At 42.6% G+C, this 72,089-nt stretch overlaps 1 protein-coding gene across 1 annotated transcript; it reads right to left on the bottom strand.

Annotated features, from left to right (window-relative positions):
* Window positions 1-36,316: 36,316 nt before the first annotated feature.
* LOC136577199 (proto-oncogene Mas-like) lies at window positions 36,317-40,281 on the bottom strand. The gene is made up of 2 exons (XM_066576998.1): window positions 40,187-40,281; window positions 36,317-38,973 (listed from the first exon to the last, which is right to left on the bottom strand). The coding sequence occupies exon 2, from the start codon at window positions 38,931-38,933 to the stop codon at window positions 37,959-37,961; it is 975 nt and encodes a 324-aa protein (XP_066433095.1). The 5' UTR covers window positions 38,934-38,973; window positions 40,187-40,281; the 3' UTR covers window positions 36,317-37,958.
* Window positions 40,282-72,089: the final 31,808 nt, after the last annotated feature.

The following is a 72,089-nucleotide window of genomic DNA, read 5'->3' as shown; positions in this document are numbered from 1 at the left end:
CGCTGAAAATTAGACGGCACCATGGAGACGAGGACGCTAGCAACGGAACAGGTAAGTGAATAACTTCTGGTAACTTCTGTATGGCTCATAATTAATGCACAATGTACATTACAAAGTGCATTAATATGGTCATACAGAAGTGTATAGACCCACTTGCTTTCGCGGGACAACCCATTTAAATTTAAAGAATACAAACTTGTTATTTGCATAGTCCAAACTCATTCCACAGCTTTTCAAACGTATTAGCAGGGTACTCATTTTACCGACATTGGAAGGATTGAAGGCTGAGTCAACCTTGAGCCAGCTATCTGAACCATGCAGGGATTGAACCAGCAAGCTTCAGGTCATGAGCTGTCCTAACACTTTGCACCACCTCTTTAGTTCAACTAAAGAGCTACCAAATAAGAAGATTTGTGTTTGAGAATGACCATCTCAGAGTCCTGACCTAAACCCTATTGAGATGCTGTGGCATAACCTAAAGAGGGCTGTGCACACAAGGCATCGCAGAAATATTGATTAACTAAAATACATTTGTAATAAGGAATAGTCCAAAGTCTTCCTCAAAGTTGTACAAATCTTGTTGGAGGTCTTTTATACTAAAGTAGAATCTACAGGTTTTACTTCTTTCCCTGACTATGCATGTTACATTCTTGTACATAGTGGCAGTATTATAGTAGTTATATTCTTGTACATAGGGGGCAGTATTACTGTAGTTATATTCTTGTACATAGGGGCAGTATTATAGTAGTTATATTCTTGTACATAGGGGTCAGTATTATAGTAGTTATATTCTTGTACATAGGGGGCAGTATTATAGTAGTTATATTCTTGTATATAGGAGGCAGAATTATATTTGTTATATTCTTGTACATAGGAGGCAGTATTATAGTAGTTATATTCTTGTACATAGGAGGCAGTATTATAGTAGTTATATTCTTGTACATAGGAGGCAGTATTATAGCAGTCATATTCTTGTAGATAGGAGCAGTATTATAGTAGTTATATTCTTGTACATAGGGGGCAGTATTATAGTAGTTATATTATTGTACATAGGAGGCAGTATTATAGTAGTTATATGCTTGTACATAGGGGGTAGTATTATAGTAGGTATATTTTTGTACATAGGAGGCAGTATTATAGTAGTTATATTCTTGCACATACAGGACAGTATTATAGTAGTTATATTCTAGTACATAGAGGCAGTATTATAGTAGTTATATTCTTGTACATAGGAGGCAGTATTATAGTAGTTATATTCTTGTACATAGGAGGCAGTATTATAGTAGTTATATTCTTGTACATAGGAGGCAGTATTATAGCAGTCATATTCTTGTAGATAGGAGCAGTATTATAGTAGTTATATTCTTGTACATAGGAGGCAGTATTATAGTAGTTATATTCTTGTACATAGGGGCAGTATTATAGTAGTTATATTCTTGTACATAGGGGGCAGTATTATAGTAGTTATATTCTTGTACATAGGAGCAGTATTATAGTAGATATATTCTTGTACATAGGGGGCAGTATTATAGTAGTTATATTCTTGTACATAGGGGGCAGTATTATAGTAGTTATATTCTTGTACATAGGGAGCAGTATTATAGTAGTTATATTCTTGTACATAGGGAGCAGTATTATAGTAGTTATATTCTTGTACATAGGGAGCAGTATTATAGTAGTTATATTCCTGTACATAGGAGGCAGTATTATAGTAGTTGTAGTCTTGTACATAGGGGGCAGTATTATAGTAGTTATATTCTTGTACATAGGGGGCAGTATTATAGTAGTTATATTCTTGTACATAGGGGGCAGTATTATAGTAGTTATATTCTTGTACATAGGAGCAGTATTATAGTAGTTATATTCTTGTACATAGGCGGCAGTATTATAGTAGATATATTCTTGTACATAGGGGGCAGTATTATATTTGTTATATTCTTGTACATAGGAGGCAGTATTATAGTAATTATATTCTTGTACATAGGGGGCAGTATTATAGTAGTTATATTCTTGTACATAGGAGGCAGTATTATAGTAATTATATTCTTGTACATAGGGGGCAGTATTATAGTACTTATATTCTTGTACATAGGAGCAGTATTATAGTAGTTATATTCTTCTACATAGTGAGCAGTATTATGTGCTGAGGCACACTAACCCAAGGTATCACTGTAGTAATGTTCTTGTACAGCGGAGGCAGTATAATAATAGTTGTTATTTTTACATAGGGTCGGAATTATTTTACTTGAGTTCTTCTATATGAGCCTGAATGAGCTTGAGGATACTCTGATCCAACAGTTAAACAATGGCAGCCCAGAACAGGTTATGCAGCAGCTAAATAGTATTTCTCCATAGAAGCAGGAAGGTTCCTCATACTGTCCTCTCTATTCTACTTACATTCCTTATAATGTTTTTATTCGTAAACGTTTCCTTCTATGGCAGCCAAAATATGCAGCCTCACCAGGAAGACCAGAGAAATGGCAAATAGCTGTAAGGTGAAGGAAATGTTATATTGCTGCCACAAACCCACTAGCTGCATAGACACATCTAATGAAAGGGTTATTTATGTTTTTGTTCATAGGAGGCAACTTTTATAAGTAAAATACAGACAGAAATCAACTAATGTCTACCAGAAATATCAAAACAAAGAATCATGTAACAGAAGTACATGTCGGTCAAAAAGAACAACAACTTGTAAAAACTTTATCTTAGTTAGAGTTCACTGCTGTTAGGCAAGCTGTACACGGCAAGGACAGATGCCACATGCGGGTTTCCATAGCGGAAGCTGGCTCTGACCCTAGCTGGCAACCCCGCGCACCTGCTTTTTCTGCACTGCGGATGACTGCAGAAGCTCGCCGTTAGTCATGAGCAGCACAGATTTGAAAAAAAAATGTTGTTCCCACACCGTCCTCAGACACTCATGGATAAAGTACCTCTGCAGGGTGATCTTGACTCGCTTTTGTACTCACACTCTCTCTCACTCTCTCCTTACTCTCTACTAGCTCCTAGCATTGGGGTACAGAAGACATATTTCTTCCTCCTTCATCCTCTTCACCACATGACGGTTTGAAGGTACCCCCATGAGGCTCTAATGACATGTATGACATTTATGGAGGAGCCAGAAATAGGTGTTCTGGGCAACTAGAATAACATCATCATCACATGTCAGCATCTGAGCTGCTCTGCACACCCCCTGTCTCCATATCTGACTCTACATTACCACAGGATGGAGGATGGTCCTCTGTGTCCCCATCGCACTCGTTCTCTATTCTTTTTAGCTCTTGCTCATCTGATTCTGATAGTACATCAAATACATATATTACATAACACCCTAACTCCTGTGTCACTGCTGACTGTTTTCCTTGCCCTCTGGTTAGTTTTATAGTCTCCCTTCAGCTTACCGGAGGACTTGCCTTTTTTTCCTCCTATTGCTCCATTTATATTGACACTCCTCAGATATAGATTGTGATATAGAAGAGGCCACCTCTGGCTGCCGCTGGCCCTGAGGGATAACCTCCATGTCCCTCTGTACCCTCTCTGAATGATGAGGTTCTGGTGCTGCATTACCCGACCCTGCTGACATCAAAGCCCTCTCCTCCTTAGCATCTACCCCCGTCACAAGCTCCTCATTAGCATTTACCCCAGTCACAAGCTCCTCATCAGGAAGCTCCTACAGATGTTGTGCCAGGCGTCTGGACAATCCTAGTGATGGTGGCCAATCCTTCCACCTAGATTGCAGCAGATATTGTTGCATTCTGCACTTACGTGGCCGACCTCACCACACAGATTACTCTTCATCACCATGCAGATACACCTTGCTGGCTGTGCTTTATACTTTTGATGCTTCCAACTCTCAAATTCATTTTTGAGTCTTTTACATGTACGCTATATACTAAGGTTGGCAAGTGCTTCACATCACACTTCTTAGCAGTACTTGAGGCTGCTGCTACTACATTACTAACTTCTGTTACTCGAGCCTCCCTCTTAGTACTTCCATTCTGTGTCTGTTTTTGTTCAAACTTTTCTTTGGGTCTTTTGTCCATACTGAAATGAGCTTGTGAGTGGTCTCCCACTGTAGGCCTGGAAGATGAAGCCTTCCTTGGGGAGCTTCCCTACCAAGGGTGACCCATCCCTGGGCTATCCCCAGACACAAGGAGAATCATAAGCACACAACCTTACAGCTTCGAGGTACTATTATAGTAGTAATATTCTTGCAAATAGTTGGAAGTATATTAGTAGTTAAATTTCTGAACATGGGGGCAGTATTATAGTAGTTAGATTCTTGTACATGGGGTGGGGGCAGTATTATAGTAGTTACATTCTTGTACATAGGGGGCAGTATTATAGTAGTTACATTCTTGTACATAGGGGGCAGTATTATAGTAGTTATATTCTTGTACATAGGGGCAGTATTATAGTAGTTATATTCTTGTACATAGGGGGCAGTATTATAGTAGTTACATTCTTGTACATAGGGGACAGTATTATAGTAGTTATATTCTTGTACATAGGGGGCAGTATTATAGTAGTTATATTCTTGTACATAGGGAGCAGTATTATAGTAGTTATATTCTTGTACATAGGAGGCAGTATTATAGCAGTCATATTCTTGTACATAGGGAGCAGTATTATAGTGGTTATATTCTTGTACATGGGAGGCAGTATTATAGTAGTTATATTCTTGTACATAGGGAGCAGTATTATAGCAGTCATATTCTTGTACATAGGGAGCAGTATTATAGTAGTTATATTCTTGTACATAGGGGGCAGTATTATAGTAGTTATATTCTTCTACCTAGGGGGCTGTATTGTAGTAGTTATATTGTTGTACATAGGAGGCAGTATTATGGTAGTTATATTCTTGTACATAGAGGGCAGTATTATAGTAGTTATATTCTTTTATATAGGGGCCAGTATTATAGCAGTTATATTCTTGTACATAGGAGGCAGTATTATAGTAGTTATATTCTTGTACATAGGGAGGCAGTATTATAGTAGTTATATTCTTCTATATAGGGGGCAGCATTATAGTAGTTATATTCTTGTACATAGAGCCAGTATTATAGTAGTTATATTCTTGTACATAGGGGACAGTATTACAGTAGTTATATTCTTGTACTTAGGGGCCAGTATTATAGTAGTTATATTCTTGTACATAGGAGGCAGTATTATAGTAGTTATATTCTTGTACATAGGAGCAGTATTATAGTAGTTATATTCTTGTACTTAGGGGGCAGTATTATAGTAGTTATATTTCTGTACACAGGGGGCAGCATTATAGTAGTTATATTCTTGTACATTGGAGGCAGTATTATAGTAGTTATATTCATGTACATAGGAGGCAGTATTATAGTAGTTATATTCTTGTACATAGGAGGCAATATTATAGTAGTTATATTCTTGTACATAGGGAGCAGTATTATAGTAGTTATATTCTTGTACATAGGGGGCAGTATTATAGTAGTTATATTCATGTACATAGGAGGCAGAATTATAGTAGATATATTCTTGTTCATAGGAGGCAGTATTATAGTAGTTATATTCTTGTACATAGGGAGCAGTATTATAGTAGTTATATTCTTGTACATAGGGGGCAGTATTATAGTAGTTATATTCTTGTACATAGGGAGCAGTATTATAGTAGTTATATTCTTGTACATAGGAGGCAGTATTATAGCAGTCATATTCTTGTACATAGGGAGCAGTATTATAGTGGTTATATTCTTGTACATAGGACGCAGTATTATAGTAGTTATATTCTTGTACATAGGGGGCAGTATTATAGCAGTCATATTCTTGTACATAGGGAGCAGTATTATAGTAGTTATATTCTTGTAAATAGGGGGCAGTATTATAGTAGTTATATTCTTCTAACTAGGGGGCTGTATTGTAGTAGTTATATTGTTGTACATAGGAGGCAGTATTATAGTAGTTATATTCTTGTACATAGGGGTCAGTATTATAGTAGTTATATTCTTGTACATAGGGGGCAGTACTATAGTAGTTATACTCTTATAATAGGGAGGCTGTATTACAGTAGTTATATTCTTCTATATAGGGGCCAGTATTATAGAAGTTATATTCTTGTACATAGGAGGCAGTATTATAGTAGTTATATTTTTGTACATAGGGAGGCAGTATTATAGTAGTTATATTCTTCTATATAGGGGCCAGTATTATAGTAGTTATATTCTTGTACATAGGGGACAGTATTATAGTAGTTATATTCTTGTGCATAAGGGGTCAGTATTATAGTAGTTATATTCTTGTACATAGGAGGCAGTATTATAGTAGTTAAATTCTTGTACATGGGGTGGGGGCAGTATTATAGTAGTTACATTCTTGTACATAGGGGGCAGTATTATAGTAGTTATATTCTTGTACATAGGGGCCAGTATTATAGTAGTTATATTCTTGTACATAGGGGGCAGTACTATAGTAGTTATATTCTTGTAATAGGGAGGCTGTATTACAGTAGTTATATTCTTCTATATAGGGGCCAGTATTATAATAGTTATATTCTTGTACATAGGAGGCAGTATTATAGTAGTTATATTCTTGTACATAGGAAGGCAGTATTATAGTAGTTATATTCTTCTATATAGGGGCCAGTATTATAGTAGTTATATTCTTGTACATAGGGGACAGAATTATAGTAGTTATATTCTTGTGCATAGGGGTGAGTATTATAGTAGTTATATTCTTGCACATAGGAGGCAGTATTATAGTGGTTATATTCCTGTACATAGGGGGCAGTATTATAGTAGTTATATTCTTGTACATAGGAGGCAGTATTATAGTGGTTATATTCCTGTACATAGGGGACAGTAATATAGTAGTTATATTCTTGTACATAGAAGCAGCATTAAAGTAGTTATATTCTTGTACATCGGAGGCAGTATTATAGTAGTTATATTCTTGTACATAGGGAGGCAGTATTATAGTAGTTATATTCTTGTACATAGGGAGGCAGTATTATAGTAGTTATATTCTTCTATATAGGGGCCAGTATTTTAGTAGTTATATTCTTGTACATAGGAGGCAGTATTATAGTAGTTATATTCTTGTACATAGGGATGCAGTATTATAGTAGTTATATTCTTCTATATAGGGGCCAGTATTTTAGTAGTTATATTCTTGTACATAGGAGGCAGTATTATAGTAGTTATATTCTTGTACATAGGGGGCAGTATTATAGTAGTTATATTGTTGTACATAGGAGCAGTATTATAGTAGTTATATTCTTGCACATAGGAGGCAGTATTATAGTGGTTATATTCCTGTACATAGGGGGCAGTATTATAGTAGTTATATTCTTGTACATAGGAGGCAGTATTATAGTGGTTATATTCCTGTACATAGGGGACAGTAATATAGTAGTTATATTCTTGTACATAGAAGCAGCATTAAAGTAGTTATATTCTTGTACATCGGAGGCAGTATTATAGTAGTTATATTCTTGTACATAGGGAGGCAGTATTATAGTAGTTATATTATTGTACATAGGGAGGCAGTATTATAGTAGTTATATTCTTCTATATAGGGGCCAGTATTTTAGTAGTTATATTCTTGTACATAGGAGGCAGTATTATAGTAGTTATATTCTTGTACATAGGGATGCAGTATTATAGTAGTTATATTCTTCTATATAGGGGCCAGTATTTTAGTAGTTATATTCTTGTACATAGGAGGCAGTATTATAGTAGTTATATTCTTGTACATAGGGGGCAGTATTATAGTAGTTATATTGTTGTACATAGGAGCAGTATTATAGTAGTTATATTCTTGTACTTAGGGGGCAGTATTATAGTAGTTATATTCTTGTACATAGGAGGCAGTATTATAGTAGTTATATTCTTGTACATAGGGGCCAGTATTTTAGTAGTTATATTCTTGTACATAGGAGGCAGTATTATAGTAGTTATATTCTTGTACATAGGAGCAGTATTATAGTAGTTATATTCTTGTACATAGGGTGCAGTATTATAGTAGTTATATACTTGTACATAGGAGCAGTATTATAGTAGTTATATTCTTGTACTTAGGGGGCAGTATTATAGTAGTTATATTCTTGTACATTGGAGGCAGTATTATAGTAGTTATATAAGTCTATATAGGGGCCAGTATTATAGTAGTAATATTCTTGTACATAGGAGGCACTATTATAGTAGTTATGTACTTGTACATAGGGGGCAGTATTATAGTAGTTATATTCTTGTACATAGGCGGTAGTATTATAGTAGGTATATTCTTGTACATAGGAGGCATTATTATAGTAGTTATATTCTTGTACATAGGAGGCAGTATTATAGTAGTTATATTCTTGTTCATAGGGAGGCAGTATTATAATAGTTATATTCTTCTACATAGGGAGGCAGTATTATAGTAGTTATATTCTTCTATATAGGGGCCAGTATTATAGTAGTTATATTCTTGTACATAGGGATGCAGTATTATAGTAGTTATATTCTTCTATATAGGGGCCAGTATTATAGTAGTTATATTCTTGTACATAGGAGGCAGTATTATAGTAGTTATATTCTTGTACATAGGGGGCAGTATTATAGTAGTTATATTCTTCTACATAGGAGCAGTATTATAGTAGTTATATTCTTGTACTTAGGGGGCAGTATTATAGTAGTTATATTCTTGTACATAGGAGGCAGTATTATAGCAGTTATATTCTTGTACATAGGGGCCAGTATTATAGTAGTTACATTCTTGTACATAGGAGGCAGTATTATAGTAGTTACATTCTTGTACATAGGAGCAGTATTATAGTACTTATATTCTTGTACTTAGGGGGCAGTATTATAGTAGTTATATTCTTGTACATAGGAGGCAGTATTATAGTAGTTATGTACTTGTACATAGGGGGCAGTATTATAGTAGTTATATTCTTGTACATAGGCGGTAGTATTGTAGTAGTTATATTCTTGTACATAGGAGGCAGTATTATAGTAGTTACTACTTGTACATAGGGGGCAGTATTATAGTAGTTATATTCTTGTACATAGGGGGCAGTATTATAGTACTTATATTTTTGTACATAGGAGGCATTATTATAGTAGTTATATTCTTGTACATAGGAGGCAGCATTATAGTAGTTATGTACTTATACATAGGGAACAGTATTATAGTAGTTATATTCTTGTACATAGGGGGCACTATTATAGTAGTTATGTACTTGTACATAGGGGGCAGTATTATAGCCGTCATATTCTTGTACATAGGGAGGCAGTATTATAGTAGTTATATTCTTCTATATAGGGGCCAGTATTATAGTAGTTATATTCTTGTACATAGGGGACAGTATTATAGTAGTTATGTTCTTGTGCATAAGGGGTCAGTATTATAGTAGTTATATACTTGTACATAGGAGGCAGAATTATAGTAGTTATATTCTTGTACATGGGGTGGGGGCAGTATTATAGTAGTTATATTCTTGTACATAGGGGGCAGTATTATAGTAGTTATATTCTTGAACATAGGGGTCAGTATTATATTAGTTATATTCTTGTACATAGGGGGCAGTACTATAGTAGTTATATTCTTGTAATAGGGAGGCTGTATTACAGTAGTTATATTCTTCTATATAGGGGCTAGTATTATATTAGTTATATTCTTGTACATAGGAGGCAGTATTATAGTAGTTATATTCTTGTACATAGGGAGGCAGTATTATAGTAGTTATACTCTTCTATATAGGGGCCAGTATTATAGTAGTTATATTCTTGTACATAGGGGCAGTATTATAGTAGTTATATGCTTGTACATAGGGGACAGTATTATAGTAGTTATATTCTTGTGCATAGGGGTCAGTATTATAGTAGTTATATTCTTGTACATAGGAGGCAGTATTATAGTGGTTATATTCCTGTACATAGGGGGCAGTATTATAGTAGTTATATTCTTGTACATAGGAGGCAGTATTATAGTGGTTATATTCCTGTACATAGGGGACAGTAATATAGTCGTTATATTCTTGTACATAGAAGCAGCATTAAAGTAGTTATATTCTTGTACATCGGAGGCAGTATTATAGTAGTTATATTCTTGTACATAGGGAGGCAGTATTATAGTAGTTATATTCTTCTATATAGGGGCAGTATTATAGTAGTTATATTCTTGTACATAGGGAGCAGTATTATAGTAGTTATATTCTTGTACATAGGAGGCAGTATTATAGCAGTCATATTCTTGTACATAGGGAGCAGTATTATAGTGGTTATATTCTTGTACATAGGACGCAGTATTATAGTAGTTATATTCTTGTACATAGGGGGCAGTATTATAGCAGTCATATTCTTGTACATAGGGAGCAGTATTATAGTAGTTATATTCTTGTACATAGGGGGCAGTATTATAGTAGTTATATTCTTTTAACTAGGGGGCTGTATTGTAGTAGTTATATTGTTGTACATAGGAGGCAGTATTATAGTAGTTATATTCTTGTACATAGGGGTCAGTATTATAGTAGTTATATTCTTGTACATAGGGGGCAGTACTATAGTAGTTATACTCTTATAATAGGGAGGCTGTATTACAGTAGTTATATTCTTCTATATAGGGGCCAGTATTATAGTAGTTATATTCTTGTACATAGGAGGCAGTATTGTAGTAGTTATATTTTTGTACATAGGGAGGCAGTATTATAGTAGTTATATTCTTCTATATAGGGGCCAGTATTATAGTAGTTATATTCTTGTACATAGGGGACAGTATTATAGTAGTTATATTCTTGTGCATAAGGGGTCAGTATTATAGTAGTTATATTCTTGTACATAGGAGGCAGTATTATAGTAGTTAAATTCTTGTACATGGGGTGGGGGCAGTATTATAGTAGTTACATTCTTGTACATAGGGGGCAGTATTATAGTAGTTATATTCTTGTACATAGGGGCCAGTATTATAGTAGTTATATTCTTGTACATAGGGGGCAGTACTATAGTAGTTATATTCTTGTAATAGGGAGGCTGTATTACAGTAGTTATATTCTTCTATATAGGGGCCAGTATTATAATAGTTATATTCTTGTACATAGGAGGCAGTATTATAGTAGTTATATTCTTGTACATAGGGAGGCAGTATTATAGTAGTTATATTCTTCTATATAGGGGCCAGTATTATAGTAGTTATATTCTTGTACATAGGGGACAGTATTATAGTAGTTATATTCTTGTGCATAGGGGTGAGTATTATAGTAGTTATATTCTTGCACATAGGAGGCAGTATTATAGTGGTTATATTCCTGTACATAGGGGGCAGTATTATAGTAGTTATATTCTTGTACATAGGAGGCAGTATTATAGTGGTTATATTCCTGTACATAGGGGACAGTAATATAGTAGTTATATTCTTGTACATAGAAGCAGCATTAAAGTAGTTATATTCTTGTACATCGGAGGCAGTATTATAGTAGTTATATTCTTGTACATAGGGAGGCAGTATTATAGTAGTTATATTCTTATACATAGGGAGGCAGTATTATAGTAGTTATATTCTTCTATATAGGGGCCAGTATTTTAGTAGTTATATTCTTGTACATAGGAGGCAGTATTATAGTAGTTATATTCTTGTACATAGGGATGCAGTATTATAGTAGTTATATTCTTCTATATAGGGGCCAGTATTTTAGTAGTTATATTCTTGTACATAGGAGGCAGTATTATAGTAGTTATATTCTTGTACATAGGGGGCAGTATTATAGTAGTTATATTGTTGTACATAGGAGCAGTAATATAGTAGTTATATTCTTGTACTTAGGGGGCAGTATTATAGTAGTTATATTCTTGTACATAGGAGGCAGTATTATAGTAGTTATATTCTTGTACATAGGGGCCAGTCTTTTAGTAGTTATATTCTTGTACATAGGAGGCAGTATTATAGTAGTTATATTCTTGTACATAGGAGCAGTATTATAGTAGTTATATTCTTGTACATAGGGTGCAGTATTATAGTAGTTATATACTTGTACATAGGAGCAGTATTATAGTAGTTATATTCTTGTACTTAGGGGGCAGTATTATAGTAGTTATATTCTTGTACATTGGAGGCAGTATTATAGTAGTTATATAAGTCTATATAGGGGCCAGTATTATAGTAGTAATATTCTTGTACATAGGAGGCACTATTATAGTAGTTATGTACTTGTACATAGGGGGCAGTATTATAGTAGTTATATTCTTGTACATAGGCGGTAGTATTATAGTAGGTATATTCTTGTACATAGGAGGCATTATTATAGTAGTTATATTCTTGTACATAGGAGGCAGTATTATAGTAGTTATATTCTTGTACATAGGGAGGCAGTATTATAATAGTTATATTCTTCTACATAGGGAGGCAGTATTATAGTAGTTATATTCTTCTATATAGGGGCCAGTATTATAGTAGTTATATTCTTGTACATAGGGATGCAGTATTATAGTAGTTATATTCTTCTATATAGGGGCCAGTATTATAGTAGTTATATTCTTGTACATAGGGGGCACTATTATAGTAGTTATATTCTTGTACATAGGGGGCAGTATTATAGTAGTTATATTCTTCTACATAGGAGCAGTATTATAGTAGTTATATTCTTGTACTTAGGGGGCAGTATTATAGTTGTTATATTCTTGTACATAGGAGGCAGTATTATAGTAATTATATTCTTGTACATAGGGGCCAGTATTATAGTAGTTACATTCTTGTACATAGGAGGCAGTATTATAGTAGTTACATTCTTGTACATAGGAGCAGTATTATAGTACTTATATTCTTGTACTTAGGGGACAGTAATATAGTAGTTATATTCTTGTACATAGGGGGCAGTATTATAGTAGTTATATTCTTCTACATAGGAGCAGTATTATAGTAGTTATATTCTTGTACATAGGAGGCAGTAGTATAGTAGTTATGTACTTGTACATAGGGGGCAGTATTATAGTAGTTATATTCTTGTACATAGGCGGTAGTATTGTAGTAGTTATATTCTTGTACATAGGAGGCAGTATTATAGTAGTTACTACTTGTACATAGGGGGCAGTATTATAGTAGTTATATTCTTGTACATAGGGGGCAGTATTATAGTACTTATATTTTTGTACATAGGAGGCATTATTATAGTAGTTATATTCTTGTACATAGGAGGCAGCATTATAGTAGTTATGTACTTATACATAGGGAACAGTATTATAGTAGTTATATTCTTGTACATAGGGGGCACTATTATAGTAGTTATGTACTTGTACATAGGGGGCAGTATTATAGCCGTCATATTCTTGTACATAGGGAGGCAGTATTATAGTAGTTATATTCTTCTATATAGGGGCCAGTATTATAGTAGTTATATTCTTGTACATAGGGGACAGTATTATAGTAGTTATGTTCTTGTGCATAAGGGGTCAGTATTATAGTAGTTATATACTTGTACATAGGAGGCAGAATTATAGTAGTTATATTCTTGTACATGGGGTGGGGGCAGTATTATAGTAGTTACATTCTTGTACATAGGAGGCAGTATTATAGTAGTTATATTCTTGAACATAGGGGTCAGTATTATATTAGTTATATTCTTGTACATAGGGGGCAGTACTATAGTAGTTATATTCTTGTAATAGGGAGGCTGTATTACAGTAGTTATATTCTTCTATATAGGGGCTAGTATTATATTAGTTATATTCTTGTACATAGGAGGCAGTATTATAGTAGTTATATTCTTGTACATAGGGAGGCAGTATTATAGTAGTTATATTCTTCTATATAGGGGCCAGTATTATAGTAGTTATATTCTTGTACATAGGTGACAGTATTATAGTAGTTATATTCTTGTGCATAGGGGTCAGTATTATAGTAGTTATATTCTTGTACATAGGAGGCAGTATTATAGTGGTTATATTCCTGTACATAGGGGGCAGTATTATAGTAGTTATATTCTTGTACATAGGAGGCAGTATTATAGTGGTTATATTCCTGTACATAGGGGACAGTAATATAGTAGTTATATTCTTGTACATAGAAGCAGCATTAAAGTAGTTATATTCTTGTACATCGGAGGCAGTATTATAGTAGTTATATTCTTGTACATAGGGAGGCAGTATTATAGTAGTTATATTCTTCTATATAGGGGCAGTATTATAGTAGTTATATTCTTGTACATAGGGATGCAGTATTATAGTAGTTATATTCTTCTATATAGGGGCCAGTATTTTAGTAGTTATGTTCTTGTGCATAGGAGGCAGTATTATAGTAGTTATATTCTTGTACATAGGGGGCAGTATTATAGTAGTTATATTGTTGTACATAGGAGCAGTATTATAGTAGTTATATTTTTGTACTTAGGGGGCAGTATTATAGTAGTTATATTCTTGTACATAGGAGGCAGTATTATAGTAGTTATATTCTTGTACATAGGGGCCAGTATTATAGTAGTTATATTCTTGTACATAGGAGGCAGTATTATAGTAGTTATATTCTTGTACATAGGAGCAGTATTATAGTAGTTATATTCTTGTACATAGGGTGCAGTGTTATAGTAGTTATATACTTGTACATAGGAGCAGTATTATAGTAGTTATATTCTTGTACTTAGGGGGCAGTATTATAGTAGTTATATTCTTGTACATTGGAGGCAGTATTATAGTAGTTATATAAGTCTATATAGGGGCCAGTATTATAGTAGTAATATTCCTGTACATTGGAGGCACTATTATAGTAGTTATGTACTTGTACATAGGGGGCAGTATTATAGTAGTTATATTCTTGTACATAGGCTGTAGTATTATAGTAGGTATATTCTTGTACATAGGAGGCAGTATTACAGTAGTTATGTACTTGTACATAGGGGGCAGTATTATAGTAGTTATATTCTTGTACATAGGAGGCATTATTATAGTAGTTATATTCTTGTACATAGGAGGCAGTATTATAGTAGTTATATTCTTCTACATAGGGATGCAGTATTATAGTGGTTATATTCTTCTGTATAGGGGCCAGTATTATAGTAGTTATATTCTTGTACATTGGAGGCAGTATTATAGTAGTTATATAAGTCTATATAGGGGCCAGTATTATAGTAGTAATATTCCTGTACATTGGAGGCACTATTATAGTAGTTATGTACTTGTACATAGGGGGCAGTATTATAGTAGTTATATTCTTGTACATAGGCGGTAGTATTATAGTAGTTATATTCATGTACATAGGAGGCAGTATTATAGTAGTTATGTACTTGTACATAGGAGGCAGTATTATAGTAGTTATATTCTTGTACATAGGGGGCAGTATTATAGTAGTTATATTGTTGTACATAGGAGCAGTATTATAGTAGTTATATTTTTGTACTTAGGGGGCAGTATTATAGTAGTTATATTCTTGTACATAGGAGGCAGTATTATAGTAGTTATATTCTCTTACATAGGGGCCAGTATTATAGTAGTTATATTCTTGTACATAGGAGGCAGTATTATAGTATTTATATACTTGTACATAGGAGCAGTATTATAGTAGTTATATTCTTGTACTTAGGGGGCAGTATTATAGTAGTTATATTCTTGTACATTGGAGGCAGTATTATAGTAGTTATATAAGTCTATATAGGGGCCAGTATTATAGTAGTAATATTCCTGTACATTGGAGGCACTATTATAGTAGTTATGTACTTGTACATAGGGGGCAGTATTATAGTAGTTATATTCTTGTACATAGGCGGTAGTATTATAGTAGGTATATTCTTGTACATAGGAGGCAGTATTACAGTAGTTATGTACTTGTACATAGGGGGCAGTATTATAGTAGTTATATTCTTGTACATAGGAGGCATTATTATAGTAGTTATATTCTTGTACATAGGAGGCAGTATTATAGTAGTTATATTCTTCTACATAGGGAGGCAGTATTATAGTGGTTATATTCTTCTATATAGGGGCCAGTATTATAGTAGTTATATTCTTGTACATTGGAGGCAGTATTATAGTAGTTATATAAGTCTATATAGGGGCCAGTATTATAGTAGTAATATTCCTGTACATTGGAGGCACTATTATAGTAGTTATGTACTTGTACATAGGGGGCAGTATTATAGTAGTTATATTCTTGTACATAGGCGGTAGTATTATAGTAGTTATATTCATGTACATAGGAGGCAGTATTATAGTAGTTATGTACTTGTACATAGGAGGCAGTATTATAGTAGTTATATTCTTGTACATAGGGGGCAGTATTATAGTAGTTATATTGTTGTACATAGGAGCAGTATTATAGTAGTTATGTTTTTGTACTAAGGGGGCAGTATTATAGTAGTTATATTCTTGTACATAGGAGGCAGTATTATAGTAGTTATATTCTTGTACATAGGGGCCAGTATTATAGTAGTTATATTCTTGTACATAGGAGGCAGTATTATAGTAGTTATATTCTTGTACATAGGAGCAGTATTATAGTAGTTATATTCTTGTACATAGGGGGGAGTATTATAGTAGTTATTTTCTTGTACATAGGGAGCAGTATTATAGTAGTTATATTCTTGTACATAGGGGCAGTATTATAGTAGTTATTTTTTTTTTTTTTTTTTTTTTTTTATCAACGCGTCCTTTGAGGCTGCGTTTCTTAGAATAGGAGCAGATGGATTAAAGCGCACCTAGCAAAAAAACTGTTAGCATGTACATAGGAGGCAGTATTATAGTAGTTATGTACTTGTACATAGGAGGCAGTATTATAGTAGTTATATTCTTGTACATAGGAACAGTATTATAGTAGTTATACTGTTGTACATAGGAGGCAGTATTATAGTAGTTGTATTCTTGTACATAGGAGGCAGTATTATAGTAGTTATATTCTTGTACATAGGAACAGTATTATAGTAGTTATATTCTTGTACATAGGGGGCAGCATTATTTAAGCATATAAACCTGCTGCAGCTTCTATGTTCTCCGCAGTACAGCGTAGTTTGGATCTCTGCTGCTATGGTGCCACCAGTAGAAATATACTCTCTGCAGACTAACTCTCACAAAGCCCACACAATTTTTTTTATAGACATATAAAGTTAGTTCCTCCAATTAAAACGCAGTTTGTTCTATACTAGTATATGATTTTCTAAGTCAGCATTATTATATTTTCCACAGACTATCTGTTCCTAACTGTTGAGCATTTTTTTTACTGGCATATAAACTTGATGTAGCTTCAATGCTCCCCCATAGCTTGGAGCTGTTAAATGGCTGCTGATATCAGTGTCTGTATTATATATGGCTGGGTCATGTGATGCAGTTGTCCAATGACAGTGCTACCAATATGCTAGATGAATGGCCCATATGCTGACATCATCAAGGCACTTAGCCTGCTGATTGGATGCATGCTGACCTTGGTAGATGTCCTTTTGGGAAATGTAATTTTCTTGCGATCTTTGTCAAAAATCAGATTTGGTGAAAATCTGGTTCATTCTGTTGCCCGGCCAATTGTTATGAGTAACAGTACATTGCATTACTGTATATAGAGTACTTGGCTTTTACACTCTCTCCATCGATGGGTATCTGTAATCACCAGTGATGCTGATGAGGATGGGTAGAACAGAAACCTGCTATCACTTCTCTTTTGTCACTGATCTTCATGAGGTTAATTTTCATCGGTGATCTAATTTGGGTGGATTCTCTTGTTTACCTCGTTTTTTTCGGCTTCTGAAACAATAATTAAAAAGTTGCATAGGAAATCTCCCAAGTACCATGAGACGTTCTCCTGTCTAATGAGTCCCAGCCCGGCAATTTAAAAAAAAATGAAGTCAGTTGTGACACATAATGTAATTGTAAATCACAGGAGACGGATCCTCACATGGCCCTGCAGCTGCTCCTCTGTACTATTTGTAATATCTCCTGTACGATAGGCATGAGTCAGAAGTCAGGACCACCCAAGTATTGTGATAGAAGCTTAATGTTACCCTGATATCACTGTCATATGACCTCCAGTCCACACCTCAGTGCGAGGTGAAATAATAAATAGCACTCTGTACGCAGGCCGGGACTTGTCTCCTCCACCATGCAAAAACATTACATAGTATATAAGTCATCATTAGTGGATAATGACTTCTCTTATTAGATATAATTAAATCTTTCATGACTCGTAGGAAAGTGTCCATGACGGAATGTGTGGGGCTAGAAAGTGTGCATGCTGGAATGTGTGGGGCTAGAAAGTGTGCATGCCGGAATGTGAGGGCTAGAAAGTGTCCACGCTGGAATGTGTTGGGCTAAAAAGTGTCCACACTGGAATGTGTGGGGCTAGAAAGTGTCCATGCCTGAATGTGTGGGGGTAAAAAGTGTCCATGCCAGAATGTGAGGGCTAGAAAGTGTCCACGCTGGAATGTGTGGGGATAGAAAGAGTCCATGCTGGAATGTCTGGGGCTAGAAAGTATCCATGCTGGAATCTGTGGGGCTAAAAAGTGTCCACGCTGGAATGTGTGGGCTAGAAAGTGTCCATGCTGCAATGTGTGGGGCTAGAAAGTGTCCATGCTGGAGTGTGTGGGGCTAGAAAGTATCCATGCTGGAGTGTGTGGGGCTAGAAAGTGTCCACGCTGGAATGTGTGGGGCTAGAAAGTGTCCATGCTGCAATGTGTGGGGCTAGAAAGTGTCCATGCTGGAGTGTGTGGGGCTAGAAAGTGTCCATGCTGAAATGTGTGGGGATAGAAAGTATCCATGCTGGAGTGTGTGGGGCTAGAAAGTGTCCAATCTGGAATGTGAGGGCTAGAAAGAGTCCATGCTGGAATGTGTGGCTAGAACGTGTCCATGCTGGAATGTGTGGGGCTAGAAAGTATCCATGCTGGAATCTGTGGGGCTAAAAAGTGTCCATGCAGGAATGTGTGGGGCTAGAAAGTGTCCATGCTGGAATGTGTGGGGCTAGAAAGTGTCCATGCTGGAGTGTGTGGGGCTAGAAAGTATCCATGCTGGAATCTGTGGGGCTAAAAAGTGTCCACGCTGGAATGTGTGGGGCTAGAAAGTGTCCACGCTGGAATGTGTGGGGCTAGAAAGTATCCATGCTGGAATCTGTGGGGCTAAAAAGTGTCCACCCTGGAATGTGTGGGCTAGAAAGTGTCCATGCTGCAATGTGTGGGGCTAGAAAGTATCCATGCTGGAATCTGTGGGGCTAAAAAGTGTCCACGCTGGAATGTGTGGGCTAGAAAGTGTCCATGCTGCAATGTGTGGGGCTAGAAAGTGTCCATGCTGGAGTGTGTGGGGCTAGAAAGTGTCCACGCTGGAATGTGTGGGGCTAGAAAGTGTCCATGCTGGAGTGTGTGGGGCTAGAAAGTGTCCATGCTGAAATGTGTGGGGATAGAAAGTGTCCACGCTGGAGTGTGTGGGGCTAGAAAGTGTCCATGCTGCAATGTGTGGGGCTAGAAAGTGTCCATGCTGGAGTGTGTGGGGCTAGAAAGTGTCCATGCTGAAATGTGTGGGGATAGAAAGTATCCACGCTGGAGTGTGTGGGGCTAGAAAGTGTCCACGCTGGAATGTGAGGGCTAGAAAGTGTCCACGCTGGAATGTGTGGGGCTAGAAAGAGTCCATGCTGGAATGTGTGGCTAGAACGTGTCCATGCTGGAATGTGTGGGGCTAGAAAGTATCCATGCTGGAATCTGTGGGGCTAAAAAGTGTCCATGCAGGAATGTGTGGGGCTAGAAAGTGTCCATGCTGGAATGTGTGGGGCTAGAAAGTGTCCATGCTGGAGTGTGTGGGGCTAGAAAGTATCCATGCTGGAATCTGTGGGGCTAAAAAGTGTCCACGCTGGAATGTGTGGGGCTAGAAAGTGTCCACGCTGGAATGTGTGGGGCTAGAAAGAGTCCATGCTGGAATGTGTGGGCTAGAACGTGTCCATGCTGGAATGTGTGGGGCTAGAAAGTATCTATGCTGGAATCTGTGGGGCTAAAAAGTGTCCATGCAGGAATGTGTGGGGCTAGAAAGTGTCCATGGTGGAATGTGTGGGGATAGAAAGTGTCCATGCTGGAGTGTGTGGGGCTAGAAAGTGTCCATGCTGAAATGTGTGGGGATAGAAAGTATCCATGCTGGAGTGTGTGGGGCTACAAAGTATCCACGCTGGAGTGTGTGGGCTAGAAAGTGTCCATGCAGGAATGTGTAGGGCTAGAAAGTGTCCATGCTGGAATGTGTGGGGCTAGAAAGTGTCCATGCTGGAATGTGTAGGGCTAGAAAGTGTCCATGCTGGAATGTGTGGGGCTAGAAAGTGTCCATGCTGGAATGTGTAGGGCTAGAAAGTGTCCATGCTGGAGTGTGTGGGGCTAGAAAGTGTCCATGCTGGAATGTGTGGGGCTAGAAAGTGTCCATGGTGGAATGTGTGGGGATAGAAAGTGTCCATGCTGGAGTGTGTGGGGCTAGAAAGTGTCCATGCTGAAATGTGTGGGGATAGAAAGTATCCATGCTGGAGTGTGTGGGGCTACAAAGTATCCACGCTGGAATGTGAGGGCTAGAAAGTGTCCACGCTGGAGTGTGTGGGCTAGAAAGTGTCCATGCAGGAATGTGTAGGGCTAGAAAGTGTCCATGCTGGAATGTGTGGGGCTAGAAAGTGTCCATGCTGGAATGTGTAGGGCTAGAAAGTGTCCATGCTGGAATGTGTGGGGCTAGAAAGTGTCCACACTGGAATGTGTGGGGCTAGAAAGTGTCCATGCTGGAATGTGTATGGCTAGAAAGTGTCCATGCTGGAATGTGTGGGGCTAGAAAGTGTCCATGCTGGAATGTGTGGGGCTAGAAAGTGTCCACGCTGGAATGTGTGGGGCTAGAAAGTGTCCATGCTGGAATGTGTGGGGCTAGAAAGTGTCCATGCTGGAATGTGTAGGGCTAGAAAGTGTCCACGCTGGAATGTGTGGGGCTAGAAAGTGTCCATACTACGATGGAAGTCGGCTGCACATATTCCTGTGGTTTATTTCATGCTTGAGAATTCCGTGGTGGAATTCGCAACGTGAACATTGAGCTATTAGGTTCAGTAAAACCTAATAGCTGCGGCACAACACCGCGGATTTCCGCCGTCTGAAATGAGGCGATAATTTGGCCGTGGGCATTAGCCCAGAGTGAACGAAAACGCATGATTATGGATCCAATGATTTTCAATGGTGTCATTCTCATTTGCAATGTGCTTATTCAAGGCTCGCAGCGATCAGAAAAATCTGCCCTACCGCTTACTGTTTTCAATGGGGCCGTCATTGAATGATTGGTCACAGCACTCAGTCAATCAGAGGCAGTGCTTTCTGGATGCAGGGATTTTTCAATCCCCGGCCAACAGAAGAAGACTGCCAGGGATAAAGAGAGAACAGCTGGACAGCTCTTCTAGGTGAGTTCATTTTTTTCTTTTACAGCTAGGGATGATTTTTCAGGGTAGGGTTTATATTGCAAGCCTCCCCCCTCCTGAAAATGATCACTCCAAAACAGCAATGGGGCGCCGGCCCTATTGAAAGCAATTGGATAGCATTGCGGACCTCTACTGCAGCTATGTTAGGGGAGCGCAATGTACTTCCTATGTTTTCAATCGGACCAGCTTGGATAGTGCAGATTTTTCTTAGCGCTGCGAGCCTTGAGTAAACACATCGCAAATGAGAATGACACCATTGAAAATCATTGGTTTCATAATCATGCATTTTCACTCGTTCTCGCATCGCTAGTAAGCCTATTGCAAGTGGGTACGAGCCTTTAGGCCCACAGTCCACAGGAGGACTTGAGTTGCGGAATCTATGTGGAAGATCCGCAATTCAAGCCGCCCATGGAGAAACATGGGCATCCACACTGGAATTAAAGTATGCAGATTTCTTTGGTGGACCTTTTAGTCCAGAAGACACAGCAGCATGCCCATTTCAGTGCGGTTCCTGCACGGACGGCTTCTATTGAAGTCAATAGAAGCTGGCCGAACCGCACCCCACCCATAGCTGCGGATGGGTTGTGGATCCTGCAGGAAAGTAAGAGAAAGAAAGTAGAGAGGTCCACACTGATGCCTGTCCGCACAGGTACGCAGGGTCCTTGGTCCGGGGCAGGGTCGGATTTCGCTTCAGGCTTCAGCATGCTGAATCCGACCCACCGGTGGACACAAGGCTTAAAATGAATAAACTGCAAAAACAGCAAACTTTGATTTGGCTTTTATGGCTTTTGTTGTAAGTGTTAATTCAAAGTTTGCTGATACTGTGAATGGAAGGCGTTATGCGTCAAGTTAATGTTTTCTATATCCGTAATTCTTTGACCAGGACAGTATGGAATCTCTCCCACGAGTGTTGTAATACAACGCATGGTGCCCATATATCCCACGCAGGAACACGCAGCAGTACTCAGTACATTGTGTACTTTATTCTAGCTGCAGTGACATCAGTTGGCAATGTTTCAAAGATCAAGTGAACTTCAACTCCTAGGGGGACATAATCTTCACTTGGTCCTGTTTTAGATCTGTATGATCCATATCAAGCAGTGTGAGTAAATATAGCAGGACTCGCTCGGGAGGTGTAGTACAGTTTGGGGGGCCCATAAGGCCTCTCTTCTTCATATAGGGAGCCCAGTACTATGAATAAAGCATTATAGTTGGGGACCCCGTTCTAGGTTTTGCATTCAGGCCCAGAAGCTTCAAGTTACGTCTCTGCATGTGTGTGTTTGGCTTTACCAATGTACTGATACAAGACGGCAGGTAGAAGCACCACAAACTTCAGCATGCAGACAGCCAGACTGCTATATGGAGGAGCGATTTGCACATGTGAAGGTACTGATGAACAACCCCTCACACACCTACCTTATGCCGGCTGCATTTGCATATACCTGCTTTCTTCTTTCGCTGGCTGTAATTTGGATGGTCAGCACGCGAACCGTCGGACATGCGCAGTATAGTTTTTTTTTTTGTTGTTTTTTTTTTAAGCCCGTCCTTTCCCACGGGAATATATATATTTTCATCTTTAGAATAATATCCATAAATAGAACACCATAAGAGGACAGAAGAGGCTATATATATATATATATATATATATATATATATATATATATACACCAGATAATTACTTGATAATTAAAACTGGATGATCCTGGTTGTCTCCTTCTGTCGGGAACTCAGCTGATGATGTTAATTGTGCAGCCAGGAAGCGGAGTTTTATAGGCTGGGGAGGATCTCTCAGCTGTATTATCATCAGATGCAACAAATGGTTAAACCCTCCATACTTTCCACAGACTTGTGCAGCTTCCACATCCTTCTGTAGCCTCTATATTTTCTGTAGGCCTATAATGTACTTTTAAGTGTGCTGACTCTCGAGTGTGTCATTTGGGATTAGTGATTTAGGATTAAGGGACTTTGGAAGAGTTAAGGCCCATTTACACGTAACAATATTCGTTCAAACAAACAAGCTTGGGTGATAATCGTTCAGTGTAAATGCACAAAAATCGCTCACTTGCATTTGCGGTTTGTTAAGCTGACTCTTCAGTCAGTTTAAAAACCTTGTTGGCTCGCTGGCTTTTCGTTTTGTGTAAACGCTCCCTGTTCAGCGCTTCTCCTAGGAGGTGAAGTGCTGACCGAGAAGCAAAAGAGAAGCCCACGAGCCGGTGGCTAGTCTCTTTGTGTTAAGGCTGATGTCACCTTAATGGTGACATCAGCGCTTGTGTAGTCGCTTTAAAGACTGTCGGTCCGGGTAAAAGGACCATAACTTGTATTTATTTACAGCTTATCTATTTGAATTTTTGCATATACTACTTTCATCTAATCTCCCTGTACGATCCCCATCTAGAATGTGCTCCATGACTGACAATGCCATCCAGTGTATATCTTGTGCCATGTATGCAGTCCTTGAACAGCCGACTGCATACTGCTGTATGAGATGTGAGCGTGTTGCACGTTTGGAAGCCCAGATCCTGGATCTAAATGAGCAGCATGCAACACTGGGATGTATTGGCACCATGGAAAGGAGTTTGCTGCTCACTGAGCACTCGCTGGGGTAGATGTGGGGGGGGGGGGTAGTATGGGAGTGCAGGATGATCAGGCAGCTAGCTGGGTGACAGGAGGAGGGGTAGAGGGAAGAGGTCCATGGAGGCTAGTCCTGAACTGGAACACCCCAACAAGTCTGCAAAATTGGCAGCTGACGGGGATGCCATTACAGAATTAGCACTGCTGCAGCACGACTTGCCCTCTGACCATCAGGCGGATGTCTCCTCCAGTAAGAAGGGAAATAGGAGCACTGGGCAGGCTAGCCAGGTACTGGTAGTGAGGGACTCAATTATTAGGGGGACATACAGGGAAATCTGCTACAAAGACCGGGATCGTCAAATGGTGTGTAGTCTTCCAGGAGCTTGAGTTTAACTTATCATGGATTGGGTTAACGGATTATTGAGAGAGACTGGTGAGGACCCAATGGTCATGGTACACATTGGCATCAATGACAAAGTTAAAGGTAGCTGGGGGGTCTTTAAAAACAATTTCAGGGACCTAGGATGTAAGTTTAGGGCAAGGACTACCAAATACACTAGAAATGCAGCAGGGGATTAGGGAGGTAAACAAGTGGCTACACAGTTGTGTAGGAAGGAGGGGTTTGGAGAACTGGGCCGATTTTGCTATTAGCTACACGTTTTACTGTAGGAAGGGACTTCATCTCAGTAGAGAGAAGGTTGGAGGAGTGTTTAGACTTGAGACTGGGGGAGGGCAACCAGGGAGATAGAGAGGAAGACAGTGTAGACAGTGTCCTAAGTAATGGAAATGGGAGCGGAGCAGTGGCAGGGGTTAGTGTAGTTAGAACTGGCAGAACAGTTAATAGGGATACACTTTAAATAAAAAATAACCAAAACTTTCTAAACTGTATGGTGACGAATGGTAGAAGTCTGACCAATAACAAGACTAATGATAGAAATCTGACTAATAAAGTTGAAGAACTGCAAATAATAATGTCTGAGGAAAACTAGGACATAGTGGGAATAACTGAAACCTAGATGAAAGATGTGACTGTGTAGTGAATTTACAGGGTTAGAATCTGTTCAGAAGCGATTGTTAAAGCAGAAAGAGGGAGAGGCTTGTCTTTACATAATATCCTGTTTAAATCCCACATAATGGGAAGATACATGGGAGGGAGATGAACATGTGGAGTGTCTATGGGTGGAAATACATGGAGGGAAAAACAATAATAAAATCCTCACAGAGGTTTTCTGTAGATCATCAAATATAACAAAAGCTCCTGAAAATCTATTACCTCAGCAAATAGATGAACCAGCAAATCACAATGAGGTAACTATTATGGGAGACATTCACTGTCTGGATATAAACTGGAAAGTCAAAACCTGAAGATCTCCTAAGGAAAACGAAGAAAACGTACTGTTAGGAAAAGTTCAATCCTGCGCTACCGGGTACGGTACTGAGCAGGGTGTACATATACTCGATACACTCCGTGCCCCAAATAAGAAAAACACTTACTTGGCAGGAGGGGGGTATGATGTCCAAACGCCCCCTCCCCTAAGCGATGACTCCAAGTGTATTAGTGGAATGAATGCCTCGCAGAAAGTTGTAACAGTTTTAATAAAAGGCAACGCATTTCAGTGCCCACACGCTGGCACCTTTCTCAAGCCAGATACTATTTGACTTGAGAAAGCTGCCAGCGTGTGGGCACTGAAATGTGTTGCCTTTTATTAAAACTGTTACAACTTTCTGCGAGGCATTCGTTCCGCTAATATACTTGGAGTCATCACTTAGGGGAGGGGGCGTTTGGACATCATACCCCCTCCTGCCAAGTAAGTGTTTTTCTTATTTGGGGCACGGAGTGTATCGAGTATATGAACACCCTGCTCAGTACCGTACCCGGTAGCGCAGGATTGAACTTTTCCTAACAGTACGTTGTTTTCTTTGTCTTTGGGGGGTCCCTCTGTTTTGGAGAGACCCTCAATTTATCCTGCAGCTCTCCCCTACCTTAGGGGATTGGTTACTGGTACCCAAAGAATTTCTTAAGACGAACCTTGTGGCGCACTGCATATTCCCTAAAGAAAACGAGTCAATGACTAAAGATAATTTACATTACCCAGTTTGTGAAAGACCCGACTAGGAGGGGGGTGGCTATTTTGGACTTAATATTAACTAAGAGACCTGACAGAATAACAGGGGTGCAGGTTGGGGGGCACCTGGAAAATGGAGACCATATTATAATACATATCTACTTGTCTTTCAAGAGAGTTTTATACGGGAGCTACAAAAATGCTAAACTTTAGGAAGGCCAAGTTCGATCAGCTCAGAGATGCCCTTATCCTTATGGACTGGGTGTAAGGACTGTGGATGTGGAACCACTGTGTCAACCTACCTGGTAAGAGAAGATCCGATCCAGCATGGCTGACAGCCAACCCCAGCGTGGGAGATAAGATACCATATATAGATGGAAACTAGGGAAGGTATCTTGCCATGAACTGATAACCAGGAGAGGGAGACCCCTGTCCACAAGCGGAGCACTCGTCCTGATAAGGACAACCCTTCAGTCTACCTCTAGGTGCTGACTTACCCAGGCGGGCCAGAACACTTATAAGACAAAGATAGAACAATACACTGGGGAGTAAAGAAACAAAAGAGGAACAAGTGGACAAAGATAAACAGAGAAGCAGACAACGGGAATAACAGACCACAGAGTACACAAATGAAGAACACAAGCGGAACGCAAGGTAGCAAGGTAACTGCCAAAGCAGCGGCTGGACGTGAAGGGCACAAACTCTCATCAACACTGCAGCAAGGTCAGAAAGGCCCAGGGCAGCTATATATGATAGTGATTGGAAAAGGAGCATCAGCTGAACAGGAGACCAGAAGCTATTAACCCTAGGAGTGCTGGAAAAGAGTGAATATCAGGGAACAGAGAGAATGGGATGACGCCCATATTTGCCAGACATAGAGGCAGAAGATTGTGTCTGAACAGTGCACCTAACACTAGGATAATGTCCTCATAAATAGAAGTACAGAAAATAAATGGGAAATGTTTAAAACATCTTAATTACTTACTGTGTGCGAATTATACCTTAAAGGAATAAAAGGCTTAGGAGGAGGAGAAAACCAATGTGGCTCAATGAAGAAGTAAAGCGGGCAACAAACAGCAAAAATAAAGTGTTTAAACTGCTAAAACAAGAAGGCAGAGAACCACTAAAAAGAAATTATAAGGAAAAACATAAATTATATAAATAGCATATTGAGGGTGCATTCCCACTAACGTATATCGGCTCGGTTTTCACGCCGAGCCGATATACGTTGTCCTGGTGTGCAGGGGGGGGGGAGGATGGAAGAGCCAGGAGCAGGAACTGAGCTCCCGCCCCCTCTCTGCCTCCTCTCCGCCTCTCTGCACTATATGCAATTGGGAGAGGCGGGACGGGGCGGGGCTAATTCTCAGAACTTAGCCCCGCCCCGCCTCCTTTCATTGCAAATAGTGCAGGGGGGGAGGGGGCGGGAGCTCAGTTCCTGCTCCTGGCTCTTCCATCCTCCCCCCCCTGCACATGAGGACGACGTATATCGGCTCCGCGTGAAAACCGAGCCGATATACGTTCATGGGAATGCAGCCGAAGGCAGCAAAGATGGAGACAGAGAGACTTACTGCAAAAGAGAGTAAAACTAACCCTAAACTGTTCTTCAATTATATAAATAGTAAAAAGTTTAATACTGATAGTGCTGGCCCTTTAATAAAAAAACATAGGAATCATTGTAGAATCTGATAAAGAGAAAGCAAATCTATTAAATAGTTTTTTCTTCAGTGTATTCACAGAGGAAAATGAAACCTTAGATGAGATTCATCAGGGGTATAGCCACGAAGGGCGTAGAGAAGGTAGCTATAAGGGCATAAGTACACATTTAACAATTAGGACCTCACATGACCGGATTTAAATTGAGGATGGTCCGCGGTATTCTGCACACATTGAAAAAATAGAACATTTTGTATGTCTGTTCTGATGAGCAGATAGTGATTGTGATTTCCATCAGAGAATTTAAAATTGCAGCATGTTTTATTCTTGTGAGTAATCTGCACGGACGGCTTCTATTGAAGTCAATGGAAGCCTTCCAACCACAAATAACATTGCAGATAGGTCACGGGTACCTGGCTAGTGACGGAGCGAGAAAAATTAATATTTAAAAAAAAAATCTGTACTGCACATGACCGACGGTGAGCCGCCACAGTCATCCGCAATACAGAAAAGCAAAGGTATGTAGGTTTGACTATCGAGGACAGAGCCAGATTCCGCTGCAGGCTTCATGTGAGGCAGGCCTTACTCAGTTTTTCTGCATCATGAAATGCTACAACAAGTGCTTCATTGTTTTTAATAAACTTATTGTCCCAAGCATCTTTCAAGCAATGTGTGAGTATGGCACATAACAATAGTAACAAGTCTTCTTCTGGTATGGGAACGTGGACTATCTTGCAGCGGCTGGCGTGTATCCAGTTGTCTTTTCCTTCAAACTTGACTGAAGTGACAGTCATCAACTGGATTTGGTGTGATCCATCAAATCTCAAACTTTTTTCTGTCCCATTACGTCCATTTGAGGATAACGCAGTCACCTGACCTATGCGACTCCTCTTTTGTGTCTGGATCTAGAATACACACATTAAGGCCACCTGCAGACAGCCTGGTCGGATCCGGCTGCGAGAATTCTCGCAGCGGGACCTGACCCGAACGTCTGCAGAGAGCAGCGCATCACTCACCTGCTCCTGCGGCCCTGGCTCTTTCATGTTTCGGCTGCCGGGCAGCCGGCGTAAGCGCAGAGCGGAGTGATGTTTCTGTGCAGGTCTCTGCGAGCCCCGCACAGAAATAGAGCATGCCACGATTTGTTTGCCGCGCGAGATTTCCCGCGCCAAATCGCGGCCGTCTGTCTAGGATTGCATTTGTAAACCAATCCTATGGCAGCTTCCACGGGTGGAAATTACACTTTTCTGCCTGTCTGCAGGCGGCCTTATGAGTGACAGTTAACTCATAATTTAAAGCACTCGCATAGGAAGTGCGATCCTCATGCTGGGACTGGAGAAAGTATAGGCCTGTTATAGGGACCCTATCAAACATAACTTCATAGGGGCACAACTCAGTCTTACGATGAGGCACAGGTCTGACTGAGTAGAAGACACTAAACCACACATTACCTCCTTGGATTGATGGCTCAGGTCTGGCATCATGGAGTAGAGTGTGCGGGGAAAGCACAGGAAATGATCCTTCCTTCAGACCTCGTCAGTGTTCACTCTTTTTTTCATTTGCCGGTCTTCCTTGTCTCCCTTTGAGGCCTGTTCCCACAATTTAAGCAAGCAGATTAACAGCCGTTACCTCATCCGAGGAGAGTCGACCCCTGCATCTACTCTCTGGTTCTTTAGAGCCTCAGGAGTTGCATCCTTGGTGTGAGCCTGGACCTTGATGACAACTAACTGTGTGGGAAGAGCTAAAGCCTTGTACAGCAAATATAATGGGTATATTTGCGAATATTAGTGACTTTTATGCCTCTTAAATTATGCATAGGCGCAATGCTTGCCACCGCCATTTGTTTTTCTTGTCTCATACATTGCGTGGTATTCACATTTATGCCCACTGTGGGATGCGAGAGGGATGACCCCTTCCCTATGATATCATGGGATCTGATGCCCTGCACATGCGCGATGTTTACCTCCCGGTCCAGGGTTTGAGACAAACTCTGCGGGCTCTGAGAATCCCGCGCCTGCGCTCTACACATAATATGGCTCGGGGGATTACCTCTGATGCCACGAGACTTGGGCATTGAACGCATGTGCTATGGACCGAATCAGGTCGGTATAGCTATGTCTGATCCCGCGATAGTTAAAGATCACGCGCAGGCACGCTTGGGCACTTCCTGCTCCTTTTCAGCACATGTTTAGTAATGGCGTCCGGACACTGCCAGCTATTGACTATCGGCTGAACATATTTTCATAATGATGTTCAAGGTATGCCACACCTGGATGTAATTTTTTAATTGGTATACTTGTTGGTGATTGGGTTAAGGGGTATATATAATGTGCATAGGATTTGGATCTGTATTAGCTTGACAAAGACCTTCTATTAATGGTCGAAACGTCGCTTTCCTGTGTGATGATGTGATATTCCTATGAAAGCATAAAATTGCCTTTTTTTGCACCTGAAAACTTGGACTCCACTGCCTGTTTCTTCTATACTGGACCTTGATGACAACTACCTGTGTGGGAAGAGCTAAAGCCTTGTACAGCAAAGACACTGCTTTTGCAATTTAGATTGGTTTACCCAATGATTCTACAAAATTTCCACTGCGCAACAAGGGTGCAAAATCGAATGTGATTCCAAGAGCGTACTTCCAGCTGGTGCAGACACTATATCTTAACTTCAAGCCAGTTTACATATTGTAGTGAGAGTCATCTTCTCCGGGCCTCATGAGTCTTTAGTCCCAGAAAGGGAGTGTTTTTTTCCCTACAATTACCAATATTGGTTATCACTGCATAAGCTGTTCTGTTTGTCCATCGTCATATTTGGAACAATCTACAAAAATACTCAAAATCTTCATTAACAATTGCTTCATCTTTACCATGCTCAAAACCAATCATATTGACCTAGGACATCTTCTTGTTCTGTGGACTCTAGTGATTTAACATAGAGTATTTCCAGACTGCTCAGTGGTTAGTTTGTCCATTCCCCCCTTTAAATCCAAGCAAAAGTAATGCTGTGGGATTCAACTTAGTTTATTTTATGTCCCCAACCTGTAGTAAGGCATAAATTGTTACTTCAATGCCTCTTGTGCGGGACTCAGGGGGTACTGAGGTGTGTGAGGAAGCACAGCACCTTCTTTCAGCTTGACCAAAAAAGGTATGATCAGAAGCTTCCCAATTTATATCTTGCTATTTGCCCGTAGTGTCTGTGGGACCTAAGTATGCTGGGCTATATCTGTGGGGGGCATGGACTTGTTAGCTTTTTCCAAGAAGACAAAAACTTTTAACCAGCAAATTAACTTTTCACCTGACTCAGAGCCGAGGGTAACAGTACCGCCAGGTGAGAAGTGGATAGTAGCTTCTAGTACATCGCCATGGTCTGCCCCTGCCGCCCCTCCTTTCCCCCTTTCTAAATGCAGGAGTGAAAGAGTATTTAGAACTAATTGATTGTCATGTTGGGGTGCTAACAGGGTGGTCTTATACTGAATCCGGTAGCTGAAGGCTTTTTAATTCGTGCTCAAAGCAGAATTTCCATGCCTGCATGAGAGACCATGACAGTAAGAGGCCAACACCTCTAAAACCAGTGCAAAAACTTCTTGCAGAGAGGGGAAGAATTTACAATCTGTTCATTAAAGGCCTACAGGGAAGGTTTGTGCAGGAAGATCGCGTTGGGGAATATCGCCGAAGACTATAAGTGAGTAGTTTCCATCACAGATCAGATCCGTGATGGGATATGAAACTTTAACTTAGTAGCTGGTAGTACGGAGGCACACATGCACAGAAACTATCAGAGGTCCGTGCAGGGAGATTCTATCGGACACTGCTGGAGGTCTTAGGTAAGTAGTTTCATTTCCCCTCACAGATCGGATTCATGAGAAAGATGAAGCTTAAACTTTTGAAACTTCTTTTTTTTACTTTTACATGATCGCCGTTATGCATTAAATAACAATGATCATATGACTAGGGACTGCCCACTGTGACCCCTGGTGAGAACTACAAGCAGGAGGCTACCTTCGATAGTGGATAGCAGGGAGCTGTCACACTCCCCAACCACACAGCTTTGTTCTACAGGGCAAATGTGTTTTCATCGCCCTGTAGAATAAATCCTAGACACCCAGGATGTTAAAATATGGATGGATGGTCACTAAGGGATTAAACAAAAAAAAAAGATCCCCTTAACCACCTGAGAGTCTTGCCCCCTTTCTTGACAAAGCAAAGAACCCAAAGATAACAAGCTTGCGTAACTGTTTGTAAATCAACCATATAACATAGATTTAGTACTTTTTAAACCATAATGAAGGATGTTGATCACACAGCAAACTTTTTTCTATTTTTTTTTCTTCAGATGCATTTAATAGCTACTGTAGCCTTCATCCACTCTCTCTTGTATCAGTCTTATCCCGGACAATCCAGGGCAATATATGTTTCAATGCAAGGGTACATATCCTCTCCTACCTTGGTAGTTACCAAGTTTCATAGCTTTCCTTGGTAACAATCTGGTGTAAAAAGATCCTGCACATTCATGGGGTCAGGACAATAACATAAAAATTTCCTTTTGTGACAGGTTCACACTACACACACAATCTGGACACCAGTTCACCATTTACATACAGATTTCTTACCCAAAGACTTACCATCTGTCGGATTCTTTGACACGGATCCCAAAGCATGACAGTAGTGCCCTCCTTGGCCAGCGAAGAAGGACAATCCCAACCTCAGGGGAGGAAAGATAATTTGGTAAGAAATATGGTTTCTTATCTTTTGCTTATAGAGCGCTCTGTCTGTCCTTACCTGACAAGAGATAATCATTGAATTCTTCGCTGGACTCTGGAGTGAGATTGCATCACGATGAGTGTCAAATTTGTTAGCGAAAATATTCACAAGTTGGTATGTTTTCAGGAGGCCAAATTAAGTGTTAATATAAATCACACGTGCGGCATTGAATGTCATTAGAAGTCATCTGATTTATTAGACAAATATATTTATAGAGCGATTTATACAAAGACATTTGAAACGAGGCTAGAACAAACCTCACTTATAATAATCATTATTTATTAGAATTCATTTATTATCATTGGTTATTTAACCCCTTGAGTGGCGGGTTTCTTACGACCCTGTCGTGCCCATCAGGGCAGGTTTTTTAAATGGGCCAATCATTTAATTTCAACTAATTTTGCAGTCGCGTTCCAAGAGCCATAACTTTTTCATTTTTCCATTGACACGGCCATGTGAGGGCTTGTTTTTTGCTGGGGAAGTTGTACTTTTTGATGGCATCATTTTTGGGTATATATAATGTATTGCATAACTTTTGTGAAAAAATTTGTAGGGAGATTAGGGAAAAAAAGTAATACAAGTTAAATCACCCTCCTTTTGCCATATCTATAATTAAAAATCTAAATCATAAAAGAAAAATACATATTTGGTATCGCCGCGTCCATAAATGTCTGATCTATCAAAATAGTGCATTATTTACCCCCCCCCCCCCCCCCCCCCCACGGTGAACGTAATCCAAAAAAAAAATAAAGAATGCCAGAAATGCACTTTTTCAGTCACCCTGTCTCCCAGAAAAAATGCAATAAAAAGCGATCAAAAACTCGTATGTATTCCAAAATGGTACCAATGTTAACTACAGAACGTCCCGCAAAAAGTGAGCCCTTGCTCAAGTACGTCGATGGAAAAATAAGAAAGTTACTGTGCGCAGAAGATGCAGCAGAAAATAATTTAAAAAAATTAAATGTCTTTGAAAAAAAATACAAGTGCTATAGTAAAAAAAAGTATAGACATTTGGTATCGTAGTAATCGTACCGACCCATAGAATACAGTTATCGTGTCATTTTTGTTGCCGTTTGTGTGCCTTAGAAACAAAACGCACTGAAGGATGGTGGAATGTCATTTTTCTTTCATTTTACTCCACTTAGATTTTTGTAAAAGTTTTTCAGTACATTATATGGTACTTTAAATAGCACCATTGAAAAATACAACTCGTCCTGCAAAAAACAAGCCCTCATACAGCGACATCACTGGATAAATAAAGGAGTTATGATTTTTTAAACGGGGGGAGGAAAAAAAGAAATGGGGAAAAAAGAAAAAAGGGACTGTGTCATTAAGGGGTTAAATAATGTACTAACTTCCTTCTCTCAGTCATTACGATGCAGGGATACCACATGCGTAATTTTATTTTTAATTTTTCACAAAGTAAAGGCAGACAAGTGTTTTTAATTTTATCTATTTTATTTTTAAAATAATTTTTTACTTTTTTTATTTTTGTCCCTTTAGGGGACTTTCACAGAGACCCATCAGGACTCCCTGATCACATTCTGGGGGGGGGGGGGGTCCCATGGTGGCAGCCCTTTACATGCTGCAGTGACAGCCCTTTACATGCTGCAGTCGCATAAACTGCAGCATGTAAAGGGTTAACACAGCAGAGATCGGAGGTTTTCTCTGATCTGTGCTGTAAGAGCTGGTACCTAGCTGTCTTCTGTCAGCCAAGCACCCTCTCTCCCTGCAACAGAGACCATCGGCTTGCTTCTGACAAGCCGATGGTCTCTATAGCAACCTGTATACAAAGCAGGACATTAGAAGCAGGAGATTGCTGGCAGATCGGCAATATCTTCCTGCTTCTCAAAGTGCTGCAGTGCTCTGTGTGGGACAGTGCAGGCAGAGCACACTGCTACAGCTTGTGGCATTGTGCTCTGCAGCTCCCATAGTGATACATAGCCCGGAAATCTTCCGGGCTATATTGCTATGAGCAGTGGAGCTCGTCCCGGAAAATTTCCAGGCGTGCCACTCAAGGGGTTAAACCTCAACAAGAACAATGGCGTCTCTTTAGAGGCAAGACTTCTCTCAGGCCGATTAAAGCTGTTTCTCATGAGACTTCAGTAAAATGGCATTGAAAAGTCCTTGCATTCTTCTGATAGAAAGAACAATATGAGCTAAAGAAAGACAGTGAGAGACTAAGAAGAGCAGGTTACAAGACAAAATGAATGATGGGAAATCCTATAGCTTCTCTCACAAGATGCAGAGTGATATACCGTAGTAAGCTCTCTACTAAATTTTACCAGTTGAACCCAAGAGGAAGTGCAAAGCCACCTTTAAAATATATGAAATAGACAATTCGCTGCGTCCCGTTGGCATACACCCCAGGCTTCTAAGATAGACATACCATTGTTTGTTATATTTAAGGACTTTATAATGACTGGTCTGTTCCACTGAATTGGAGATGTTTAAAAAGGGGTCAAAAAGTGAACCTGGAAACTACAGGCCAGTAAGTCTTACTTCTATTGTGGGTAAAATGTCTAAAGTGTTTCTAAGAGATGTTATCCTGGAGGACCTCAAGGAAAATAGCTGTATAACTCTGTATCAGCATGGGATTATGAAAGATCACTCCTGTCAAACCAACCTGATCAGCTTCTACTGGGAGGTAAGTTGTAGACTGGCCCGGGGAGAGTCACTGGATCTTGTGTATCTGGACTTTTCCAAAGCGTTTAATACTGTGCTGCATAAAAGGTTGGTATATAAAATGAGAATGTTTGGTTTGGGTGAGAATGTGTGTAAGGGGGTAAGTAATTGGTCAGTGATAGAAAGCAGAGGGGGGGTTATAAATGGTACATACTATGACTTGGTCTCTCTTACCAGTGGGGTACCACAGGGGGCAGTATTGGCGGGGTCACTGTTAATAGTAGAGGCACCACAGTGGGCAGTATTAGAGGGGTTACTAGTGGAATACCACAGGGGTAGGTTTTGGACCCTACTCTTTTTAATATATTTATTAATGACCTGGTAGAAGGATTGTGCAGTAAAATATCAATATTTGCAGATGACGCAAAACTATGTAAAGAAATGAATACAAGAGAGGACAGAATGTATTTCTATATGGAACTGTCTATGGGTGAAAATGGATCTGCATTAGTTGGGGGCTAAAAAGTGGAAAATGAGGGTAACACTGATAAATGTAAGGATCTGCACAAGGGAGGAGGAAATACATGTCACCATTACACACTAAATGGGAAACCACTGGGGAACACCGACATGGAGAAGGACTTGGGGATTTTATAACTGTAAGTTTAACTGGAGCAACCAGTGTCAGGCAGCTGCTGCCAAGGCAAAAAGGGTCATGGGGTGCATCAAAAGAAGTCTACGGGCGCATGATGAGAACATTGTTTTCCTCTTTACAAGTCACTGGTCAGACCGCACAAGGAATATTGTGGACAGTTTTGGGCAGCAGTACTCAAGAAGGATATATCAGAACTTGAAAGGGTACAAAGGGGGCAGCTAAAGTAATGAATGGCATGGGTGCACTATAATACCCAGAGAGGTAATCAAATTGGGATTATTCAGTTTAGAAAAAAGATTAATGTGGAGCAACCTAATAACTATATACAAATCAGGGGTCAGTACAGAGATCTCTCCAATCATCTATTTATACCCAGGACTGTAACAAGGGCTCGCTCTAATAACTTATCTAGGTCCTTTTGTAGCCGTACATTGTCCTCAGTTGTATTCATTGTCTTATATAATTTTGTATCATCTGCAAATATTGATATTTTACTGTGCAGCCCCTCTATCAGGAGTGGAACCTCACTAGCGACGGTGGCCCAATCAGAGTATAAACCATTTATTACCACCCTCTGTTTTCTATCTCTGAGCCAGTTCTTTACCCAATTACACACGTTTTCACCCAGACAGAGCTGTCTCATTTTATATATTAGCCTATTATGCGGCACGGTGTCAAATGCTTTAGAGAAGCCCAGATATATGAAATCAATAGACTCTCCCAGGTCCAGCCTAGAGCTTACTTCATCGTAGAAGCTGATCAGTTTAATCTGACATGACCCACCCCTCATGAACCCATGCTGGTGAGGAGTTATTCCATTGTTCTCCTTGAGGTATATTTTTCCAGTTACTGAAGTAAGACTTACTGTCCTGTAGTTACCAGATTTTCTTTTGGACCCCTGTTTGTATATTGGAACTACATTGGCAATGCGCCAATCCAATGGTACAACCCCAGTCTTGATAGTATCCATAAATATTAAAAATAGTGGTCTAGCTATCACATCACTTAGTTCCCTTAGAACACTTAAGTGTATTCCATCTGGGCCCGGCAACTTATCGGTTTTAATCGCCTTTAACCAGTTCTGCACTTCCTCCTGACTATGTATAGATATATCAGGGGTCAGTACAGAGATGTCTCCCATCATATATAATACCCTGGACTGTAACAAGGGGGCGCTCTCTACACAAGGTTTCTACACAACACAGAAGGGGGTTCTTTACTGTAAGAGCAGTGAGACTATGGAACTCTCTGCCTGAGGACCTGGAGATGGTGGACTTGATAAAAGAGTATAAGAGGGGTCTGAACGCCTTTCTTGAGCAATACAATATTACACATTATATCACTGATTACTCAGAAGCGTGGGTGATCCGGGGATTATTCTGATAGCCAGAATGGAGTTGGGAAGAAATTTTTTCCATTAATTGAGAAAAATTGGCTTCTACCTCATTGTTTGTTTTTTTTTGCCTTCCTCTGGATTAACATTGGCAGCTAACAGGCTAAACTAGATGGACAAGGGTCTTTTTTTGGACCTAGCATACAATATTACTATGTTACTATCTAGTTCGTAGTATAATATCCATTAATACAGTACATGAGAGAGATAGAAGAGGCCAAATATCTGCTCAGATTCCCCTTTGTAAACCCAGTTATATGTTGTATATTCTCATCACTCAACTGACACATCCAACATTATGCAAATTTTGTGTTCTGGACTACTGACTATGAGACTCAAAACCCATTCACTGAACCCAACAGCCCGGTCACACCTGAACCCCTTATGACTGGGTACATATGGAAGGCACCTCCAGAAACCAATGATTGACTGTGTGCATACAATACATTACTTATCCAATACTGATCCGGAGTTATATCCTGTATTATACTCCGGAGCTGCACTTACTATTCTGCTAGTGGAGTCACTATGTACATACATTACTTATCCTGTACTGATCCTGAGTTACATCCTGTATTATACTCCAGAGCTGCGCTCACTATTCTGCTGGTGAAGTCACTGTGTACATACATTGCATTGCTTATTCTGTACTGATCCTATGAGAGAAGCTGCATGGAATTATGATAATCTAGAAAACAGTCTCCATTCTGTGCAGTGATTTACTGTGTTATCTACCAAATGATGCCTAGTTTACAGTGTTGGAGGGTCCCCCACATCTAATTCCAGCTCCTACATCTCATCTTCATAGATCTGCTAAAAATAATCTGTAGACCAGAAATAAATTACAGGTCATAATGGAAGAGCAGAAAAACCCTGATGATACAATACAGTGAATATCATAAATCCTGGGACCCTTCATATTAATTCCTCTGCAAGATGCTCGATTGGTGCTCAATGTCAGTTTGTTGTGTGTCTGCCGAGTGGCTTTCCTCAGAAGACCTTCCACCCTCTTCCTTGAAGGCCGACTCTAGAGCTTTTGTATTAGAGATGCTCTTTTTCCATTTCCCCATGTTGATGTAGATGTAGGGATGGGCCGTAGAATCGATGGCAGTACATAAGAAAACAAGACAGAAGCTGATGAGCCTCTCTGTCGCGGTATTGAGTAAGCCAAGGGAGAACAAAAATCTGACAGTGGTGATTGGGACCAGAGAGATGAGGAAGGTGATAATCGCAGCGATGACAACTATGTACAGTTTCAGGGGTCGGCACTGCATAGAGGTCTTCTGCAGCTCTATGATAAGAATGGCACTGGCACCAACTATGGCCCGAGTTACAACCAGGTATATGGATGATATAACTATGTAGACAGTTTGCCTGTATTCATGGCTGAGGAACCTTTCTAGAACAGTTATCAGGACTATCACAACCCATAGAATTCCACACATTATGGCTGACAAGTGCTCCGGGCGATGACATTTGTACCACATAGGAAAGCGAACTGAGACACATTGTTCAATACTGAGAGTGGCCAGAAAGAAGAGGCTTGAATTAAATCCAAAACTGTGCAGGACATCCCCAAATCTGGAGAAAATGGTGTGACTTTCGCTTAAGGTCTGGACTCTATTATACTCCCACAGAAAGTACAAAGATACCATGCAGCAGCCAAAGACGAAGATGAAATCTGCCACAGCCAAGTTCAGAATGTAGACTGTCGACTGATTCAACTTGATGCGGAAACAAAACAGATGTATTATGATCCCATTGCCGACCAGACCCACCAGACAGACGAAAACTGTCACCAGGTAAATGGCGAGTTCTATGGTGATCGGTGGGATGTCGGGAACGATGACTACAATTGCAGGTCTCGTATTGTTGACTGAGGAGTTGAGAGACATTATTTCATACAATTACTGGAAGCCAGGAACATCCGACACCCTGAGAAACAGAAAAATATTACATTTCTCTAAAGCACAAATTGTCCTAAGAAAACAGCCAGAAGATGGGGACTTGGAATATCAAATCTTGGCCTGCTGGGGGTCGTTGTGCCCAGAGATGAGAGGCGCTATCCTAGACTGCTGTATTTCATATTTCAGGTTAAGAGACATCAGCTGAGCATCAAGTAATGACTGAAGACGACTTCTTCCATAAGACAGATAACCCATGGAAAATATCTGCCCCCTTATTACTTCCTTAAGAGCACTGATTACTTGCCTATGAGAATAAGGTCTTTATGAAGTCAGGTAGTAAAGAGCTCAACAGTCATCCCACCGATGATCATCGATGATCATTCCTGTGCTTTTACACAGCAGGTTCATCATTCAGTGAATAGAGGTGGATTGGGCTGGAGATCATTCTGTCCTGCGCACATTCATTCACCATAACCAGGTAGTCATTCATAAGTAAACAACTGCCTGTTTACACGGAAGAATGCATCAGCAAACCAACATTGATTTTATGGTCTGCATGAAAGATCCGATCACTGATTTATTGCCAATTGGTTCTTCACTGCATACGTTCACACTGCACAATTATCGTGCAAGTTACTCGATGTAACAAGTGATTTGCATGATAATTGTCATGTGTAAAAGGGGCTAAAGATGCAGCTGAGGATGTAAGGTTTATGCTTCTACTAAAAATGGGAAGCACAAGAAGGATGGAACCCCTGAATTCTAAACTTTGTGGGTCAATTGTGTAAAGGTGCATTAGAAAACGTCGGACTTCTGGAACAACGTCCTCCAGGCAGAGGAGATCTTTGATATAAAGCTCTAGGTAAATAAGAATGTAATTGGATTCTTGGGTTCCTCCATCCCACAATCTAAGAGTCCTCTCTTTGAGAATCGGACTCTCCGGATGGTATTTCCAGGGGTGATATGCTCTTATCTCTGCAGCTAACTTGGAAATTCATCTCAGTCTTTACTACATTTACCATTTAAAGTTAAAATAACGACCCTGATGGCTCCTAAACCCAGAAGATGCTGGACTAAGTGTTGAAGACCGGGTGCAGCAGAGTGATGGACTGTGAGATCCTCCATGTCTGCAGTGTTACAATGTATTTCTTGGGATGAGTTGTAGTGAGCTCTACCAGCTACTCCAACATGTAATACCCCTGTGAAGCCTTATATCTGTTGGTCTGCAGAGCTGCACTCACCATGCATCCAGGTCACATCAGGCAGATCCACTGCTCTCCATATGAGGTGCCAGGAGGACCGTGTGCTGAGTGTCTGAGCGCTCTCCTACTTGCCCGCTGCTCCACAGATTTCCTCATCGTCAGTCTTCAGCATTCCTGGGCGTATGTAAACTTGCATGTAAATAGCTCGGAAGTAAAATCATCGACCCAAATAACGCACAGTAATCTAGAATGTTAGTACTGCAATATGTCTTCATCTCCTCTGCTTTGTGGAAACTGTCAACAAGTTGGTTGTAAGGAATCTTTAATTCAGGGTATGATGTTATCCAGCTGTGGATGTGTTCTCAGTAATATCCCAGCAGGGTGCAGATTGTTCTCTTAATTCCTCCATAAGCAGTGCCCGGTCCTTGGTGGTACTTTAGACAGCTGCCCCTCAACCTGCCCCCATTGTGATGGACCAGGAGGCCTCGGCAACTGAAGAGCGGCATCTGACCCTTACCTCGATTCCTGACATTTCACATTTTTCTAATAAAATTTCTATTATGCCATAAATGATAGTGTTTTATTCCACGGACCTCTATGAAGGGACTGCTGCCCGCTGTACGCATGGGACGCTGTGCTCTCCCCATCCATAAGGATGAAGATACTGGCTGTTACCCCTCTGATCAGTCCACTCCTGCACAGACAACAATATTGGTGCTTCTGCTTTCTGTATCTGCAGCACCTGCACAGAACTGACAGAGCCAAGGGTCCAGCCAGGGAAATAGTCACATGATTAAAAATCACATCACATCTTCATATAGTGTTTACAGGGGTCCGTAAAATTTGAGAACAAGGGAATAACTGTCACTTTATAGAGGTTGCTGGTATAAAACATGAAATTTTATGACATACTGTAATAGAAAAGTTACTAGAAAGGGCCAACTGTAAGAGAAGCTGCATTGTCTAAAGTCTTGACTTCTGCATCTCCCGCTCAGAGCACAAGGTGATCGCTCAACGTTTGAGCGATCACCTTGCGCTTAAAGGCACGCAACGATTATTGCTTACAAGTCACTCAAAAGACATCTTTTGAGCGATAATGATTGTGTCTAAACCAGGCTTTAGTCATGATTGTATCAGTGATTGTGATAGTGTCAATGATGACTCTGCCAATGATTGCACTGGTAATAGTGTCAGTGATGATTGTGCCAGTCATTGCACTTGTTAGTGCAAATAAAAATCTATTTGTTATACAATTTTTTTGTTTGCTCCTGGGGTCCACATCTAGTTAAAGGATAAGCCAAGCCTGGAAACGACTTGTCAAACCACGCATGACTGGATGCAATCCAAAGCTCTCTGTTTATTGATTGACAGGCAGCAGTTTTTATAGAGGCACATGCTTCAATTACAATAATTCTAATTTATTATAATTCATTTATTACCATTGGTTGATAAAACATAAGCACAATATGACTATACAAGATCAGAAAATTAACATCTAAAATGGCAAGCAAAGCAGCGCAGGCGCAGTAGTATCATGCATGATTAGCTTCTCAGAACACAAAAGTACAGTAATGGTAAACAATAAAATGTTTATTATAAATATTTAGGAAAATATGTGTACAAAAAGAGAGAAGTCATCGTGACCCGCCAGCCAGTCTGAATGCTACAGAACTATCTCCTGTAGCTCTGGCTTCGGTTATTCACCCAAGGCTTTTTGAGTAACTATTTAATATCTATAAATCCTCAAGAAAGAGCAGAAATGAATGTAATGAAAAGAGACATAGAAGATGGTTACCTGACACAAAATGGCTCTGCATAGGATAGAACACTGAATCGTATTCATTTACTAACATACTGATTATAGTGTCAGTGATGATTGTGCCAGTGATTGCAGTTGTGATAGTCACTGATAACCATGTCAGTTATTGCACTGGTGATAATGGTGATTGTGCCAGTGATTGCAGTTGTGATAGTCACTGATAACCATGTGAGTTATTGCACTGGTGATAATGGTGATTGTGCCAGTGATTGCAGTTGTGATAGTCACTGATAACCATGTGAGTTATTGCACTGGTGATAATGGTGATTGTGCCAGTGATTGCAGTTGGGATAGTCACTGATAACCATGTGAGTTATTGCACTGGTGATAATGCAAGTGATTGCACTGGTGAAAGTATCAGCGTTATTGTGTGCTATGGTTTCAGTGATGTCAGAAGGTGTATATCGCTCACCCGTCACACATCTCTTCCTCTGTTTTTGCTGCAGGCAGGGTTCATTCAATGAATGATTGTGTGGGTTGTGTAATTATCTTGTACCTGTGCCAGGTGCTGCGTGTCCTCCGGGAGCTCGTCAATCATCACATGCAGAACACGGAATATTTCCTCCAAGAGTGAAGTTACTGGAACCTCAGCTGCTTCTGTGCAGCTGTTTATCTTTCTAGTCGGCTGTTTCTAAATGTCTTGTCACAATTATATCACCCTCCCCCATATTATGGTATATCACAGACCTGTCAAGGCACTCTAATTTCCTGGGAGACACCTGAATTTAGGGCCCCTTCCCATAATTGTGGGGGTTGAAAAAAAGATTAACCTGTTAGAGGCAAAGTAGGGGTCATTATTATTTGTGGAAGGCACAGTATGGGAACTGTTGCTGTGTGGGGTGCATTAGAGGTAGCGGCAGGATGGAGAAAGTGTGTAGAAATGTGTTGTGGCTGGAAGAAGTCTTCATGATGGTCTGGCCCAAATAGAGAAGAAAAGATAATTTATTTCTGGGAGCACAGTGCAGTGTCATTTACGTCTCTGGGTACAGTGTATTACTATGTATTTCTGGATTCACCAGGTATATTTTGTATTGGAGCACAGTGAAGATTTTCTATTTATTTCTGGAGTCACAGTGTATTATATTTATGGGGCAAAGTGCATTATAATTTATTTCTGGGGGCACGGTGTATTATATTTCTAGGGGCACGGTGTGTAGCACTATTTTTAGGTGACATTGTGTGATGCTATTTTCAGAGGAGTCAGCCGTCTGTGCTGTAAATATTAGAGGCAAAAATTAGCTGGAGGAAGTCAAGAATGCCTGGAGCAGAAAGAGGGGAAAAGGAAGAAGTGCAGAAGACGTCCCTCAGTGTCACTGTGTATTCTATCTCTTACTGCATCACATCAGTATTGCCTTGACATGTAAGGTCCGCAGCATTCTAGTTTGCTACATTGAACCTGGCAGCATGTCCTCACCTTTGTTGTCGTCACACTGGGGGTTGAAGTCTCACATGATAAAATTTTCTCTAGCACACAATGGATTCTTAGTAATGCTTTAATGCATTAAGTATACCAAAGCATTATGGGCAACCCAAGTATGCAATACAACTTGACGGCACCATCTTTCTTTGTCTTTCATTCTTGCTCCCCCTCTTTTTGTTCTCTCACTAGTACTTTTTGTTTGCTCTTTCTCTCCCCATCTCTTGTTTTCACCCCCTCTCTTCTGATCTAGGTTAGCCACGGCCTCTGGGTTGACATCTCTGATATCACCCCTCTTTCATATCATGATTATATCGCCCCTTCTCCTTCCTCTGGAACTCACTAGCTACCCCCTTCCGCAGCTGGAATCCCTACAACTCCTGAGCTCCCACGTGACTACACTTTTTTATATCACACACAAGACAAAATGATAAATTACCCAATTCATACCTGCAGACATCCAATACACATAAACCTGATTCATTCCCCATTTAAGAAATTACACAAGACAAACATAAAACATGCATTTTGAGGTGCTGGAGGGGACCCCTAACTCAAGGCCACTACAGTTCCCCCTCTACTTAAGAAAAGCCAACCCCGTCGTCACCTTAAAACGGAATATAGATTCTGAATCGAAATTTCCTCAGTGTCTCATCTCATTTATCATGGTAGAACTATCTATCCCAGTCTAGGATAGTGTAAGGCAAAACCCTTACACTTATCCCCATTTGGTTGCTACTCACAGCCAACCTATCCCGATGTACTCAGACTACCTAGGATCTTACTTCTAGTATGAAGCTGTAATATATATGATAGCATGTAGGAAAGGGACTGGCCAGTCACAAGAACAAATACTGCTAGGCTGGGCAGAACCCAGGATACACTAGCATTACTATGTGGTCCTTCATCATTCTTCTCCCCAAAGCCTGAATTTGAAATACATCACTGTTTGCTAATACACAGATAGAAAAGGGTGACTGCCAGACTTTTAAACTGAGAATAAGTGGCATGAACTTTACTTTTCTTCTGACTCGTGATGGATGATAGGTTAAAGGCCCATTTAGACGGGACGAATGTTGGGTAAACTATGCCTGACACTCGTCCCCACACTTACTAGCTCCTGTACCACAGTGCAGAAGCGAGTATCGCTGGCTTGCTCACAGACCGGCCAGCAGGGGGACAGAGAAGCTGCAGGAGATTTCACTCCTCGCTCTCCCCTGCCCCTCTTCCTTGACCTAACATAGCAACCGTTCAGTACTGAACGGCTGCTATTTACACTGAACATTCATTGTTCAGCTAATCGTCCATTGTTTATTCTGCATATACGATGGACGATGAGTTGAACGATGAGCGTTCAGTATAAATAGCAGCTGTTCAGTACTGAATGGCTGCTATGTTAAGTCAAAGGAGAGGGGTGGGGGGAGCGAGAGGAGTGAAATTTACTCCAGCCACCCCCCTGTGAGCCAGCGATACTAGTTAATAGCACAGGAGCTAGTAGGTGCGGGGACGAGTGTCGGACATCGCTGGCCCAATATTCGTCCCGTCTAGATGGGCCTTAAGTCAATACCCGCAACTGAGCTGACTGTATGATAATGAGAATGTGTCTCCTGGAACAGATAAAATACAGGACTGACACTGGAGTGACTGGATTAGCAGGCTGTAGCGTCTAAACCTCTTAACTAACTCACTCAAAATACACCATTAAACGACAACATTTATTGTGTGCAAACGATGACCTCTAGAAGTGTTCCTCACACGCTCTCTAGCACATCTGCATATTTAACCTTGCTCAACTTTGTAAATGACGTTAAGGCACGATTTTAAGCATAAAATAAAGCATGAAATGACATTTGACCCGAAACTTTGCAGTCCTTTTTAGGCAATTAATGGGGTAAAAAAAAGTCCCCAAAACAGTCTTGGCAACAACCAAAAATTGAGTTTGCAAAGTTTCTCAGAACCACATCAGTCTTCTGACTGACGGAACCACGGGCACATTGATTTCTGACCCAGTAATGAAGCCTGTAGGTGGGGCACTGCTTCTCCAAGAGCGGATACTCAAGGACGAACAAAGGGAAGGGCTGGCACGAGTGAAAGTAAATGTTACCATGCAGGGCGGCGCTGGGTCCCACGGCCGGTGCGCGGCGCTCCGATGTCGGCTCTGGCGTCCCGGAGCTCTGCTGTCGGGGCTCTCCCGGCGATGTGGAGCAGCCAGCGTGCAGCGGCGTGGGCGTGTCCGCCCGTAGGGTGCCGCCCGCTCTCCTCCACCTTCCATATGCAACAGTGGGAGAGTCGGCTCCTCCCACTCTCCGCCCCTGGGTGGAGGCTTTAAGTTAAAAGGCTGGCAGTGACCTGAGCTCCCTGCCAGTTATTGGTTCTGCTAGCCTCTAGTCAGGTCTGTCTCAGTCTGCTCTAGTTGCTCGTCAGTATCCTGTCAGTTTGCCTGTGAGCTCCATCTCCAGCCTTACTCTGCTTAGTAAGTTTTGTTGGTCTGTTCCACCTGCCTCTTCTGTCGGCACTCTGTCCTCTGTTAGTAGTTCCATCTAGGTAGTCGCCAGGTCCCTAGCCAGCGCAGGGACCGCCGCCCAGTTGTCCGCCTGGGGTTAGCCAGGGCCGAGGCAGGTAGGCAGGGACAGTGGGGAGCGGGAAGATCAGGGCACCCCACCTGGCGCTCGGGGGGCAGAGTGCCGTAACATAATAACTGGCCCTTTAAAACTGTTTGTCATGGAGGCGATCAGTTCCCTCACGAACCAGCTGCAGGCCCTGGTGCCTGTGATCCAGGATTTATCCGCCTGCATGGTGGCCCAGGAGCAGCGGGGGGTGTCGCAGGGGTCAGACGCCTCAACCAGCCCTGAACCCAAGTGCCCTCTTCCCGAGGTGTTTTCTGGGAAGAGGAACAAGTTTTTTGTTTTCCGACAGGCGTGTCGCCTGTTTTTTCGGATGCGTCCCCGTTCTTCCGGGTCGGAGGCTCAGAGGGTCGGGCTGATAATGTCCCTGCTGTGGGGCTCTGCCCAGACATGGACCTTTTCTATCCCCGAGGGTTCCTCCTGCCTGCAGTCTGTGGACTCCTTTTTTCAGGAACTCGGGGGTATCTTCGACGAACCGGACGGAGCTGGGTTGGCGGTTTCGCGTTTGTTGGCGCTGTGGCAGGGGTCGTCTTGTGTGGAGGATTATTGCTCCAACTTCAGACGCTATGCGGGGGATACGACATAGAAAGATAGCGCGTTGAAAGACGTTTTTCTGCAGGGCCTCTCGGATGCAGTTAAAGACCTGTTAATTTCCCATCCCATTCCCGGGTCCTTAAGGGAGGCTATGGAGCTAGCGGTGAAGGCAGATAGGAGGCTCAGATCTAGGAAGCAGGACAGGCAGACCCGTAGAGTCAGGGAGGTCGGTTGCCCTGGTCCCTCTTCCTCCTTACCAGTTCCTGTGCCCGAGCCGATGGAGGTGGATCCGCTGGACCCCAAAGAGCGACGCCGGATCCGTTTGTTGCATTGTCTCTGCCTCTACTGCGGGAAAGCTGGACATCGGGTGATAACCTGCCCACTGAGGTCTCAACGCTCGCAGCCGGAACCGGCGGAAAACTCAGAGTCCTAGGCGATTGCAGGGACGATCGCCTAGGACTTCAGGTACTTCCTAAACTTTTGGTACCGTGTCATGTTAGATTCCGGGATTTTTCCCGATCAGGGCGGGCGTTTATTGATTCCGGAGCAGCCGCCAACTTGATAAGTCTGTGTTTTGTCCGTTGTCTGATGGCGGAATTTGTGGCGCTGAAGACGCCAATTCATTTTACCAGTATTGATGCTACCCCCCTCTCTACAGGCCTGGTACGATGGAGGACCCCAAGATTACAGTTCACGGTGGGGATCCTCCACTCGGAAGAACTGTCTTTCCTGGTTATGGAAAAAATGTCGGTTGATGTGGTGCTTGGTATGCCCTAGTTGGCACTGCACAATCCCCAATTTGATTGGTCCACCCGGGAATTGACTCATTGGGGATCATCCTGTCATAATCACCTGTCTACCATAGCTGTGTGCTCCGCAGATACGGTGCTCATTCCGGAGTATTTGTCCGACTTTCAGGATGTATTCTCCAAAAAACTGTCTAAGGGTCTGCCTCCTCATAGGGAGTGGGACTGTGGTATTGATCTAATTCCCCACAGTCCCATCCCTAAGGGAGCCATTTTCAATTTGTCAGGCCGTGAGCATGAAGCCCTCAAGTCCTATGTCTCGGAGGCTCTGGCCAACCGACATATCCGGCCGTCCAGGTCCCCTGCCGGGACGGGTCTCTTCTTTGTAGAGAAGAAGGACGGGACACTAAGGCCTTGTGTGGATTATCGGGCCTTGAATAAAATCACTGTGAAGAACCAGTGCTCCTTGCCCCTAATTCCTGACTTGTTGAATCAGGTGGTAGGGGCCCACTGGTTCTCCAAACTGGACTTGCGGGGGGGTTACAGTTTAATTCGCATTAGAGAGGGAGATGAATGGAAGACGGCGTTCAACACCCCATTAGGACATTTTGAATGTCTGGTCATGCCTTTTGGACTTTGTAATGCCCCCGCTGTGTTTCAGGGTTTTATGAACGCGGTCTTCCACGACTTCCTGGGGGTATTTCTGGTCATCTATCTTGACGACATTCTGGTGTACTCGCCTGACTGGGACTCACATGTGCGGCACCGGAGGTTGGTCCTGACCCGTTTGCGCGAGTATCAACTTTTTGTCAAGTTAGAGAAATGTAAATTTGGTTCTAAACAAGTATCCTTCCTTGGTTATGTAATCTCACCCACGGAGATTCAGATGGAGTCTGATAAAGTAGCAGCAATCTCCCAATGGGTCAGACCAGACAACCTCAAGGCTCTCCAGCGGTTCTTAGGTTTTGCAAATTTTTACCGCAAATTCATTAGGAATTACTCAGTTATTGCTCAACCTCTGACCGACCTGACTAAGAAGGGGGCCGACTTGGGTAAGTGGTCGCCTGCAGCCCTTGAGGCCTTTAGCCGTCTAAAAAAGGCATTCAGGACTGCCCTGGTGCTAATACAGCCGGACGCACAACTACCCTTTTTTATTAAGGTAGACGCGTCTGAGGTGGGGACAGGAGCAGTATTGTCGCAGGAAGTCAGTGGGAGGTCTGGGTATAGCCCATGTGCGTTCTTTTCGCGGAAGTTCAATTCAGCAGAGCGCAACTACGACGTGGGTAACTGTGAATTATTGGCTATCAAATGGGCTCTGAAAGAGTGGCGACACCATCTTGAGGGTGCTAGACACCCAATTACCGTATATACTGATCACAAGAATCTGGTATATCTCGCCAATGCGAAAAGACTCACAGCTCGTCAAGCCAGGTGGGCGTTGTTCTTCGCCAGGTTTAATTTCGTCGTGACATATATCCCAGGAGAGAAGAACGTAAAGGCGGACGCCCTGTCACGGAGTTTCGGGGTACCGGATAGTGAGACCCTGACTCCCGAGAATATCTTAGCCCCCTGGTGGCAGCTGTGAAGTCTAACTTCGTCCCTCAACTACAGGATGCTCAGCAGGACACTCCTTCGGGGGTGCCGAAGGGCAGATGGTTTGTGCCAGAGACCCTACGCCCTAGAGTCATGGATGAGTCTCACTCGTCGGTTCTCGCTGGGCATCCAGGGTTCCAGGGGACCCTGGAGCTTTGTTCCAGACACTTTTGGTGGCCAGGCATGTCTCAGGAGATCCGCAACTTTGTGAGGGGTTGCTCGGTCTGTGCTCGCAATAAGAGTCGGCGGCGTCCTCTGGAGGGTCCTCTGAGACCGCTACCGATTCCTTCCAGTCCATGGTCGCACCTATCAGTAGATTTCATCACTGACCTACCAGAATCTCAGAAGTGCACCACTATCTTAGTGGTTGTAGACCGGTTCTCAAAGATGGCACATTTTGTGGCGTTAAAAAAGCTACCCTCGGCCAAAGAATTCGCCACGATTTTTGTAAAGGAAATAATTCGCCTACATGGGGTTCCCCAAAATATTGTATCTGATCGCGGGGTTCAGTTTGTGTCGCAGTTTTGGCGTGCCTTCTGCAGAAACCTGGGAACGTCGCTCTCCTTCTCTTCAGCGTTCCACCCGCAGACTAATGGTCATGTGAGGGTATATGTATATATTGCCATATGTTCTTTATGCTTTTATACCTGTATGCAAGATCTATTCAAAGCTAAAATGAGAAAAACTTATATGTCGCCTTACATCAGATATTCTAAAGGCCTTGCAAGGCGAAGACAAAATGTATCAAACCCAGCAAAGAAGAACCAGACACAAGGCCGTGTACTTGGCCGTTTTCCCAGAAGCGCCATATCTAGATGAAGACCGTTCAACTATGCATCTGAACTTTCACTGTCTCAGGCCGGAAATCCGGACTTCCCATATATGGTTATGCGGTGAATTTGAGCCAATGAGCCCATCACCCATTTCTAGTGATGAGACCAAAGGGTATAAGATCTCATGTAATCTGTAATAAAGGGCGCAGCGCAGTCATGTCCCCGTGAGAGGAACTATACCAGACCTCTGTGTGGTGTTTTCTTCTTTACCGCCGGCAGCGGGGCAAGTGGGGTGGGCCTGATTGGTGCTGTACTTAGAAATTTACCCTGACAATTTGGCGCCCGAACGTGGGGCGGTAAAACCGGAGCCGTACAACGCAGTCCACCCGGAGCCACGCCACGGGGAAGCCGTCCTGCTGCAAACCGAGCCTGATCAACTCACAGAACTCCAGGTAAGACCAGCATATATTTATGTTGTGTTTTACACTGCGAGTCTTGCAGCAGGAGGGACTATCTGTGTTTTGTGACCGGACGGGTTGGGTTAAGAGTTCTACACGGTAACTCGTGTGAGCTTCGGGTTTGCCGTCATGGACCACTGACCGTGATATGCACACCAATCGCTCACCCAGGAACTAGTCTGTAGTCTATTTGTACTTTGAAGTCCGTAGTGTTTTAACGATAGTGAAGGTTGTTTGTTGTATCTGCAGAATTTTTTTTTCTCTTTCTTTTCATTTAGTCTCACAAGAGAAGGGACCCTCGGTTGTTTTTCCAGTATATAAGGGGCTAACAATTTGAAAATTAAGAGGGATGCATTTTGTGAGACAGGCTTCATAGGAGAAGGGACTTTCGGTTGTTTTGCCTTATATATGGGGCTAACGATTTGATTTCAGAGAGATGCATTCTGTGAGGCTGGTTCCATAGGAGAAGGGACCCTCGGTTGTTTTGCCGGTATATAAGGGGCTGACAATTTGAAAATTAAGAGGGATGCATTTTGTGAGACAGGCTTCATAGGAGAAGGGACTCTCGGTTGTTTTGCCTTATATATGGGGCTAACGATTTGATTTCAGAGAGATGCATTCTGTGAGGCTGGTTCCATAGGAGAAGGGACCCTCGGTTGTTTTGCCGGTATATAAGGGGCTGACAATTTGAAAATTAAGAGGGATGCATTCTATGGAGCGTGTTATTATTATTATTGTTGTTGTTGTAATATGCGTAAGACCTTATTAAAGAAGACAGAGCCCCTCAAGGGCCGCCGCCGTGCGGATCAATTGGTGGAGGAGAGACAGGAGTTCCAATGTGTAAAATGTAAAGAAAACTCTAATGAAAATGTGTGACATCGACCCGCACGGTAGATTACAAAAATGGTGTCTGGGAGGAGGTCTTTAGGACCAAGAAGCGTGCCTTGAAAGACCAAGGTTTGCTAGAAAGTGCTGGAGTGAGGAGGAGAGAGAGACAGTCAGAGAAAGTTAAGTATGTACACATTATTTGTTTAAGAAAGTATCCGTAAGTGAAATGTTGGAAAGTACAGTAAGTGATCAAGAGGGTGTCGGGAGAGTGTCTACTGAAGGTTACATTGGCAGTTAGGTAGGGAGAAAGTGATGAAGTAACAAGCAAAGTCGAGAAGAAAGTTACAATGCATGTGATTTGTTGGCAGAGAGAGAGAGGAAAAGGTGTATAATACAAGATAGATAATAGATATAGATGTATATGTGTGTATATATGTATATACTGTATGTGCAAATAGTTAACTGAGCTTGCTTTAGAGGAGAAGATAGTTTACATGAAGCTGCAGAACTTGTGTTTAGTTTTCAAGGTCAAGCGATAACAAAGCAGAGAGAATTAAAAAATGACCCTGGAAAATATCTTTGCTTGCTTAAATGGAATGGAGGCTTGAAATGAATTTAATTAATTATACTGTCTTAGTAGGCAAGAAATATAGCAATTTCTAAGGTATATTCTTACTTATACAGGGGTTGAAAATGAAAAACATGTAGCAAGGTCCCAGCATATGTGTTAATTATGAGTTCAAATGCAGGGAATAGTTAAACTAAAACAACTTATTCAGTCTGTGTTTCATATTCATAGAGAGATAACAGATATTTTGAAAAGGTGGGGGCTTTCAGATTTCACTCCAAACTCAGGGTCACAGAAACTAAAATACTTTAGCGTTTAATACAGCATATAATAGTTTCAGTAAATAAGAAATATAGAATGTCTCAGTCACTCAGCAAACTTTTTTCACATAATTTGTCAAAGATAGCGCTCATTCACAATCTCATCTCAATAGAATCATGTACTTTATAACATTATAGCACTCACCTCAATGTTTTTCAACTGATGTATGTTTGTTTGTCAAACTTTTTTTGTCTGTGCATCTGTATGTACTGGTATACCTTCAATAGGGGGTGACGGAGCAGACTTGAGCGCATGGATGGATGAGAGTTAATGACTGGGGATAAAAGCCCCCCACATGCATAAGACTTTACTTGGTTGTGGTGTGGATGCTTAGACTGTTAAGCTTAAATGAAGGTTTGAAAAAAGACGCACGCAGCCAGTATCGAGGGGGTGGAGCTAGATGATGTAAAGGACGTAATGTTTCATCCCTCTTCTCGACAAGGGAGGGGGTGAGGATCTTGAGCAGCTAGTAAAAGTTTTTTTTGTTTTTTTTCTCTCTTAAATTTGATAAGACATTGCAGGCAGGAACAGATTAATAATGAATTTGCTTAAAGGAATATCACATTTCCAATATTAATACATGTTTGTAGATTATTCTGCCCTGATGTAACTCATGTCTCTGTTATTGGTGCTAACATCTTACAGGCCTTATCTGCATCCAGCAAATCTTTTTACAATGTTATACTAACTTGAACCTGGCTACTATTCTTCCAATTTAGTGCCCTGGTTCAAAGGGGGGGAGGAGAAGGCATAAGTGATCTAGGTATTGCAAATCAGCCATTTTTAAATTTTTTGCAAGCCATTTTTAAATTTTTAAATTTTTTGCAACAAGATTCTGATCTTTTTGAAATAAAATACCAGTATGATTGTCAGGCATTGATGCAACAAGAAAACTTAAAGGGGTTGTCCCGCGCCGAAACGGGTTTTTTTTTTTTTCAACCCCCCCCCCGTTCGGCGCGAGACAACCCCGATGCAGGGAGGTAAAGAAAGCTCACCGGAGCGCTTACCTGAATCCCCGCGCTCCGGTGACTTCTCTACTCACCGCTGAAGATGGCCTCTTCCTCCGTGGACCGCAGCTCTTCTGTGCGGTCCACTGCCGATTCCAGCCTCCTGATTGGCTGGAATCGGCACGTGACGGGGCGGAGCTACACGGAGCTACACGGAGCCCCATAGAAGACTGCAGAAGACCCGGACTGCGCAAGCGCGGCTAATTTGGCCATCGGAGGGCGAAAATTAGTCGGCACCATGGAGACGAGGACGCCAGCAACGGAACAGGTAAGTATAAAACTTTTTATAACTTCTGCATGGCTCATAATTAATGCACAATGTACATTACAAAGTGCATTATTATGGCCATGCAGAAGTGTACAGACCCACTTGCTGCCTCGGGACAACCCCTTTAAGTTTTAAAAAAGTTACTGAAAGCCCTTGTTAACAATGCATATTTTGAGTTGTTTTTTATAGATGGTACCAGGGGTGATTGACGACTCCACACTGGATATGCAGTGGTCACACAACAAGATGTCCTAAATGCAGAATGCCTCCGCATGTTTCAGGACAAGAAGCGGAACTAAAAAAGCCCTCACTGAGACGTGTAGAGTGGTAGAAGGTAAGACGGCAAACATTTACACTGACTCCCGGTATGCATTTGGCATAGCTCATGATTACGGCCCAACATGGAAGGCCAGACAGTTTTTTACCTCAGCAGGACAGCCAATTAAGAATGGTGCAGCGGTGCAGTCTCATGGAGACCCTACTTCTACCTGACAAAGTGGAGAGCTCACACCAATTCCTACACCAGAGAAGCGAGAGGCAACGCCATCACAGACCACACAGCAAAGGCAGCAGCCCTCAAGCCGTGGAAGAACAGAAGAAAAGAAGAATTTGACAATAACTTTGGACTTTGACTACAGTTTGGACTTTGACTAAAAACTTGGACTTTGATAAAAACTTGGACTTTGATAAAAACTTGGACTTTGATAAGCTAAAGACTTTACAGTTACAAGCCAGCAAGGAAGAAAAGGAAAAATGGACTAAAAAGGGGCGGTGTATGGCGAACAGTCAACAGCACTTGCCCACCACGATCCCTGTGCCCCATGATGGCCCAACTGACGCACGGAAAGACGCACCTCTCAAAGCAGCAATGATGTCAACGCTTGAACAAGGACGGGTGGCTCCTTGGTTTTCTGTAGCTGCTGCATTATTTGTCCAATTTTGCATGATCTTTGCCGCAAGCAACAGGGCAGAAGTAAAATTTGCCACATAACACTTGCCTAGACCACTCTACCCATTTCAGGGATTGCAAATTGGCTACACTCAGCTCCTACTTGTTGGGAAGCATGAATATGTGCTTGTTGTTGTTGATGTTTTTCAGGTTGGAGACCTACTCTGTTACCAAAGTAAATAAGCAGGTAACCGCACAGAAGCTCATGAATGAGGTAATCTGCAGATAGATAAGAGTCAAACAAAGGTACATACTTCACAGGTGAAATAATGCAACACATCATGTCTGTTTTGGGTATATTCCAGGCTTTTCACACACTCTACCATCCGCAGAGTAGTGGGAAAGTAGATACAAAAGGCAATGAAGAAAATGGGCAAATTTTGAATTGAGTGTCTTCCATTAGTTTTTCTTTTTCTCCGGAGGGTACATGCCACAGTAGCCAAGTTTGGGAAATGATTTTCTTGTTAATGTTGTCATAGGTCTCTCCAAGGAATTGTCAATAATGCATTCTGTAGTCTCTGCTTTTCTCCCAGGTCCTACAGATGAGTGTCACAATCTGAAACCAGGTGACAGGGTCTATGTAAAAAAGTTTGAGAGACAAACCCTGTTTGAATGTTCCTACCAGATGTTGCTCACCACCCCAACTGCAGTCAAGCTCGAAGGAAAGCCCACTGGGATCCACACTTCGCACTGAAAAAACTCATGATCCTGCATATCCTTTACATGCTATAATGTGGTACAATTCCTCTAACACACACCTTTGACTACTGTACATTAGCCCCTGTTTCAGGGATCAGAACAAATTAATACAATCAATAAGAGTACACTGAGGGTGAGAATCCAACACCGCATCATGCTAAGAGAGAAGTTGACGCTACAGGTGGTAACTTTTATCCACATGTATACATAGATGTAATAGGAGTGCCAAGGGGGGTGCCAGATTAATTTAATTCTAGAGATCAGGTTAAAGAAGGTTTTGAGTCCTTATTTACTATTGTCACTGTTAATAATAATGCCAAAAGAAGTTAATGCAACCACAGCACTCACCAGAGTTGAAAAACTAAAACTCCGGATTCCACCAGAAAATCATCTGTTGTGGATATGGGGAGAAACATGCAAGAGCCTGGTGTGGTCCGGATCCAAAAACCAAACACAGCTAAATTTGTAAAGTAACCAGGCAGCAGCTGATGATTTTTTATAAAGATAGAAAAAACTTTTATTCCTCCATAAAAGTCAGACTGGTGACGTTTCGGTTTCCACTGAAACCTTTCTCAAGCCCAGTCAAACATACAACAAGACACATATAAATACCCACATACCTGATTACAAACAACATAACACATGCATAAGTAATTAAAGATATTAACCATTACTTCCCCTATACATACCTCATATGGACCTGTTCCCTTCATGTTCCCTTGCCAATGATGATAGTATTGTAATAAAACCGGCGGACAAGGGCGGAGCAATTGTCATCTTGGACAGGGATAAATATACTACTGAAATTCAGCGACAGGTGGGAGAGACAGAGGTTTATGAAGTGTTGATTGGTGACCCTACTGATAGGTATTTGAGTGAACTCAGGGTTACTGTGAATGATGCCCTCATTGATGACATCATTGACAATAGCCTCGCACAATATTTGATCATTGAGTGTCCACGTATTCCATCAATATATGTATTACCAAAAATACATAAGAGTCTAATAGATCCACCCGGGAGACCTATCGTCTCCGGGTGTGACTCTATTTTCTCCAGACCAGCCATCTTTCTGGATAAAATCTTGAGACATTTTGCCACGGATGCCGCCTCATATATTAGAGACACAAGCCACTTCTTGAGTGTCGTTATGGGATTACAGCTAACGCAATCTACCTTGCTTGTTACTCTAGATGTGGTGGCATTATATACTTCTATTAGACATCAACAGGGCCTTGACGCGGTTGAATTCTACTTAAACAATTCTGAAATGTCCCATGCCGAGAGAACATTTACCCTGTCGCTGCTTAGCTTTATCCTTCATAACAATTATTTTGTTTTTGATGGACGATTTTATAGGCAGCGACAGGGTACGGCAATGGGATCAAATATGGCGCCTACTTACGCCAACATCGTGATGCAGTATTTTGAGGAGCACTATGTATTTGGGTCCCCATATGCCAGTAAGATCAAATGTTGGACCCGATACATAGACGATGTTTTTGTTATATGGGAGGGTGACCGGACAGAACTGCATGCTTTCCATGAATGGCTGAATGGTGCGGTCCCTGGTTTACATTTTACGTTAAATCTATCTGACAGAAACATACAGTTCCTTGACATTATGATTTACAATTTTGAGAATAAGATAGTCATGGAGGAATAAAAGTTTTTTCTATCTTTATAAAAAATCATCAGCTGCTGCCTGGTTACTTTACAAATTTAGCTGTTAATAATAATGTAGATTGGATGAATTATATCTATTACAATCAGCAGTGGTTTGTAAACTACAACGGGGATGCTTTTGCAAGGGTTAGCTGACCAGTTAGGGCCCACTGCATCCATGGCGTTCCAAAATAGAGTGGCCCTGGATATCTTTTTAGCAGAAAAAGGTGGGGTATGTAATTTCCTGTACGTGTATTATGTGTATTATCCCTTTGATCAAAAAGAGTATGAGTAAGGGACTGGACAATGTGACACCAACATTTCCCTTGTTTGAAAAAGATGAAGAGCCAGTTCCGATAATGCCAGCCACGTACGTTACCAGAAGAATGGAGAAATGTACTAGTACTGCGCCGCCTCGGTCTTATAAGATGAACTGTCAGTGGACTTCCCATTTGCCTAGGGATAGTGCAGAAGACCTTAGGTTCCGGCGAGGGCACACCCTGTGGGGTGTTAACTTGTACAGATAGAGGGTATGGATGCCCGGAAATAAGCCCAGGGAATCCATGGCCTCCTTCTGAGGTGAGGTAGGGATCTCCCCCTCCTAGGAGTAGGGACTTACGGTCAGTGGAGAAACCCTGACGCAAGGGAGAGGCGACCGAGGAAGAGTGCAAGGTCTGATGCTTGATCTCCATATAAGTTTTTAGGGGGGTTTGTGAGGGTATATGTATATATTGCCATATGTTCTTTATGCTTTTATACCTGTATGCAAGTTCTATTCAAAGCTAAAATGAGAAAAACCTAGAACCAGACACAAGGCCGTGTACTTGGCCGTTTTCCCAAAAGCGCCATATCTAGATGAAGACCGTTCAACTATGCATCTGAACTTTCACTGTCTCAGGCCGGAAATCCGGACTTCCCATATATGGTTATGCGGTGAATTTGAGCCAATGAGACCATTACCCATTTCTAGTGATGAGACCAAAGGGTATAAGATCTCATGTAATCTGTAATAAAGGGCGCAGCGCAGTCATGTCCCCGTGAGAGGAACTATACCAGACCTCTGTGTGGTGTTTTCTTCTTTACCGCCGGCAGCGGGGCAAGTGGGGTGGGCCTGATTGGTGCTGTACTTAGAAATTTACCCTGACAGTCAGACTGAGCGGAAGAACCAAGATTTAGTGCAATATTTACGGTTGTTTGCTAGCGAAAAGGCTCATCAGTGGGCAGAGTTCCTGCCGTTGGCAGAGTTTGCACTAAACAACCGCCTTTGTTCTTCCACTGGGGTGTCTCCATTTTTTTGTGTATACGGTCAGCATCCTCGCTTCCTTACAGCAGTCCCTACTCCGTCGGTCTGTCCTGCAGCTGATGTCGCCACAGATACGCTTCGGGGGGTATGGAAAGAGGTACAGAGAAACTTGGAGGCAGCGGGGGCCCGTATGCAGTTGCGTAGTGGGAAGAGTCTGTCTGTGTCTGAACCTTACAGGGTGGGACAGAAGGTATACCTGTCTTCTAAAAATCTCAAATTGCGGGTCCCGTCCTTGAAGCTGGCGCCACGTTACGTGGGGCCGTTTGCCATCACACGTGTGGTGAACCCACTCGCCTACGAGCTGGGGTTGCCAGCCACATGGAGGGTTCACAGGGTATTCCATAAGTCGCTATTGAAACCTTTTTTCCCTTCGGTGATGGTTGACTGTTGCCGCAGTGTAGATAAATCCATGGGAATAGGGTTTCTGTTGTCCATGTAAACAAAAGTAAAGTTAGTGTCCCCATATTCAACAATGAAAGGCTGCAGGTGTTCCGGCAAATAGTCCTTCACAGCATCATTGTCCTGGGGACTAAATTCCACCGTAGGTAGTGTGATTCCACAAGTCCCGTATGGGTTCTGTACTGCTTGACTGTCCAATCCCTCTTCCCAGGGGGGGGGGGGGGGGGGGGGATTTGCAGAAGTGTTCCTCCGTACTAGTCTTCCTGCAAGTGGGTCTCTAACTTTGGGGAAGAATTGTAGTGGTTGCCTTTGAGGTAGAGGTCACAGCATCAGTCGGCACGGTCACCTCCTCTGATCTCATGCTGACGTCTGGATTCTGCGGTTCCTCGATCCTCTCATCTGCATTAGGAGACACTGGGTGCAATCAAAGGCAATACGTCCAACACCTCTTGCTCGTCTCCCCCCAAAATTGTGGTTTGCACGGCAGGTAGCCAGCAGGCACCCCTCTTACTACTTTAATAGTAGATATGTCTCCAGTAGAAATTCTCTCGCTGGTCTGTGTGAAGATTTCTGGAGTCACTCACCAGCACACCTGACTCCTCCCCTGAGCGGTTCCCAGTGCTTTCCTGATGGCAGGAGATTTTGGCAAGCTTTTCGCTGACAGATGATGAAGAAGGCTCAGCGCCATCTTGAAAATCCATTATATCATTATCCTCTGCCAGGGCATGTAAATCAGATAGTCCAGCCTTATACAATAATGCAACACGGTCTTTCTCTAGACTGTAGCGCATCTTGGCTACATAAGACTTAGGTGGTAAGGAAGGTTTCCTAACCTTCTTCTGCTTCTCGCAGGTGGTAGTACTCAGTCTCTGCATTTTGCAGGCGGCAATGCCTTGGCTTTCCAGTTTTCTTAAGGCTCAGTGGACCCACATCCTTCTCCTTTTCCTTTTTTAAGGCTCAGAGGTTTGAAGGATCTTGTCCTTGAACTTTTGAAGGCTCAGAGGGCTTGGTGCCATAGACAAATTCAGTGTACCGTTTCTCAGGCACAGCATTCCAATTTCTTCCGTGCGTGTTGATTGCGGAAGCATTAATCCTTCTTTTTAAGCAAGGTGCAGAGGTATTCACCCGTTCAAGTAAATCGTCAATTTGGCACGGAGGTATCATCTTGTTCAGATTGCCAAAGCTCCGACCTGCAGCGTCTGAGGGGCAAGCCCTCAGCTGAGGAGAGAGAAGGGTAGAGAAATGACTTGTGACGGGGCTCTATCGTCTCCTCCCTAAGGGTAGCTCTGGACCTGAGCTCATTGCCAACAGAGGGAGAAGTAGTCCACGCACACAAAGTATCTTTTCTGAACAAGAACCGGGAATGTTTGGTTCTGTCCGTTTACTTAAACGGTGATAACAAAATAACAGTAAAACAGTTCTTACAGTTGTGAAATTCATGGGGTGTTTGTTCATCCACAGTCCTATTTTTCTGCAGGAACTCATTCTCCCGGTAATTCTCCCTCTCTCTCTCGTCAGTAAGTCACTAGCTTTAACACTGTCTGGTATTTTCTCTATTTCTCCGTATGCAAATGTTTCTTGCACGGCTTCTCGGGTCCGGGTTCATTCACTCTTTAGGGACGGCAGCCATTGGGAATTTCTCTGAAATCCTGGGCCTAGGCAGGAACAGTAGACCAGCTCTCGGGCTCTTCCATGTCTCCATCCTCTGGAATTTATTAGCTACTCACTTCTGCAACTGAAATCCCTAGAACTCCTGGGCTCCCATGTGATTACACGTTTATATTATGTAATGTCCCAGAACAACATCCTGATCCCCTCCATAATTTCCATACATTTATTGTCTTATGTGGATGCACTGGGCAAAGCTATAATGTCATTTTCTGTATGTGTGCTGCACAGCTGCAACATCTGAAGGGTTAAAGGGGTTGTCCCGCGCCGAAACGGTTTTTTTTTTTTTTTAAACCCCCCCCCCCCGTTCGGCGCGAGACAACCCCGCTGCAGGGGTTAAAAAAACAACCCGCACAGCGCTTACCTGAATCCCGGCGGTCCGGCGTCTTCATACTCACCTGCTGAAGATGGCCGCCGGGATCCTCTGTCTTCATGGACCGCAGGGCTTCTGTGCGGTCCATTGCCGATTCCAGCCTCCTGATTGGCTGGAATCGGCACGTGACGGGGCGGAGCTACACGGAGCTACACGGAGCCCCATTCAGAAAAGAAAAAGACCCGGACTGCGCAAGCGCGGCTAATTTGGCCATCGGAGGGCGAAAATTAGTCGGCACCATGGAGACGAGGACGCCAGCAACGGAGCAGGTAAGTATAAAGCTTTTTATAACTTCTGTATGGCTCATAATTAATGCACAATGTACATTACAAAGTGCATTATTATGGCCATGCAGAAGTGTATAGACCCACTTGCTGCCTCGGGACAACCCCTTTAACTGTGATAAAATCATTGCCTGTCAGCTCTGTCTGCATGTGAATATATCTATCTTACTGTGTCATATGGTACAAGTGAGGTTATAAAAGTGAGTTCCTGAGAGAGGGAGAGAGCTTGAGAGAGCTTCTTCATCTTGAGTGCTAACACAAAGCCACATGGAAGCACCTTTAGCTTCCATGTTGGTGAAGATGGAGAAAAAGGAATGACTACCCATATCATCTGGAGAGTGGATGGGAGAGAGTGAGTCCCGGCCAGAGAGAAAGAGCACAACAAACCCCAGTTCACTAAAACAGGTACCTATTCGCAACACATGCGTTTTCCCTGTGCGGTCGTCTGCCATTAGGATCACTGCACAGAGGTACTTAATTGTGACACCCAAGCTGATGCTGTGCAGAAATGCAATACACATAAACCCGATTCATTCCACATTTAAGAGATTACAGGAGACAAACAGAAAACATGCATTTTGAGGTGCTAGAGGGACCCCTAACTCTGGGCCACTGCACAGTGAGCAGAGATATCAAAGTATCTTTTGAAGTAGTGAACAGAAGTAGCTCGCAGACGGCATCATCACGTGGCTCATCTCCAGGTGATCATAATATATAGTTCCTATTGTGGATGTCATGACGGACGTCCGATCCTTCGATGCTTTAACAGCCAATAGTAGAGCAAGTTGTGAGCATGTTAAAACCGGCTTTTGTTCTGCCGGCAGCCTATTGCAGGACATTCCATGGAGCACGAGACTCCGCCCTGACAGACAATCATCAGACCCCTCGAGTCTGAGAACGACTGGACAATGGCTGTTTACACGACAAATGATGCATTGTATGCCTGCAGAAAAAGAACAAACGATGAGTGAACGAATTGTTGTTCATCATGTGATCCTTCGCCATGTTTACACTGCAAAATTACTGTTCATTTTTTTTATTAGTTTAAACACTTTTTTGAACTATGATTGTTCTGTGTAAATAGGGCTTAAGCCTTTAGAGACTGCAGAAGGATGTGGAAGCTGCACAAGTCTAAGGGAAGAATGGATGCCTATGGAGGGTTTAACCATTTGTTGCATGTGATAATAGTATGGCTGAGAGATCCTCCCCAGTCTATAAAACTCCCCTTCCTGGCTGCACAATTATCATCATCAGCTGAGTTCCCAACAGAAGGAGACAACCAGGATCACGCAGTTCAAAGTGACATCACATTCCAGGGGGGAAAGTGCATTGTGATGTCACAATGGGGGGGGAAAGTGCATTGTGATGTCACAATGGGGGGAAGTGCATTGTGATGTCACAATGGGGGAAAAGTGCATTGTGATGTCACAATGGGGGAAAAGCGCATTGCGATGTCACAATGGGGGAAAAGTGCATTGTGATGTCCCAATGGGGGGAAAGGGCATTGTGATGTCACAATGGGGGAAAGGGCATGGTGATGTCACAATGGGGGAAAGGGCATTTTGGTGTCACAATGGGGAAAAGGGCATGGTGATGTCACAATGGGGGAAAGGGCATGGTGATGTCACAATGGGGGAAAGGGCATTGTGATGTCACAATGGGAGAAAAGGGCATTGTGATGTCACAATCGGGGGAAAGTGCATTGTGATGTCACAATGGGGGGAAAGTGCATTGTGATGTCACAATAGGGGGAAAGGGCATTGTGATGTCACAATGGGGGGAGAGGGCATTGTGATGTCACAAAGGATGAAAACGGCATTGTGATGTCACAATGGGGGAAAACTGCATTGTGATGTCACAATGGGGGAAAGGGTATTTTGATGTCACAATGGGGGAAAAGTGCATTGTGATGTCACAATGGGGAAAAGGGCATTGTGATGTCACAATGGGAAAAAAGGGCATTGTGATGTCACAATGGGGGAAAGGGCATAGTGATGTCACAATGGGGGAAAGGGCATTGTGATGTCACAATGGGGGAAAGGGCATTTTGGTGTCACAATGGGGGAAAGGGCATGGTGATGTCACAATGGGGGAAAGGGCATGGTGATGTCACAATGGGGGAAAGGGCATTGTGATGTCACAATGGGAGAAAAAGGCATTGTGATGTCACAATCGGGGGAAAGTGCATTGTGATGTCACAATGGGGGGAAAGTGCATTGTGATGTCACAATAGGGGGAAAGGGCATTGTGATGTCACAATGGGGGGAGAGGGCATTGTGATGTCACAAAGGATGAAAACGGCATTGTGATGTCACAATGGGGGAAAACTGCATTGTGATGTCACAATGGGGGAAAGGGTATTTTGATGTCACAATGGGGGAAAAGTGCATTGTGATGTCACAATGGGGAAAAGGGCATTGTGATGTCACAATGGGAAAAAAGGGCATTGTGATGTCACAATGGGGGAAAAGGGCATTGTGATGTCACAATGGGGGAAAAGGGCATTGTGATGTCACAATGGGGGAAAGGGTATTTTGGTGTTACAATGGGGGAAAAGGGCATTGTGATGTCACAATGGGGAAAAGGGCATTGTGATGTCACAATGGGGGAAAAGGGCATTGTGATGTCACAATGGGGGGAAAGGGCATTGTGATGTCATAATGGGGGAAAAGGGCATTGTGATGTCACAATGGGGGAAAAGGGCATTGTGATGTCACAATGGGGGAAAAGGGCATTGTGATGTCACAATGGGGGAAAAGGGCATTGTGATGTCACAATGGGGGAAAAGGGCATTGTGATGTCACAATGGGGGAAAAGGGCATTGTGATGTCAGAATGGGGGAAAAGGGCATTGTGATGTCACAATGGGGGGAAAGGGCATTGTGATGTCACAATGGGGGGAAAGGGCATTGTGATGTCACAATGGGGGGAAAGGGCATTGTGATGTCACAATGGGGGGAAAGGGCATTGTGATGTCACAATGGGGAGAAAGGGCATTGTGATGTCACAATGGGGGGAAAGGGCATTGTGATGTCACAATGGGGGGAAAGGGCATTGTGATGTCACAATGGGGGGAGAGGGCATTGTGATGTCACAATGCGGGGAGAGGGCATTGTGATGTCAGAATGGGGGGAAAGGGCATTGTGATGTCACAATGGGGGGAAAGGGCATTGTGATGTCACAATGGGGGGAAAGGGCATTGTGATGTCACAATGGGGGGAAACTGCATTGTGATGTCACAATGGGGGGAAAGGGCATTGTGATGTCACAATGGGGGGAAAGGGCATTGTGATGTCACAATGGGGGGAAAGGACATTGTGATGTCACAATGGGGGGAAAGGGCATTGTGTTGTCACAATGGGGAAAACTGCATTGTGATGTCACAATGGGGGGAAAGTGCATTGTGATGTCACAATGGGGGAAACTGCATTGTGGTGTCACAATGGGGGAAAGGGCATTTTGGTGTCACAATGGGGAAAACTGCATTGGGGAAAAAGCATTTTGGTGTCACAATGGGGAAAAGGGCATTGTGATGTCACAATGGGGGGAAAGTGCATTGCGATGTCACAATGGGGAAAACTGCATTGTGATGTCACAATGAGGGAAAGGGCATTTTGGTTCCACAATGGGGGGAAACTGCATTGTGATGTCACAATGGGGGAAAAGTGCATTGTGATGTCACAATGGGGGAAAAGTGCATTGTGATGTCACAATGGGGGAAAGGGCATTGTGATGTCACAATGGGGGAAAGGGCATTGTGATGTCACAATGGGGAAAACTGCATTGTGATGTCACAATGGGGAAATCTGCATTGTGATGTCACAATGGGGAAAAGGGCATTGTGATGTCACAATGGGGGGAAAGTGCATTGTGATGTCACAATGGGGGAAAAGGGCATTGTGATGTCACAATGGGGAAAACTGCATTGTGATGTCACAATGGGGGAAAAGTGCATTGTGATGTCACAATGGGGGAAAAGTGCATTGTGATGTCACAATGGGGGAAAGGGTATTTTTGTGTCACAATGGGGGAAAGGGCGTTGTGATGTCACAATGGGGAAAACTGCATTGTGATTTCACAATGGGGGATAGGGCATTGTGATGCCACAATGGGGGAAAAGTGCATTGTGATGTCACAATGGGGGAAAAGTGCATTGTGATGTCACCATGGGTGAAAAGTGCATTGTGATGTCACAATGGGGGAAAAGTGCATTGTGATGTCACAATGGGGGAAACTGCATTGTGATGTCACAATGGGGGAAAGGGCATTTTAATGTCACAATGGGGGAAAGGGCATTGTGATGTCACAATGGGGAAAACTGCATTGTGATGTCACAATGGGGGAAACTGCATTGTGATGTCACAATGGGGGAAAAGTGCATTGTGATGTCACAATGGGGGAAAGGGCATTGTGATGTCACAATAGGGGAAAAGTGCTTTGTGATGTCACAATGGGGGAAAAGTGCATTGTGATGTAACAATGAGGGAAAATTGCATTGTGATGTCACAATGGGGAAAAGTATATTGTGATGTCACAATGGGAGAAAAGTGCATTGTGATGTAACAAAGGGGGAAAAGTGCATTGTGATGTCACAATGGGGGAAAAGTGCATTGTGATGTCACAATGGAGGAAAAGTACATTGTGATGTCACTATGGGGGAAAAGTGCATTGTGATGTCACAATGGGGGAAAGGTGCATTGTGATGTCACAATGGGGGAAACTGCATTGTGATGTCACAATGGGGGAAACGTGCATTGTGATGTCACAATGGGGGAAACTGCATTGTGATGTCACAATGGGGAAAGGGCATTTTCGTATCACAATGGGGGAAAGGGCATTGTGATGTCACAATGGGGAAAACTGCATTGTGATGTCACAATGGGGAAACGGCATTTTCGTGTCACAATGGGGAAAGGGCATTGTGATGTCACAATGGGGGGAAAGGACATTGTGATGTCACAATGGGGGGAAAGGGCATTGTGATGTCACAATGCGGGGACAGGGCATTGTGATGTCAGAATGGGGGGAAAGGGCATTGTGATGTCACAATGGGGGGAAAGGGCATTGCGATGTCACAATGGGGGGAAACTGCATTGTGATGTCACAATGGGGGGAAAGGGCATTGTGATGTCACAATGGGGGGAAAGGGTATTGTGATGTCACAATGGGGGGAAAGGACATTGTGATGTCACAATGGGGGGAAAGGGCATTGTGTTGTCACAATGGGGAAAACTGCATTGTGATGTCACAATGGGGGGAAAGTGCTTTAGGATGTCACAATGGGGGGAAAGTGCATTGTGATGTCACAATGGGGGAAACTGCATTGTGGTGTCACAATGGGGGGAAAGGGCATTGTGATGTCACAATGGGGGGAAAGGGCATTGTGATGTCACAATGGGGGGAAAGGACATTGTGATGTCACAATGGGGGGAAAGGGCATTGTGTTGTCACAATGGGGAAAACTGCATTGTGATGTCACAATGGGGGGAAAGTGCTTTAGGATGTCACAATGGGGGGAAAGTGCATTGTGATGTCACAATGGGGGAAACTGCATTGTGGTGTCACAATGGGGGAAAGGGCATTTTGGTGTCACAATGGGGAAAACTGCATTGGGGAAAAAGCATTTTGGTGTCACAATGGGGAAAAGGGCATTGTGATGTCACAATGGGGGGAAAGTGCATTGCGATGTCACAATGGGGAAAACTGCATTGTGATGTCACAATGAGGGAAAGGGCATTTTGGTTCCACAATGGGGGGAAACTGCATTGTGATGTCACAATGGGGGAAAAGTGCATTGTGATGTCACAATGGGGGAAAAGTGCATTGTGATGTCACAATGGGGGAAAAGTGCATTGTGATGTCACAATGGGGGAAACGGCATTGTGATGTCACAATGGAGAAAACTGCATTGTGATGTCACAATGGGGAAATCTGCATTGTGATGTCACAATGGGGAAAAGGTCATTGTGATGTCACAATGGGGGGGAAGTGCATTGCGATGTCACAATGGGGAAAACTGCATTGTGATGTCACAATGGGGGAAAAGTGCATTGTGATGTCACAATGGGGGAAAAGTGCATTGTGATGTCACAATGGGGGAAAAGGGCATTGTGATGTCACAATGGGGAAAACTGCATTGTGATGTCACAATGGGGGAAAAGTGCATTGTGATGTCACAATGGGGGAAAAGTGCATTGTGACGTCACAATGGGGTAAAGGGTATTTTGGTGTCACAATGGGGGAAAGGGCGTTGTGATGTCACAATGGGGAAAACTGCATTGTGATTTCACAATGGGGGATAGGGCATTGTGATGCCACAATGGGGGAAAAGTGCATTGTGATGTCACAATGGGGGAAAAGTGCATTGTGATGTCACCATGGGTGAAAAGTGCATTGTGATGTCACAATGGGGGAAAAGTGCATTGTGATGTCACAATGGGGGAAACTGCATTGTGATGTCACAATGGGGGAAAGGGCATTTTAATGTCACAATGGGGGAAAGGGCATTGTGATGTCACAATGGAGAAAACTGCATTGTGATGTCACAATGGGGGAAACTGCATTGTGATGTCACAATGGGGGAAAAGTGCATTGTGATGTCACAATGGGGGAAAGGGCATTGTGATGTCACAATAGGGGAAAAGTGCTTTGTGATGTCACAATGGGGGAAAAGTGCATTGTGATGTAACAATGGGGGAAAAGTGCATTGTGATGTCACAATGGGGAAAAGTGCATTGTGATGTCACAATAGGGGGAAAGGGCATTGTGATGTCACAATGGGGGGAGAGGGCATTGTGATGTCACAAAGGATGAAAACGGCATTGTGATGTCACAATGGGGGAAAACTGCATTGTGATGTCACAATGGGGGAAAGGGTATTTTGATGTCACAATGGGGGAAAAGTGCATTGTGATGTCACAATGGGGAAAAGGGCATTGTGATGTCACAATGGGAAAAAAGGGCATTGTGATGTCACAATGGGGGAAAAGGGCATTGTGATGTCACAATGGGGGAAAAGGGCAGTGTGATGTCACAATGGGGGAAAAGGGCATTGTGATGTCACAATGGGGGAAAAGGGCATTGTGATGTCACAATGGGGGAAAGGGTATTTTGGTGTCACAATGGGGGAAAAGGGCATTGTGATGTCACAATGGGGAAAAGGGCATTGTGATGTCACAATGGGGGAAAAGGGCATTGTGATGTCACAATGGGGGGAAAGGGCATTGTGATGTCACAATGGGGGAAAAGGGCATTGTGATGTCACAATGGGGGAAAAGGGCATTGTGATGTCACAATGGGGGAAAAGGGCATTGTGATGTCACAATGGGGGAAAAGGGCATTGTGATGTCACAATGGGGGAAAAGGGCATTGTGATGTCACAAAGGAGGAAAAGGGCATTGTGATGTCAGAATGGGGGAAAAGGGCATTGTGATGTCACAATGGGGGAAAAGGGCATTTTGATTTCACAATGGGGGAAAAGGGCATTGTGATGTCACAATGGGGGAAAAGGGCATTGTGATGTCACAATGGGGGAAAAGGGCATTGTGATGTCACAATGGGGGAAAAGGGCATTGTGATGTCACAATGGGGGAAGAGGGCATTGTGATGTCACAATGGGGGAAAAGGGCATTGTGATGTCAAAATGGGGAAAAGGGCATTGTGATGTCACAATGGGGGAAAAGGGCATTGTGATGTCACAATGGGGGAAAAGGGCATTGTGATGTCACAATGGGGGAAAAGGGCATTGTGATGTCACAATGGGGGAAAAGGGCATTGTGATGTCACAATGGGGGAAAAGGGCATTGTGATGTCACAATGGGGGAAAAGGGCATTGTGATGTCACAATGGGGGAAAGGGAATTGTGATGTGACAATGGGGGAAAACTGCATTGTGATGTGACAATGGGGGAAAACTGCATTGTGATGTGACAATGGGGGAAAACTGCATTGTGATGTGACAATGGGGGAAAACTGCATTGTGATGTGACAATGGGGGAAAGGGTATTCTGATGTCACAATGGGGGAAAAGGGCATTGTGATGTCACAATGGGGGAAAAGGCCATTGTGATGTCACAATGGGGGGAAAGGGCATTGTGATGTCACAATGGGGGGAAAGGCCATTGTGATGTCACAATGGGGGGAAAGGGCATTGTGATGTCACAATGGGGGGGAAGTGCATTGCGATGTCACAATGGGGAAAACTGCATTGTGATGTCACAATGGGGGAAAAGTGCATTGTGATGTCACAATGGGGGAAAAGTGCATTGTGATGTCACAATGGGGGAAAAGGGCATTGTGATGTCACAATGGGGAAAACTGCATTGTGATGTCACAATGGGGGAAAAGTGCATTGTGATGTCACAATGGGGGAAAAGTGCATTGTGACGTCACAATGGGGTAAAGGGTATTTTGGTGTCACAATGGGGGAAAGGGCGTTGTGATGTCACAATGGGGAAAACTGCATTGTGATTTCACAATGGGGGATAGGGCATTGTGATGCCACAATGGGGGAAAAGTGCATTGTGATGTCACAATGGGGGAAAAGTGCATTGTGATGTCACCATGGGTGAAAAGTGCATTGTGATGTCACAATGGGGGAAAAGTGCATTGTGATGTCACAATGGGGGAAACTGCATTGTGATGTCACAATGGGGGAAAGGGCATTTTAATGTCACAATGGGGGAAAGGGCATTGTGATGTCACAATGGAGAAAACTGCATTGTGATGTCACAATGGGGGAAACTGCATTGTGATGTCACAATGGGGGAAAAGTGCATTGTGATGTCACAATGGGGGAAAGGGCATTGTGATGTCACAATAGGGGAAAAGTGCTTTGTGATGTCACAATGGGGGAAAAGTGCATTGTGATGTAACAATGGGGGAAAAGTGCATTGTGATGTCACAATGGGGAAAAGTGCATTGTGATGTCACAATAGGGGGAAAGGGCATTGTGATGTCACAATGGGGGGAGAGGGCATTGTGATGTCACAAAGGATGAAAACGGCATTGTGATGTCACAATGGGGGAAAACTGCATTGTGATGTCACAATGGGGGAAAGGGTATTTTGATGTCACAATGGGGGAAAAGTGCATTGTGATGTCACAATGGGGAAAAGGGCATTGTGATGTCACAATGGGAAAAAAGGGCATTGTGATGTCACAATGGGGGAAAAGGGCATTGTGATGTCACAATGGGGGAAAAGGGCAGTGTGATGTCACAATGGGGGAAAAGGGCATTGTGATGTCACAATGGGGGAAAAGGGCATTGTGATGTCACAATGGGGGAAAGGGTATTTTGGTGTCACAATGGGGGAAAAGGGCATTGTGATGTCACAATGGGGAAAAGGGCATTGTGATGTCACAATGGGGGAAAAGGGCATTGTGATGTCACAATGGGGGGAAAGGGCATTGTGATGTCACAATGGGGGAAAAGGGCATTGTGATGTCACAATGGGGGAAAAGGGCATTGTGATGTCACAATGGGGGAAAAGGGCATTGTGATGTCACAATGGGGGAAAAGGGCATTGTGATGTCACAATGGGGGAAAAGGGCATTGTGATGTCACAAAGGAGGAAAAGGGCATTGTGATGTCAGAATGGGGGAAAAGGGCATTGTGATGTCACAATGGGGGAAAAGGGCATTTTGATTTCACAATGGGGGAAAAGGGCATTGTGATGTCACAATGGGGGAAAAGGGCATTGTGATGTCACAATGGGGGAAAAGGGCATTGTGATGTCACAATGGGGGAAAAGGGCATTGTGATGTCACAATGGGGGAAGAGGGCATTGTGATGTCACAATGGGGGAAAAGGGCATTGTGATGTCAAAATGGGGAAAAGGGCATTGTGATGTCACAATGGGGGAAAAGGGCATTGTGATGTCACAATGGGGGAAAAGGGCATTGTGATGTCACAATGGGGGAAAAGGGCATTGTGATGTCACAATGGGGGAAAAGGGCATTGTGATGTCACAATGGGGGAAAAGGGCATTGTGATGTCACAATGGGGGAAAAGGGCATTGTGATGTCACAATGGGGGAAAGGGAATTGTGATGTGACAATGGGGGAAAACTGCATTGTGATGTGACAATGGGGGAAAACTGCATTGTGATGTGACAATGGGGGAAAACTGCATTGTGATGTGACAATGGGGGAAAACTGCATTGTGATGTGACAATGGGGGAAAGGGTATTCTGATGTCACAATGGGGGAAAAGGGCATTGTGATGTCACAATGGGGGAAAAGGCCATTGTGATGTCACAATGGGGGGAAAGGGCATTGTGATGTCACAATGGGGGGAAAGGCCATTGTGATGTCACAATGGGGGGAAAGGGCATTGTGATGTCACAATGGGGGGAAAGGGCATTGTGATGTCACAATGGGGGGAAAGGGCATTGTGATGTCACAATGGGGAGAAAGGGCATTGTGATGTCACAATGGGGGGAAAGGGCATTGTGATGTCACAATGGGGGGAAAGGGCATTGTGATGTCACAATGGGGGGAAAGGGCATTGTGATGTCACAATGGGGGGAAAGGGCATTGTGATGTCACAATGGGGGGAAAGGGCATTGTGATGTCACAATGGGGGGAAAGGGCATTGTGATGTCACAATGGGGAGAAAGGGCATTGTGATGTCACAATGGGGGGAAAGGGCATTGTGATGTCACAATGGGGGGAAAGGGCATTGTGATGTCACAATGCGGGGAGAGGGCATTGTGATGTCAGAATGGGGGGAAAGGGCATTGTGATGTCACAATGGGGGGAAAGGGCATTGTGATGTCACAATGGGGGGAAAGGGCATTGTGATGTCACAATGGGGGGAAACTGCATTGTGATGTCACAATGGGGGGAAAGGGCATTGTGATGTCACAATGGGGGGAAAGGGCATTGTGATGTCACAATGGGGGGAAAGGACATTGTGATGTCACAATGGGGGGAAAGGGCATTGTGTTGTCACAATGCGGAAAACTGCATTGTGATGTCACAATGGGGGGAAAGTGCTTTAGGATGTCACAATGGGGGGAAAGTGCATTGTGATGTCACAATGGGGGAAACTGCATTGTGGTGTCACAATGGGGGAAAGGGCATTTTGGTGTCACAATGGGGAAAACTGCATTGGGGAAAAAGCATTTTTGTGTCACAATGGGGAAAAGGGCATTGTGATGTCACAATGGGGGGAAAGTGCATTGCGATGTCACAATGGGGAAAACTGCATTGTGATGTCACAATGAGGGAAAGGGCATTTTGGTTCCACAATGGGGGGAAACTGCATTGTGATGTCACAATGGGGGAAAAGTGCATTGTGATGTCACAATGGGGGAAAAGTGCATTGTGATGTCACAATGGGAGAAAGGGCATTGTGATGTCACAATGGGGGAAAGGGCATTGTGATGTCACAATGGGGGAAACTGCATTGTGATGTCACAATGGAGAAATCTGCATTGTGATGTCACAATGGGGAAAAGGGCATTGTGATGTCACAATGGGGGGAAAGTGCATTGCGATGTCACAATGGGGAAAACTGCATTGTGATGTCACAATGGGGGAAAAGTGCATTGTGATGTCACAATGGGGGAAAAGTGCATTGTGATGTCACAATGGGGGAAAAGGGCATTGTGATGTCACAATGGGGAAAACTGCATTGTGATGTC

The sequence above is a fragment of the Eleutherodactylus coqui genome, chromosome 8 (assembly GCF_035609145.1).
Source record: "Eleutherodactylus coqui strain aEleCoq1 chromosome 8, aEleCoq1.hap1, whole genome shotgun sequence".
NCBI classification, from domain to species: Eukaryota; Metazoa; Chordata; class Amphibia; order Anura; family Eleutherodactylidae; genus Eleutherodactylus; species Eleutherodactylus coqui.
This window is presented reverse-complemented; position numbering and strand designations above follow the sequence as displayed.

Coding starts and splice junctions, on each gene's coding strand:
- LOC136577199 (XM_066576998.1), bottom strand. CDS start 38,933: ATGTCTCTCAACTCCTCAGTCAACAATACGAGACCTGCAATTGTAGTC.